Source organism: Salmo salar, chromosome ssa05 (assembly GCF_905237065.1).
Source record: "Salmo salar chromosome ssa05, Ssal_v3.1, whole genome shotgun sequence".
NCBI lineage: Eukaryota > Metazoa > Chordata > Actinopteri > Salmoniformes > Salmonidae > Salmo > Salmo salar.
Window position 1 is genome coordinate 9159556 of NC_059446.1, and position 72089 is coordinate 9231644.

At 41.7% G+C, this 72089-nt stretch overlaps 1 protein-coding gene and 1 long non-coding RNA gene across 3 annotated transcripts; one reads left to right on the top strand and one right to left on the bottom strand.

The window, feature by feature from the left end:
• Nucleotides 1-2892: 2892 nt before the first annotated feature.
• Nucleotides 2893-11721, bottom strand: LOC106604191 (copper transport protein ATOX1). Its single transcript, XR_001328621.2, has 4 exons — nucleotides 11421-11721; nucleotides 4255-4327; nucleotides 3481-3637; nucleotides 2893-3347 (listed from the first exon to the last, which is right to left on the bottom strand). It is a non-coding gene; the product is annotated as a copper transport protein ATOX1 (long non-coding RNA).
• A 171-nt stretch (nucleotides 11722-11892) lies between these two features.
• LOC106604190 (proton-coupled amino acid transporter 1) lies at nucleotides 11893-54458 on the top strand. Of its 2 annotated transcripts, XM_045717868.1 has the most exons (13): nucleotides 11893-12401; nucleotides 23387-23477; nucleotides 28905-29001; nucleotides 30196-30322; nucleotides 30606-30696; nucleotides 31385-31473; nucleotides 32359-32448; nucleotides 32667-32751; nucleotides 33279-33497; nucleotides 38756-38854; nucleotides 39020-39186; nucleotides 45449-45618; nucleotides 51194-54458. In XM_045717868.1, the coding sequence occupies exons 3-13, from the start codon at nucleotides 28971-28973 to the stop codon at nucleotides 51466-51468; spliced, it is 1443 nt and encodes a 480-aa protein (XP_045573824.1). In that variant the 5' UTR covers nucleotides 11893-12401; nucleotides 23387-23477; nucleotides 28905-28970; the 3' UTR covers nucleotides 51469-54458. The 2 variants fall into 2 exon arrangements, with proteins under 2 accessions (XP_045573824.1, XP_045573822.1); XM_045717866.1 differs by lacking the exon at nucleotides 23387-23477 and having other exon boundaries at nucleotides 11894-12401.
• The last annotated feature ends 17631 nt before the right edge of the window (nucleotides 54459-72089 follow it).

The following is a 72089-nucleotide window of genomic DNA, read 5'->3' on the forward strand; positions in this document are numbered from 1 at the left end:
CATCAGATAGGCTATAACGTGTAAACTAAAAGGCTATCCCTGATCTTCCAGTAATTCATTCATCTGACTGAGCCGCTTGAAAGAGGACATTTTCAAGAACATCTGAGGAACAGAGAAAGACAAAAAAACGAGTGGCATGAGGAACCCAGTAACAGTGATGACAGTCATGGTGTCTGTGGAGTTTACGCTCTACACAACGTGCCTGTGTGCCCCACGGTGGCTGGTCCAACCGGAGGGGACCAGCGAGGGCCTGTTCGCCATCTGTAACAGCTACGAAGGCTTCTCCAGTTGCACCACGTTTCCAGCATGGACGGGTGAGCAGCGTTGCCGTTACATGTTGTCCTTTTGTGGAGGGAGATTGATTACATCCCTAATGGCACCATATTCCCATTATAGTGCACTACTTTTGACCAGAGACCTATAGGGCACTACACTATCTGGGGAATAGGGTGCTATTCCAAACCACTGTACAAGACAATAATTGGGCCACTGTGACAGTATGTTGGTAGTAGTGTATGTGTGACATACTGTCATCAAACTCAAAGCGTTATTACATCAGTCTCTTTCCTCAGAGTAAGCACATTTTGTCAGGCAGCAGTCTCCCACTCACAAAATGTGATGAATGTGGCTATTCATTAAACTGGGCTACATTGACGTACATATCTGTTTCATTCAAGAGAACGACAACAGGTCAATGTAGCACTGCAATTAAAGTATATAACTTCAATTGCAGTATATAACTACAATTACAGTATATTATAACTTGAGGCCTAGTCTCTTTTTAAAATGGTGGATGTTTCTCTCTAAATAACACAACAAATGCACCTGAAATGGTTGACTGTCTGCCTACTACTGTGTGTACAAATGACAACATAGGCTAAGTTGATGGCATGAATGTCAGATACCTATAAGTACCTATTTGATTCATTATCAGGTACATATAGTTTGTCTTGGATCTTCCTCTCTGGCTCCAGTGCTCTCTCCTTCACTGCTCTCTTCACTATCAGGCCAGCTCTCAACAGTGGTAGGAGAGCCATTGCGGCACTACTCCTCAATATTATCTCAGGTAGGCTATGAAATATTATCTCAGGTAGGTGCTTGTGCACGCTTAAGGATTTGTCACTGCATTAGAGCATTATGACATGGTGTGGAATCCAGATGGATACTAATCCAAACAGATATGCTCTGTATGGTTAAATGGAGTATCAGTTTGTATTCCAGGTTACATAATGCCCAGGATGTCAAAAAAATACTTGCTAGTTTATATGCATGCTGATTTCTGTTGGCTGTAATACATGCTTGGAGGGAATTTGTGTGTGTGATCGGGATGCAAGATCAGCTTTTATATGCCAGATGTATTTGTTACTTGGAAGGTGTTTTTATCTTCATGTTTTAAAATAATCATTCTGCATTGTATTACTGCTGCTGTTTAATTATTTGTTACTTTTATTTTCAATTTTTTACCTAAAACCTTTAAATTCATTGTTGGTTAAAGGCTTGTAAGTAAGCATTTCACTGTAGGGTCTATACCTGTTGTATTCAGCACATGTGACAAATACAATTTTATTTGATTTTCCTCTCTGTCAATATATTATTAAGTTTTCATTGCTTTATTGTTCTATCCCTACCAGTGGTCCTGTGTACCAGTACTGTAATCCTCTTCCTGGTGTCCATCGAAGAGCAGTCGCCAATGACGTTCAGATATCTTGGGTGGTCTTTCTACATCTGCTGTGCCACCCTCTTTTATGCATTGGTAGTGTCCGTCATCCTGGGCCTTGTGGAAGGTCCCAATCGAATTGTACCAACTAACACAGGGCTAAGGGATGGTTCGCCTGTCATAGCACCCTAGACTCAATCGCAAATTGTCTCAGAGATAGTATATACACCATGTCCCAAACCATGTCTTCTTAAAAATGTACATTTCATTCTTTTGTTTTCTAACTACATGATGCTCTCACCCCTTCAGAATGAGCACGAAAAAGCTATATGATTTACAAATCTACTAATTGCAGCTCAATCATGTATCTTTGATGAAAACGGCTGATGTTGGCATTTGCATGGCTGAAGGTACACAACATTGTGCAAGAAACTGAAGTCTAATTCCATGCAATTGATGAAAAAAGGGGGCGGGATCCTCCTGTCAAATTAAACCAAGAACAAACACTACCACCTAGTGGCAGTCACATCATACAATCTGACAAGACATCTCCAAACTAAAATAATATGTTACTCATCAAAACTCCAAACTAAAATAATATGTTACTCATCAGAACTCCAAACTAATATGTTACTCATCAGATCTCCAAACTAAAATGTTACTGATCAAATCTCCAAACTAAAATATGTTACTCATCAGATCTCCAAACTAAAATGTTACTGATCAAAACTCCAAACTAAAATAATATGTTACTCATCAGAACTCCAAACTAATATGTTACTCATCAGATCTCCAAACTAAAATAATATGTTACTCATCAAAACTCCAAACTAAAATAATATGTTACTCATCAGATCTCCAAACTAAAATAATATGTTACTCATCAGATCTCCAAACTAAAATAATATGTTACTCATCAGATCTCCAAACTAAAATATGTTACTCATCAGATCTCCAAACTAAAATAATATGTTACTCATCAGATCTCCAAACTAAAATAATATGTTACTCATCAGATCTCCAAACTAAAATAATATGTTACTGATCAAATCTCCAAACTAAAATAATATGTTACTCATCAAAACTAAAATATGTTACTCATCAAAACTTGTATGCGGCCCCTTTTTATTTTATTATTGCATTTGCAAATTAGCAGTATTTTCTTGGGATAACAAACTTTAGGACGGCCTTCCGTAGATGGTTTGACTGTGTGTGAAAATAGAAAAGAGCACAGGTGCCTAGAACCACCTTATTTATTTGACATGTGGGTAAACATGAACAATATTCAGACAGTGAATGGAAACCGTAATACAGGATGGTTGCCCCCACAAATCAACGTGAATTACAATAGGTGCTTTCATTAAGACAAAGCAGAGACAGCGATCTTACATCATTTCATTTCCCTGCAGTAAAGTGAACCCATATAGATACATGATATATTTAATTCTGCGCATCAATCACACTGGATGTTCATAGTGGATGCGTCCCAAAAGGGTACTCTATTCCGTATATAGTGCCCTACTTTGGACCTGGGCCTTTACAGTGCCATTTGGGACACAACAATAATAGTGCTTAAATAAGTGAAAGTGGACAGCTTGGCAGTGCAAGCTCATTCCAGTGGTCCATGAAGACATGCCAGCAAGGGTTCTTTCTTCTCATGATCATCCTTCATATCAGCACCAACCAACAGCTAACACACAGAGACATGAACACAATTAGGGTAAACAGGTTGCGTTGGTGAGAAGAGGAAAGAGCTGTAGGGATGGATGGGAAGTTTGGTCAATATTGAATTGATTGTCACTTAATATATTTAGAGAGTTCACCTGTTCTATAAAGAAAAGAGGATGATTCATCACTTGGGGCCGATGTAGTTAGCTGCCTTTCCAGTCTTCTTAAGTGTTTCCAGAAGCACGTCCGTGTCCTTGTCAGACTCAATGAAAACCTTCTTGTTGGGGAGGTCGATCTCAAATTGAACACCACCTTACGCCAACAAATAAGACAGAAAGAGAAAATAAAACAATTTTAGCAAGCCAGTCAATATGACACAAGTACTCAATATTTGCTGAATTTAGCTAAACCAAAGCACACCATTCTCAACAAAGTGTGTGTGTCTGTTGTTTAACAGATGTTCCAGAAAGCTGGATTTGCTGTGACATTTAGCTACTCACCCAGTTTATTGAGGACTCGAGAGACATTTAGCTACTCACCCAGTTTATTGAGGACTCGGGTGACATTTAGCTACTCACCCAGTTTATTGAGGACTCAGGTGACATTTAGCTACTCACCCAGTTTATTGAGGACTCAGGTGACATTTAGCTACTCACCCAGTTTATTGAGGACTCGGGTGACATTTAGCTACTCACCCAGTTTATTGAGGACTCGGGTGACATTTAGCTACTCACCCAGTTTATTAAGGACTCGAGAGACATTTAGCTACTCACCCAGTTTATTGAGGACTCGGGTGACATTTAGCTACTCACCCAGTTTATTGAGGACTCGGGTGACATTTAGCTACTCACCCAGTTTATTGAGGACTCGAGTGACATTTAGCTACTCACCCAGTTTATTGAGGACTCGAGTGACATTTAGCTACTCACCCAGTTTATTGAGGACTCGGGTGACTGCCCCAGAGCATCCCTCACATGTCATGTCCACAAAGAATTCGTGCTTCTGTGGGAATAATTCACAAAATGATTCATATTCCAGGGGTTGTGTGTCATTCTCATGCTAGTATGGGACAGCTAACCAGTTAGCAAGCAATGACTAGCTAAGCTAGCTAGCTATGTATTAGTTTGATTAAATCAGGCTGCAATACACAATTAATTGGCGTATACAGCCTTAAACTAATGCCTACAAAATCATGTAAATGTTCCTTACAAGCCAGAATGTTGAATAAAATTACATTTAAACTTACTCTACATCGGTTGTCTGTGTGGTTTAATTTGTTCTTCAGCTGCTTGAAATCTGAGACAAAATATCTACAGGAAAGTATTGTTTACCTATAGAGCCCCACAATGGAGATGTCATAATACCCATAAAATCTAGTGGTCAAACAGGGAAATGGTTCCAATCGTTTTTCCAATAAGGGATTTTAGAAACACTTAAAATAAGGGCTGTGTTTTGTGTAGGCTTACCCTGGAGTGACGTCTTGATAACCATGTAAATCTCTCTCGGACAAGGTGACTTTTATCAATATATTCGGCTCTATTTCCTCTCAGATCTGAACATGCTAATTAGCATCAAAGTAGACATAATTCAAAACTTCAAATCCCAGCATGCTCCTGCACGTCATCTCTAGCCGACACCTTTGCTAACAGGTATTGTGTCAATTTAAAACTTGCACAAGACAGTTCACAGAATTGTTTATTTAAAGTAATGTAGCCAATTTATTAATTACTACATTTAGCTAACATTAGATAGTTAATCCAGAGATTCTTACCTTTGCCTGATTTGTCAGTCTCGTCCATAGCATCATGGTATTTGTAGTTCTTTATAATAGCCACATTAGCAGCTAATTAGCATTTCATTTTTTGGGGGGGTAAATACAGGCGAATATATTTATAAAAGTCGCCTTGTCCTAAAGATATTTGCACGGTCATCAAAACGTCACACCAGGGTAAGCCTACACGAAACACAACCATTTACCTGTTTGACTGTTAGGTTTTATGGGCATTATGACTCATACTGTGGTACTCTATATGGTTCGTTAGCCACCGAGGTAAAATGAGTTTTATATTGGATATTCTGTTCTCTCATCAATAGCTATGGAACCAAGCGTGCCATGCCATGACAACCAAAGTAGTATATTCTGAATAAGCGGAGGATAGAGAATGTTCCACACCTTTTTTTGTGTGAACTTTGAATTAAAATTTGTTTTAGTGGATTTCAATCTTCGAAAACATCTCAATTTCAAAAAGTTTTTTCCCCACAGGAAAGTATACTTTACCTGAACCAGTATGTCTGTTAGAGAGATCTCTAATACTCAGAAAGCTCAGATTCAAACTCCCATTCACCAGATCTGCAAGAGTTATGTGAAAATACTTTTGTTGATCACTAAATATGGAGTTTCACTGAGCAACTATCTTCATTTACTCCCTTAAGGCCGGTATGTACTTAAAAAAAAATGTCTAAAAATGCCTATTTGGCACCTCCATTCACTCATTACTGCCACACACAGGTTGGAAGTCTACAACAGCTGAATAGGTGCAAAATAGGCATTTTTTTCAGTTGCTTGTACACAAAAAAAAAGTATAAACACAACATGTGAAGTGTTGGTCCCATGTTTCATCGGCTGAAATAAAAGATCCGAAAGATTTTCCATACGCACAAAAATATTATTTCTCTCAGATTTTGTGCACAAATGTGTTTACATCCCTGTTAGTGAGCATTTTATCCTTTGTCAAGATAATCCATACACTTGACAGGTGTGGCATATCAAGAAGCTTGTGCTGGGGACAATAAAAGACCACTGTAAAATGTGCAGTTTTGTCACACAACACAATGCCACAGATGTCTCAAGTTGAGGGAGCGCGCAATTGGTATGCTGACTACAGGAATGTCCACCAGAGCTGTACGTTCGCAGACCACGTAACCACGCCAACCCAGGACCTCTACAATTGGCTTCCTCACCTGCGGGATCTTCAGAGGGGGGAGGGGTGCTGAGGAGTATCTATTCTTCTTCTTCTGTCGGTTTTATGGCGGACTACAACCCAAAAACTGGAAGGGTAAAAAAAAAAAGGTAAAAATAAAATCGATACGTGATAGTGAAGCTAACTTAATCCACCCAAATAAAAATAGCACATTGACAAAACAAATCTCCCACTTCTTCCATCTTTCAATTCTCCATATGTCCCTTCTCAGGGCCTGACAGGGTGGTACGGCTTGTGACAATATTCCATGTAACTCCTCTGCCGAGAAATATTTCAGTTCCAGGAACCGCTCCGCCGCATCCACAATTATATCTATTTTCCTGGACCGTCTCTCCACCTTCGCAGTACCATTAATCACCTTAGCTATAAAGGCCACAAAGTCCACCTTCTTAACCTTTAAAACAGGCCTGGGCAACTCCAGTCCTCGGGGACCTGATTTGTGTCACACTTTTGTCCCAGCCCAGCTAACACACCTGACTCCAATAATCAACTAATCATGAACTTCAGTTAAAAATGCAATTAGTTTAAATCAGGTGTGTTTGCTAGAGATGGAGGAAAAGTGTGACACCAATCAGGCCTCCGAGGACTGGAATTGCCCAGGCCTGCTTTAAAATATCTGGGTCCTGTTGGTAAAAGGCAACCACTAAAGCCTGCAGTGAAGGTGTCCAACACCATGGACTCTTCAGGAGCACCATTCAAACCCTCAACCCTTTTAACAGCTGTTGCATATGAAACGCTCTGGACAGCCCTGTCTTTGGGCACCTCATTGTCTTTCCTTCTTGTGGGGCATTCCAAAGACGTGTCTTCATGGTTCCCACCACAGTTACGACATGTCACATTTTCATCACTTTTAAAACACATGACATTATCTTTTCCACAACTTGGACATCTTGGCTTCTCATTCTGCAAACACTTGCTACATAACCAAAAGCTTCACAGTGATCACACTGCAATGGTCTTGGAATAAATGCTTTGACTCTGTAGTTTATACAGTGCATTCGGAAAGTATTCAGACCCCTTGACTTTTGCCATATTTTGTTACGTTACAGACTTATTCTAACATGGATTAAATTATTTATTTTCCCCTCATCAATCTAAAACACAATAACCCATAATGACAAAGCAAAATCAGGTTTATATAATTTTTTGGCAAATCTATTACAAATAAAAAAACTGAAATATTCAGATCCTTTACTCAGTACTATGTTGAAGTACCTTTGGCAGCGATAACAGCCTCAAGTTTCCTTGGGTATGACGCTACAAGCTTGGCACACTTGTATTTGGGGAATGTCTCCCATTCTTCTCTGCAGATCTTCTCAAGCTCTGTCAGGTTGGATGGGGAACGTCGATGCACAGCTATTTTCAGGTGTTCGATCGGGTTCAAGTCCAGGCAGTGGCTGGGTCACTCAAGGACATTCAGAGACTTGTCCCGAAGCCACTCCTGCGTTGTCTTGGTTGTGTGCTTAGGGTCGTTGTCCTATTGGAAGGTGAACCTTCGCCCCAGTCTGAGATCCTGACACCTCTGGAGCAGGTTTTCATCAAGGATCTCTCTGTACTTTGGTCCGTTAATTTTTCCCTCGATCCTGACTAGTCTCCCAGTCCCTTTCGCTGAAAAACGTCTCAGACACGAGACGTATGTGGCAGGGTCTACAGACAATCACGGACTACAAAAGGAAAATTAGCCATGTCGCGGACACCGACGTCTTGCTCCTGGACAAGCTAAACAGCTTATTTGCCTGAGGATAACACAGCTCCACCGACGCCGGCCTGCTACCAAGGACCGTGGCCGATGTGAGTAAGACATTTAAATGTGTTAACCCTCGCAAGGCTGCTGGCCCAGACGGCATCCCTAGCCACATCCTCAGAGCATGCACAGACCAGCTGGTTGGTGTGTTTACAGACATATTCAATCTCTCCCAATTCCAGTCTGCTGTCCCCACATGCTTCAAGACGGCCACAATTGTTCCTGTACCCAAGAATGCAAAACTGAACTGAATGACTATTGCCCTGTAGCACTCACCTCTGTCATCATGAAGTGCTTTGAGAGACTAGTCAAGGATCAATTCACCTCCATCTTACCTGCCACCCTAGACCCACTTAAATTTGCGTACTGCCCCAATAGGTCCACAGACGATGCAATCGTCATCACACTGCCCTATCCCATGTGGACAAGAGGAATACCTATGTAAGAATGCTGTTCATTGACTATAGCTCAGCATTCAACACAATAGTACTCTCCAAGCTCATCATTAAGCTCGGGGCTCTGGGTCTGAACCCCGCCCTGTGCAATTGGGTCCTGGACTTCCTGATGGGCCGCCCCCAGGTGGCGAAGGTAGGAAACAACACCTCCACTTCGCTGATCCTCAACACAGGGGCCCCACAAGGGTGCATGCTCAGCCCCCTTCTGTATTCCGTTCACCCATGACTGCGTGGCCACGCATGACTCCAACTCAATCATCAAGTTTGCAGACGACACAACAGTAGTAGGCTTGATTACCAACAACGACGAGACAGCCTACAGGGAGGAGGTGAGGGTTACAGGAGTGTGGTGCCGTGAAAACAACCTCTCACTCAACATCAACAAAACAAAGATGACCGTGGACTTCAGGAAACAGCAGAGGGAGCATCCCCCATCCACATCAACGGAACAGCGGTGGAGAAGGTAGAAAGTTAAGTTCCTCGGCGTACACATCACTGACAAACTGAAATGGCCCACCCACACAGACAGTGTGGTGAAGAAGGCGCAACAACGCATCAGCGGGGGCAAACTACTTGCCCTCCATGACACCTACAGCACCCGATGTCGCAGGAAGGCCGAAAAGATCATCAAGGACAACCACCACCCGAGCCACTGCCTGTTCACCCCACTATCATCCAGAAGGCGAGGTCAGTACAGGTGCATCAAAGCGGGGACGGAGAGACTGAAAAACAGCTCCTATCTCAAGGCCATCAGATGGAACACTAGTCACTTTAACCTGTTATGGATAGGGGGCAGTATTTTCACGGTCGGATAAAAAACGTACCTGATTTAATCTGATTATTACTCCTGCCCAGAAACTAGAATATGCATTAAATTATTAGCTTTGGATAGAAAACACTCCAAAGTTTCTAAAACTGTTTGAATGGTGTCTGTGAGTATAACAGAACTCATTTGGCAGGCCAAAACCTGAGAAGATTCCAAACAGGAAGCGCCCTCTCTGACCATTTCTTGGCCTTCTTGATCATCTCTATCCAAAACAGGGGATCTCTGCTGTAACGTGACACTTCCTACGGCTCCCATGGGCTCTCAGAAGGCGGCAAAAAGCTGAATGGTGGCTTTGCAGGCCCTGGCTGAAAAACACTAGCGCATTTTGATAGTGGTCAATCTGAGAACAATGAGACTGAGGCGCGTGCACGAGGCGACCCCATGTTTTTATTCTTTCGTCTTTGAACGTAAACAACGACTCCCGGTCGGAATATTATCGCTTTTTTACGAGAAAAATAGCATAAAAATGTATTTTAAACAGCGGTTGACATGCTTCGAAGTACGGTAATGGAATATTTAGAAATTTTTTGTTACGGAAAGCGTTCGGGCGCGTCACCCTTGGATAGTGTCTTGAACGCACGAACAAAACGCCGCTATTTGGATATAACTATGGATTATTTTGAACCAAACCAACATTTGTTATTGAAGTAGCAATCCTGGGAGTGCATTCTGACGAAGAACAGCAAAGGTAATCAAACTTTTCTAATAGTAAATCGGAGTTTGGTGAGGGTCAAACTTGGTGGGTTTCAAAATAGCTAGCCGTGATGGCTGGGCTATCTACTCAGAATATTGCAAAATGTGCTTTCACCGAAAAGCTATTTTAAAATCTGACACCGCGATTGCATAAAGGAGTTCTGTATCTATAATTCTTAAAATAATTGTTATGTTTTTTGTGAACGTTTATCGTGAGTAATTTAGTAAATTCACCGGAAGTGTTCGGTGGGAATGCTGGTTCTGAACGTCACATGCTAATGTAAAAAGCTGGTTTTTGATATAAATATGAACTTGATTGAACAAAACATGCATGTATTGTATAACATAATGTCCTAGGCGTGTCATCTGATGAAGATCATCAAAGGTTAGTGCTGCATTTAGCTGTGGTTTTGTTTTTTGTGACATTATATGCTAGCTTGAAAAATGGGTGTCTGATTATTTCTGGCTGGGTACTCTGCTGACATAATCTAATGTTTTTCTTTCGCTGTAAAGCCTTTTTGAAATCGGACAGTGTGGTTAGATAAAGGAGAGTCTTGTCTTTAAAATGGTGTAAAATAGTAATATGTTTGAAAAATGGAAGTTTTTGGATTTTTTGAGGAATTTGTAATTCGCGCCACGCCTATCATTGGAGCAGGTGTTCCGCTAGCGGAACGTCTAGATGTAAGATTAATAATGTTTACATATCTTGCATTACTCCTCTCATATGTATATACTGTATTCTATTCTACTGTATCTTAGTCTATGCCGCTCTGACATTGCTCCTCCACATATACATATATTTTTATTTGAACCTTTATTTAACTAGGCAAGTCAATTAAGAACAAATTCTTATTTACAAATACGGCCTACACCGGCCAAACCCGGACGTCGCTGGGCCAATTGTGCGCTGCCCTTTGGGACTCCCAATCACGGCCGGTTGTGATACAGCCTGGAATCGAACCAGGGTGTCTGTAGTGACGCCTCAAGCACTGAGATGCAGTGCCTTAGACCGCTGAGTCACTCGGGAGCCCCATTTATATATTCTTAATTCCATTCCTTACTTAGATTTGTGTGTATTGGGTATATGTTGTGTAATTGTTAGATTACTTATTAGATATTGCTGCACTGTCGGAACTATAAGCACAAGCATTTCGCTACAGGTAAACTAGTTCCTTTCCTGTGGATATTTTGTCTCATGGACAAACCGCACAGACAACCGGTAGACTACGTGTAAATATAATTATAGATATATATAATATAATTGTATTAAACGTTCTGGCCTGTAAGGAACATTTACACGATTTTGCAGGCATTCGTTTCAGGCTGTATATGTATCAAAGCACTGCAATCTAAGCACCAGCTAGCTACTTAACTATGTAACAATAACATATCTTACGGTCGTCATGTTGCTGTTGTGGTTGAGTGCAAGATCAATTGACTTTCGCCTCTTTCAAAGCTTGCACGACTAACTAGGTAGTGAATGTGTTGCTACCGGGCTAGCAACATCAAAGTTAGGGACCATCAACACTTTGCTAGATATTGGTGAATGTAACTTTGCATTTTGAGGCAAAATTCATATGTATAACGTTAGTGGGATAAGAGCACAATTGTACTGACTAATATAATTATTTTTCAGAACACTTTACAATTAAATTATTTTGGGAGAATTCCTTTTTTCCTATAGCTACATTGCTACAGGTAACTTTTCCAGATCCCTTAACATGTCACACCGGAATGCGGAAGTTGTTTCATTCTGTTTGGAACGTTTTGGAATTCTTTTTTTTTTTTTTTTTTTAGGAATCTGCTACAATTTAACCAAATATGAAACAATGACAGAGTTCCTAAAAAAGTGACACACGATGTCACAATATCGATAGATTCTGTCGCGGATTTTTATTTTATTTTTCATATTATTAACAAAAATAAATAAAAGACTAGCCCAGCCTTCTTCATGGGCGAACACCGCAGCGCTTACGCTTGTATCAACTTGGCCAATGAAATGTTTGTGGTGATGTTTCACACCAGACAATCGGAATCATTTCAGGACTGACGATAATTGACTTAGCTAGTTTTAATGGAAATAGATAGTTTGCGTAACAAGACAGCTAGCAAGCTACAAAATCAAGTATCCAACATTCGGTCAGCTGACATCCGCCATCTTTCCAGATCATGTGACCAAACTACCTTTGTTCCGGTAGTGGTCTTCAAATAGCTAGCATTAGCACTTCACTTGTATTGTACAGAGATCGCCTTTTCCCTCTCACATCTAGTACAATATCGACGTGCATAATAGGAAAAATACTGCTCTGCCAAGAGATGCCCCTCCAGCGAACTCCTTTGATGTAACACTACCGAGGCAGGAATCACCGCTTTACAGGTGAGTTATCGTGGATGAATCGTAGATAACTAGCTAGTTAACGTTACTTAGACAGGGATTGGAACATGCAAAAACAAACTGATTGGTGTTTTGTCTACTAACGTTAACCAGCTGGAGGTGGTGTGGCTGTAATATGTGATCAAACAATGATGTTGATATAGGCTAGCTTGGCTAACGAATACAGCTCCAAACCGAACGGTTTCTAATGATGGCTTTGAGACCTTGCCGTTTTGAAATGGCAGTAAAGGTGTAATGGCTAGCTAACTGCAGTCGACTGTGGTATTTTGGACGCAGTAATTGCAGAATGTAATTTTTTTTTGGGGGGGGGTAAGTGCGTCTAAAGTGCCGTACCTAGCTAACGTTATACCAATAGCTTTTTTTTGTCAGCTAGTAAATTAAGCGGGTAGTTGTGGTTAAGTAGCTAACTGACAGCTACTGTGCCAAAGCCCTTTTGCAGGTACTTCTGTTAATTGATTGATCAATTGATTGATCAATGAATGTCCTTGTTGTGTCCAAATAAATGACTAATGACGTCTGACGAAATACTGTGCCAGTTTCTTCAACATTTTAGGCTAATCCAGGCATGTTTATATTCAGATGTAAATCAAGGGCTAATGGTATGTCCATGCAGTTTTCAAACAGTGTACAGCCTCCTGAGGGGGAAGAGGTGTTGTCATGGTCTCTTCATGACTGTGTTGCATTGAGACTTTTTTTTTTTTAATTTTTAGAGGGTAGATCAGCTTTAATATTGTGGCTTTTATCAATGTAATTGTCTGCATCATTTCCAATCCCCCAGATTTAAAAAAATAAAATATATATTTTATTTATTTTCCCCTAACCACCCTTTCCCTAATTGGAGTAAACTAATGGACAACAACTCTTAAGCTTCTACTTCCAGCTTATACATACTATATACATTTTAAGGACAGTCTATTTTGCAATGGTTATCTTTTGTTTGTTTTTTAGGCCCATTCAGCCTCCCTCAACCCCTCCCATCTCTGAAGACCATCCAGTTTTGATTTTAACTGTGATGTTTCAAAAAGGTTCAGAACATGTATATATTTTCCATTAGTCCTTCTTATTAGTTTATTTTTAGTCCCACCCTTGAGAAATAATTTTACTGTAATGGAGGAGGAGTTGACCTTTCTACTGATAGCCTTTTTTAAGTCTCAACTCCTCAAATTATGTGCAGAGCAAACACTACTACAACGGGCCTATCCATGAACATTGATTCTGGAAAATGAATCCTCAGTTTGTCTTGCACAGCATTGAGGTAACATGTACCGCTAGCAGCATTTTAGCCAAAGACTGTTATCCTAGCTGTCTAGTCTATTTTTAGAAATGTGCTGTAAGCACAGTTTTATTTAAGGATTTGGCTACTCGTTATCATTCTGAGAAATGTGGTAGGCCACTTGATTTCAACATCTGAACAAAGTGGACAGGTTAGCATTTTGTTCAAACAGTTGGAGATGGCCAGAAGGGTGGCCATAATTCAACTGTTCTTCCTGGTTAACTAGCAAATAGATCCAAGTTGGTTAAACTTGAAATATAAAGATTAGCTGGCTACTTGTTAGAAATGGGGCTTGTTTTTGAGAGGGTGTTTATGAGATCTGTGTTAGTTTTCTATAATGCCTGCTATAAGAAATTAGTGAGTGTCCATTATGCATGATTCTGGTTAAATTTATAACATAAAGGGCATTTTCATAGACTTGAAAGTGAGATTAGTAATTATTGCAAAAATGCAGGTTGAACTATTTTGATAATTTAATTATTTTATTATTCAAATCAAATCAAATTTATTTTTATATAGCCCTTCGTACATCAGCTGATATTCTCAAAGTGCTGTACAGAAACCCAGCCTAAAACCCCAAACAGCAAGCAAAGCATGTGAAAGAAGCACGGTGGCTAGGAAAAACTCCCTAGGAAAAACTCCCTAGAAAGGCCAAAAACCTAGGAAGAAACCTAGAGAGGAACCAGGCTATGAGGGGTGGCCAGTCCTCTTCTGGCTGTGCAGGGTGGATATTATAACAGAACATGGTCAAAATGTTAAAATGTTCATAAATGACCAGCATGGTCAAATAATAATAATCATAGTAGTTGTCGAGGGTGCAACAAGCACGTCCGGTGAACAGGTCAGGGTTCCATATTATTGGGTCTTAAGGTTGTGGAAGGCTAATATTTAGCCTAGGTATTACTTCACAAGCCCTGAATTCATTAGAATTTCGCTGACTGTTTGAAATGCATTATATTTGACCTTTTTTCATTGTATAACAAAGCTTATTTAGAGAGAACATACAAAAAGAGATCTTGTAAATCGCCTCTAAATTAGAAAAACAAAAATATATTATTAGGCCATATCACCCAGCTCTACTCTCAACCTAGTTGAACACATTTGGGAGATTCTGGAGCAGCACCCGAGACGGCATTCTCCACCACCATGAACAAAACGCAGGTTGTCATTTATTGTCATGAGTCTTGCCTTGGAGGCAGCTCTGCAGAGTTGTCATAAAATCAGATTTTATACCTAAACATGAACTACACTGCTAGCTCTAATGCCTAACCTCAAATTAAGACCAAAAATATAATTTCATGAGTTTTTACAATATAGACCATTTTTGCTTTGCAGTTGGCACATCTAGAAGAAACCGTTCAGTTCTGCTTCCAGGGCAAGAGTTATTACAATAAACATCAACCTGACAATTTCTTATGGAATAGAGTTCCAGAGGAATACCACCTGTCAGACAGAGACTAGTTAGAGGAATATCACCTGTCAGACAGCAGACAGACTAGTTAGAGGAATACCACCTGTCAGTCAGCATACAAAGACTAGTTAGAGGAGAGGAATACCACCTGTCAGACAGACTAGTTAGAGGAATATCACCTGTCAGACAGCATACAGAGACTAGTTAGAGGAATATCACCTGTCAGTCAGACTAGTTAGAGGAATATCACCTGTCAGTCAGAGACTAGTTAGAGGAATATCACCTGGCAGACAGAGACTAGTTAGAGGAATATCACCTGTCGGACGGCATCAGAGACTAGTTAGAGGAATATCACCTGGCAGACAGAGACTAGTTAGAGGAATACCACCTGTCAGACAGAGACTAGTTAGCCTCTAGGGGCTAGGGGGCAGTATTTTCACGGCCGGATGAAAAACGTACCTTATTTAAACCGGTTACTACTCTGGCCCAGAAAATTGAATATGCATATTATTAGTAAATTTGAATAGAAAACACTCTGAAGTTTCTAAAATTGTTTGAATGGTGTTTGTGAGTATAACAGAACTCATATGGCAGGCAAAAAACCTGAGAAAAATTTAATCAGGAAGTGGGAGAATTTAGAAATGTAGTTTTTGTTTAGAATCTCTTGGAAAACTACAGTGACATAGGATTTACCTTACACCTCCTAACTCTTCCATTGGCTGTCAACAATCTTTATGAACAGGTTTCAACCGTCATCTGTTACCGGGCAGATCATTTTGGCTCAGTCAATCATTGGTCAGTCTGAGGAGAGGTGTCTTATGATGCGTGACATCATCGTCTTTTTATTTTTCCTCTGGGATGAATGGCTACTGCATTCCGCTACTGCATTCCGCCGAAGATCAGCAAAGGTAAGTAAATATTTCGAACATATTGTTAGAGATTTGTCGACGCCGTGGTTGTAGGCTAACTGTATAGCTTAGCATTGAAGGCTAAGTTCTGTACTCAGAATATTGAACAATGTTGCTTTTTCCGTAACGTTACTTTGAAATCTGACAAAGGGGTTGCATAAAGGAGTAGATTATCTCTAATTCTTTAAATAATTGTTATAAAAATGTTCAACGTTTATGAGTTCTTCTGTAAATTAAATGTGCCTATTCACCGGCAGCTATGGGGAGAAAACATTTTCTGAACGCCACGCGCCAATGTAAAAAATTGGGTTTTTGGATATAAATATATAATTGATCGAACAGAAAATGCATGTATTGTCTAACATGATGTCCTAGGAGTGTCATCTGATGAAGATTGTCAAAGGTTAGTGCTTCATTTTAGCTGTATATCTGGTTTTGTGATGCTATCGTGCTTGGAAAATGCCTTTTTTTTTTTCTTTGCTGAGGTGCTATGCTAAAATAATGTTTTTCTTTCACCGTAAAGCCTTTTTGAAATAAGACAATGTGATTGGATTAACGAGTTGAATATCTTTAAAATGCCGTATAATATTTTAATTTTGAGATTATTTTGTTTTGAATATTGTGCCGTGCTATCTCACTGGTTGTTGTCCAACCAATCCCATTAGCGGGATTGTAGCCTCGAGGCTTTAGAAGAATACCACCTGTCAGACAGCAGACAGAGACTAGTTAGAGGACTATCACCTGTCAGACAGACTAGTTAGAGGAATATCACCTGGCAGACAGACTAGTTAGAGGAGAGGAATAGTCTTCCACCTATCAGACAGCGTGGAAGTAGCTCTTCAAAAAGTCTATAGGCTACAGTAGTGTAATCTGCTTTTGTCAGCCCAGTCATAGCGCAACAAATAACAATTCTAAATGTAATTGTGATTTAAAGTTTGTTGGCCACAATTTAAAAGGAGCTATTTTTATTTCTTAATTGGAGGAAGGCCCTAAAATTGTCAGTCTCAGTCACTGTAGTCATAGACTGTTCTCTCTGCTACCGCACAGCAAGCAGTACCGGAGCGCCAAGTCTAGGTCAAAAAGACTTCTTAACAGCTTCTACCCCCCCCCAAGCCATAAGACTCCTTCCTGAACAGCTAATCAAATGGCTACCCAGACTATTTGCATTCCCCCCCTCTTTACGCTACTGCTACTCTCTGTTTATTATCTTTGCATAGTCACTTTATCTCTACCTACAGTTGAAGTCGGAAGTTTACATACACTTGGAGTCATTAAAACTCGTTTTTCAACCACTCCACAAATTTCTTGTTAACAAACGATAGTTTTGGCAAGTCTGTTAGGACATCTACTTTGCATTGTATCACAATTCCAGTGGGTCAGAAGTTTACATACACTAAGTTGACTGTGCCTTTTAAACAGCTTGGAAAATTCCAGAAAATGATGTCATGGCTTTAGAAGCTTCTGATAGGCTAATTGACATCATTTGAGTCAATTGGAGGTGTACCTGTGGATGTATTTCAAGGCCTACCTTCAAACTCAGTGCCTCTTTGCTTGACATCATGGGAAAATCAAAAGAAATCAGCCAAGACCTCAGAAAAAGTCTGGTTCATCCTTGGTAGCAATTTCCAAATGCCTGAAGGTACCACGTTCATCTGTACAAACAATAGTACGCAAGTATAAACACCATGGGACCACGCAGCCGTCATACCGCTCAGGAAGGAGATGCGTTCTGTCTCCTGGAGATGAACGTACTTTGGTGCGAAAAGGGCAAATCAATCCCAGAACAACAGCAAAGGACCTTGTGAAGTTGCTGGAGGAAACGGGTACAAAAGTATCTATATCCACAGTAAAACGAGTCCTATATCGACATAACCTGAAAGGCCGCTCAGCAAGGAAGAAGCCACTTCTCCAAAACCACCATTAAAAAAAGTCAGACTACGATTTGCAACTGCACTTGGGGACAAAGATTGTACTTTTTGGAGAAATGTCCTCTGGTCTGATGAAACACAAATAGAACTGTTTGGCTATAATGACTATTGTTATGTTTGGAGGAAAAAGGGGGATGCTTGCAAGCCGAAGAACACCATCCCAACCGTGAAGCACGAGGGTGGCAGCATGTTGTGGGGCTGCTTTACTGCAGGAGGGGACTGGTGCACTTCACAAAATAGATAGCATAATGAGGATGGAAAATTGTGGCTATATTGAAGCAATATCTCAAGACATGAGTCAGGAAGTTAAAGCTTGATCGCAAATGGGTTTTCCAAATGGACAATGACCCCAAGCATACTTACAAAGTTGTGGCAATGGCTTAAGGACAACAAAGTCAAGGTATTGGAGTGGCCATCACAAAGCCAGACCTCAATCCTATGGAACATTTGTGGGCGGAACTGAAAAAGCGTGTGCAAGCAAGGAGGCCTACAAACCTGACTCAGTTACACCAGCTCTGTCAGGAGGAATGGGCCAAAATTCACCCAACTTATTGTGGGAAGCTTGTGGAAGGCTACCTGAAACGTTTGACCCAAGTTAAACAATTTAATGGCAATGCTACCAAATACTAATTGAGTGTATGTAAACTTCTGACCCACTGGGAATGTGATGAAAGAAATAAAAGCTGAAATAAATCATTCTCCACTATTATTCTGACATTTCACATTATTTTAACAAAGTGGTGATCCTAACTGACCTAAGACAGGGATTTATTACTATGATTAAATGTCAGGAATTGTGAAACTGAGTTTAAATGTATTTGGCTAACTCCTGACATCAACTGTACATATTACTTCGACTAACCGGTGCCCCCGCTCATTGACTGTACCGGTACCCCCTGTATATAGCCTCGCTATTGTTATTTTATTGAAGCTCTTTAGTTATTTGTTACTTTTATTTTTAACTTTTTTTTTGTACTGTTCTTTCGTTGCCCAGAAGCCAAAGGCTCAATCCTAGTCATATTAGCAACCCATGCTAGCTGTTTCTATTATATTTCCCCTCTTTCTAAAATTCTAACGGAGATTTTAATCTATTGCAACTGCTCGCATTAGGTTAAGAAGGGTGTTTTCCGAGAATTGCATTTTGGTAAATGTTTGAAAATGACGTTTTATTAGCGGCTTCATTACAGGAGTTGCATGTTCAATAACAGGCTATAGCCTTTTGAACTGTAAGACGATACACTTGTTATTGTTGCATGTTTCCATTTAAGCTCTTAACCTGTTAGGGACATTTTACACCATTTTAAAGACAAGACTCTCGTTAATCTAACCACACTGTCCGATTTCAAAAAGGCTTTACAGCGAAAGCAAAACATTTAGATTATGTCAGGAGAGTACCCTCCCAAAAATATTCACACAGCCATTTTCAAAGCAAGCATATGTCACAAAAAACAAAACCACAGCTAAATGCAGCACTAACCTTTGATTTTCATCAGATGACACTCCTAGGACATTATGTTATGCTTGTATTGTATGTTTTGTTCAATCAAGTTCATATTTATATCAAAAACCAGCTTTTTACATTAGCATGTGATCTTCAGAACTACCATACCCACCGCAAACTTACGGTGAATTTACTAAATTACTCACGATAAACGTTCACAAAAAACATATCTATAATTCTTAAAATAATTGTTACAGAACTCCTTTATGCAATCGTGGTGTCAGATTTTAAAATAGCTGTTCGGGGAAAGCACATTTTGCAATATTCTGAGTACATATCACGGCTAGCTAATTTGACACCCACCAAGTTTGGCCCTCACCAAACTCAGATTTACTATAAGAAAATTTGATTACCTTTGCTGTTCTTCGTCAGAATGCACTCCCAGGACTTCTACTTCAACAACAAATGTTGTTTTGGTTCGAAATAATCCATAATTATATCCAAATAGCTCCGTTTTGTTCGTGCGTTCAGGTCACTATCCGAAGGGTGATGCGCGGGTGCATTTTGTGACAAAATAATTCCATTCAAATGCTGTTTAAAATAAATTTTTATGCTATTTTTAATAAATTTTTATGCTATTTTTCTTGTAAAATAGCGATAATATTCCAACCGGGTGACGTTGTGTTCATTCAAACACTGAAAGAAAAACATGGAGTCGTCTCGTGCATGCGCGCCTCAGTGTCATTGTTCTCAGCAGGACCACTCACAAAAACCCCTGCTGTTTTTCGCCCAGAGGCTGGAGAGCTCTCATTCCACTTTCTGGCACCTTCCTAGAGCCAATGGAAGCCTTAGAAAATGTCACGTTACAGCAGAGATGCTGTATTTTTGATAGAGATGCCCTAGAAGGAGAACAAATTGTCAGACAGGGCACTTCCTGTATAGAATCTTCTCAGGTTTTGGCCTGCCATATGAGTTCTGTTATACTCAGACACCATTCAAACAGTTTTAGAAACGTTAGTGGTTTCTATCCAAATCTACTAATTATATGCATGTTCTAGTTTCTGGGCAGGAGTAGTAACCAGATTAAATTGGGTACGTTTTTTTTTTTATCCGGCCGTGAAAATACTGCCCCCTATCCCAAACAGGTTTAATGAAAAATGTATGTTACTTGTAGGCATGCATAGTATCAGAGAAGAAGAGGCAAGGCAAGAGGTTTCACTCTCGCCTAAATCTATCCAAAATACACCTGCTTGTTGAACATCTCATTCCAAAATCATGGGCATTAATATTTTTGCTGCTATAACAGCCTCCACTCTTCTGGGAAGGCTTTCCACTAGATGTAGGAACATTGCAGCGGGGACTTGCTTCCATTCAGCCACAAGAGCATTACTGAGGTGATGTTGGGCGATTAGGCCCTGGCTCGCATTTGGCGTTCCAATTTATCCCAAAGGTGTTTGATGGGGTTGAAGTCAGGGCTCTGTGCAGGCCAGTCAAGTTCTTCCACACTGATCTCGACAAACCATTTCTGTATGGGCCTCGCTTTGTGTGCGGTGGCATTGTCATGTTGAAACAGGAAAGGGCCTTCCTCAAACTATTGCCACAAAGTTGGAAGCACAGAATCGTCCAGAATGTCATTCTATACTATAGCGTTCCCTTCACTTTAAATAAGGGGCCCAAACCATGAAAAACAGCCCCAGACCATTATTCCTCTTCCACCAAACTTTACAGTTGGCACTACTATGCATTGGTGCAGGTAGCGTTCTCCTGGCATCCACCAAACCCAGATTCGTCCGTCGGACTGCCAGATGGTGAAGCGTGATTGTCACGCAAGAGAACACATTACTACTGCTCCAGAGTCCAATGGCGGCGAGCTTTATACCAGTCCAGTCGACGCTTGGCATTGCGCATGGTGATCTTAGCCCTGTGTGCGGCTGCTCGGCCATGGAAACGCATTTCATGAAGCTCCCAACGAATAGTTCTTGTGCTGACGTTACTTCCAGAGGCAGTTTGGAACTCGGCAGTGAGTGTTGCAATTGAGGACAGACGATTTTTACACGCTACGCACTTCAGCACTCGACAGTCCTGTTCTGTGAGCTTGTGTGGCCTACCACTTCGCGGCTCAGCCATTGTTGCTCCTAGGCGTTGGAAAGGTGGCATCATATGACAGTGCCTCGTTGAATGTCACTGAGCTCTTCAGTAAGGCCGTTCTACTGCCAATGTTTGTCTATGGAGATTTCATGGCGGTGTGCTCGTTTTTTTTTTTTATACACCTGTCAGCAAAGGGTGTTGCTGAAATAGCCGACTCCACTAATTTGATGGGGTGTCCACATACTTTTGTGTATATGTTGAGTCTAGCCCAGAGCTGAACCTCTAAACTGTCTGTATGACTGGGAGTCTATAAGGTCCAGTTCTGTGTTTTAATTGCATCATCTGTAGAACTGTGCAGTTTCCACGTCAGAAGTGACTTTCTTATTTGCATTTCATCATAACCTGCAACAAAGTAAATAATTACTGACAACATTCAGCAAATAGTATTGCTTCATGACCGATAGGTGAGAGGTCACAAGGTTGCATCTATGAATATAGTGTCCTAGCTAAGAAGGGTATCATCTCCTAGCTATGTATCTTCAATGCAAGATCATTTTCTATGTTCCTCCAACCAGGAACAAAAAAAGAACTGTACTTGATTGTCTATAAAAAAAATATTGATTTAGGTTTAATAGCCAATTTTAAAAAGTCACTTGACTACTTACTACTTGTCTAAGTTGTTCTTCATCACACATGGTAGCACGTTGTGCTGCTAATAACTTCCTGTCCACCACTCCCCTGAGGGAGGGAACTGATGTATGTACATAGCCCTACATGTGTTGACAAAGAACTTGAAGTTAAAACCAAGCCCTGGAATGTTGTCACATGAGAGAGACAACAAAATATCAGAAGTCACACTTTTTTAGGAGAACAGAATGTAGCCTGCCTCGTTGCTTTTTCAGAACAGGAGAACAGAATGTAGCCAGCCTCGTTGCTTTTTCAGAAGAGGAGAACAGAATGTAGCCAGCCTCGTTGCTTTTTCAGAACAGGAGAACAGAATGTAGCCAGCCTCGTTGCTTTTTCAGAACAGCAATGGTCATTTCAAGGTTGTTCAGCAGCGGCAGTCAGCTTCTCTGACTGTTCAGTAATATCATTGAACTAGTTGCTGTCAGCATCTGGCTTTGCAATAGTGTTGCATGGTAAACCACTACAATGGTAATATCACGGTACCAAAACGTCACGATACCAAACATTTTAGAATACCGTACTACTGTTTCAGATGATACTACCAACTGTTTCAGCCTTACCCATCTAAAGAACCTGCTGGTGTCTGGTATAATATGTTATTAAAGTCAGTTTGGTTTAGAAATTCAGTTGGATTTCAGCAACAACCTCTAGTCTCTTGTATGCGCCGGTCCAATAATAACCAATTCACTTTCATGCTTATATCACGTGTGGCAGCTGTAATCAGCCAGCAGGCAGCCACATTGCCTACCAGCCCTCACTCAGGCATCCTTGCAGCTTTACAGCAAAGAAAACTGCTTGCCTCTACTTACAATATCAAAGGGACGTAAAACAATCTGTTTGTGGAACAACCCTTATGCTGAAAAGAAAGTGTCTGTGTGTCTCTCTCCAGTCTACACAACACAAACCCTCAGAAACCATCTCTCATAGGCCATATCTGGTTTACAATCACATACTTTTCTCAGGGTTTAGAGAGAGAGGCTATATCCGGTTTCCTTTTTGTTTCTCTGAGAGATGGTTTCTGTAAAGGTGGTTCTCACACACACAGTAGGTAAACAGAGGAAGTGGTTGGTGGTGGGCATCTTAGAGTGAACAGATCTTCTTTTGGATATAAGTTAAAGTTTCATACCCAAATAAGGAAATGAGATGATGATGATGATGAAGCCTATTTTCTGGACTCTTAAAATACATTTTTCCAGGGTAAAAAGAAGATACCTTTTGTGATCTCTTATAGCATAGTGATCATAACATCAATATCATCATCTGACTGGAGAGACGCACCACCTTTTTGTTGATTAATCCACATTCAACTCCCAAAGACCAGGGTAAGAAGTTCATTATTTTTGTACTAATCTGCATATTTTAAAATATTTAATGTTTTTGTTCTTTTTTTAGTATTGAAATTTCAAATATCACTCACATTAGGCAGAATAATTATAACAATAGTAGTAATAATAATTTATTGAATTTGTAAATCGCTTTTCATTAAACAAGAATGAAGTGCATCAGTGTTGCATGGTAGCTGGGATGCAGACCCTGATGAGTCTTCTGTTGGCTTTCAGAGGAGCAATATTGATAAATTTTGTATCATTTCATTGCCTGTTATAACCAAGAGCACAGACCAGTCTGAGTAGACTGCACCAGTCAGCCATTCTATGCAGGATTCTATTATTCACTGACCAGTGTGAAGTTAAATTCAATATGTTGCATTGAGTAAAAGTGTGAATTTGCGTGACCGGTATCGCGATACTTGGCCTGGTATCATTAGTACACTGAACAAAAATATAAAACCCAACATGCAACGATTTTATTGAATTACAGTTCATATAATGAAATCAGTCAATTTAAATAAATTCATTAGGCCCTAATATACAGATTTCACATCACTGGGAATACAGATATGCTATCTGTTGGTCACAGATACCTTAAAAAAAAAAGTCAGGATCTGGGGTGACCACCATTTTGCCCCATGCATCGTGACACATCTCCTTCACATAGAGTTGATCAGGCTGTTGATTGTGGCCTGTGAAATGTTGTCCCACTCTTGAATGGCTGTGCGAAGTTTCTGGATATTGGGGGGAACTGGAACACGCTGTTGTACACGTCAATCCAGAGCATCCCAAACATGCACAATGGGTGACCATGTATCGTGAGTATGCAGGCCATGGAGGAACTAAGACATTTTCAGCTTCAAGGAATTGTGTACAGCATTATGGGGCTGTGCATTATCATGCTGAAACATGAGGTGATGATGGCGGCGGATGAATGGCATGAAAATGGCCTCAGGATCTCGTCACGGTATCTCTGTGCATTCAAATTACCATCGATAAAATGCATTTGTGTTCGTTGTCCGTAGCTTATGCCAGACCCATACCATAACCCCTCCGATGGGATTCTCTGTTAACAACGTTGACATCAGCAAACCGCCCGCCCACACGACGTCTGCTATCTGCCCGGTACAGTTGAAACCTGGGATTCATTTGTGAAGACCACACTTCTCCAGCGTGCCAGTGGCCATCAAAGGTGAGCAGTTGCCCACTGACGTCGGTTACGACACTGAACTGCAGTCAGGTCAAGACCCTGGTGAGGGTGACGAGCACGCAGATGCGCATCCCTGAGACGGTTTCTGACAGTTTGTGCAGAAATTCTTTGGTTGTGCAAACCCCCAGTTTCAGCAGCTGTCTGGGTGCGGGTGGACGTACTGCCAAATTCTCTAAAATGACGTTGGAGGCGGCTTATGGTAGAGAATTTCTGGCAACAGCTCTATTGGACATTCCGGCTGTGAGCATGCCAATTGCATGCTCCCTCAACTTGAGACATCTGTGGCATTGTCGGAAAAAACTGCTTATTTTAGTGGCCTTTTATTGTCCCAAGCACAAGATGCACCTGAGTAACGATCATGCTGGTTAATCAGCTTCTAGATATACCACACCTGTCAGGGGGATGGAATTATCTTGGCAAAGGAGAATGCTCACTAGGGATGTAAACAAATTATCATAACCACCATCGATAAAAGACAGTACGGTGCAGCCTTCTTCATCGACCTGGCCAAGGCTTTCGACTCTGTCAATCACCGTATTCTTATTGGCAGACTCAATAGCCTTGGTTTCTCAAATGACTGCCTTGCCTGGTTCACCAACTACTTCGCAGATAGTTCAGTGTGTCAAATCGGAGGGCCTGTTGTCCGGACCTCTAGCAGTCTCTATGGGGGTACCACAGGGTTCAATTCTCGGGCCGACTCTTTTGTCTGTATATATCTACGATGTCGCTCTTGCTGCGGGTGATTCCCTGATCCACCTCTACGCAGACGATACCATTCTGTATACATCTGGCCCTTCTTTGGACACTGTGTTAACTAACCTCCAAACAAGCTTCAATGCCATACAACACTCCTTCCGTGGCCTCCAATTGCTCTTAAACGCTAGCAAAACCAAATGCATGCTTTTCAACCGTTCGCTGCCCGCCCGACTAGCATCACTACTCTGGACGGTTCTGACCTAGAATACGTGGACAACTACAAATACCTAGGTGTCTGGCTAGACTGTAAACTCTCCTTCCAGACTCATATCAAACATCTCCAATCCAAAATCAAATGTAGAATCGGCTTTCTATTTCGCAACAAAGCCTCCTTCACTCACGCCGCCAAACTTACCCTGCTAAAACTGACCATCCTGCCGATCCTCGACTTCGATGTCATCTACAAAATAGCTTCCAATACTCTACTCAGACTACATCCAATTTGCTATCACAGTGCCATCCGTTTTGTGACCAAAGCGCCTTATATCACCCACCACTGCGACCTGTATGCTCTAGTCGGCTGGCCTTCGCTACATATTCGTCGCCAGACCCACTGGCTCCAGGTCATCTACAAGTCTATGCTAGGTAAAGCTCTGCCTTATCTCAGCTCACTGGTCACGATAACAACACCCACCCGTAGCACGCGCTCCAGCAGGTATCTCTCACTGGTCATCCCCAAAGCCAACACCTCCTTTGGCTGCCTTTCCTTCCAGTTCTCTGCTGCCAATGACTGGAACGAATTGCAAAAATCGCTGAAGCTGGAGACTTACATTTCCGTCACTAACTTTAAGCATCAGCTATCTGAGCAGCTAACCGATCGCTGCGGCTGTACATAGTCCATCTGTAAATAGCCCACCCAATCTACCTACCTCATCCCCATATTGTTTTTATTTACTTTTCTGCTCTTTTGCACACCAGTATCACTACTTACACACCATCATCTGCTCATCTATCACTCCAGTGTTAACTTCACTGGGGTAGGGGGCAGCATTTGGAATTTTGGATGAAAAGTATGCCCAAATTAAACTGCCTTCTACTCAGGCCCAGAAGCTAGGATATGCATATAAATAGTAGATTTGGATAGATTTCCAAAACAGTTAAAACAATGTCTGCGAGTATAACATAACTGATATGGCAGGCGAAAATCTGTCCAGGAAGTACTATTATTTTGAAAGGCTGTTTTTCCATTGCAAGCCTATGCACCATACAAAGACTTAGGACCCAGTTCACGATCTCTATGGCTTCTTCTACATGTGGCCAGTCTTTAGGCATTGTTTCAGGCTTTTAATCTGAAAAATGAGGGAGATACAGCACTTTCAATGAGTGGACAGTGGAAATTTCCAGACATGAGTTCACCGCGTGATCGGGAGCGCGCCTTTCTTGTTTCTCCTTTTCTATTGACGAAGCTTTTGTCCCGTTGAAATATTATTTATGACAAAACAACCTGAGGATTGATTTTTAAACATCGTTTGACATGTTTCTACGAACTTTTACTTTACTTTTTGGACTTTTTGTCTCGATGTTGAGCGCGTGCTTTGTACCTTTTGGATTACTGATCTAAACGCACCAACAAAATTGAGGTTTTTGGACCTAAAGAGGGACATTATCGAACAAAACAAACATTTATTGTGTAACATGGAGTCCTGGGAGTGCCACCAGATGAAGATCATGAAAGGTAAGTGATTAATTTTAACGCTATTTCTGACTTTTGTGACACCTCCTTGGTTGGAAAATTGTTTTCTGTGGCTAGGCGCTGACCTAACATAATCGCATGGTGTGCTTTTGCCGTAAAGCCTTTTTGAAATCTAACACAGCGGCTGGATTAACAAGACGTTTATCTTTAATCCTGTGTATAAAACTTGTATCTTTCATCAATGTTTATGATGAGTATTTCTGTAATTTGATGTGGCTCTCTGAAATTTCACCGGATGTTTGTTTGAGACAATGATTACTGAACATAACACGCCAATTTCAACTGAGGTTTTTGGACATAAAGCGGGACATTTTCGAACAAAACAAACATTTATTGTGTAACATGAAGTCCTGTGAGTGCCATCTGATGAAGATCATCAAAGGTTAGTGATTCATTTAATCGCTATTTCTGACTTTTGTGAGCCCTCTCCTTGGTTGGAAAATGGCTGTAGGGTTTTCTGTGGCTAGGCGCTGACCTAACATAATCGCATGGTGTGCTTTCGCCGTAAAGCCTTTTTGAAATCGGACACTGTGGTTGGATTAACAAGAAGTTTATCTATAAAATGGTGTATAATACTTGTATGTTAGAGGAATTTTAATTATGGGATTTCTGTTTTGAATTTGGCGCCCTGCAATTTCACTGGCTGTTGTCGAGGTGGGACGCTAAATTGTAATTACTTTGCTACTATGGCCTATTTATTGCCATGCCTCCTCCATGCCATTTGCACACACTGTATATAGATTTTTTTTTGTGAGTTATTGACTGTACGCTTGTTTATTCCATGTAACTATGTGTTGTTTGTGTCGCTTTGCTTTCTTGGCCAGGTTGTAAATGAGAACTTGTTCTCAACTAGCCTACCTGGTGAAATAAAATAAATAAATAATTGTGTGCACTGTCGTGGAAATTGCAAGTTTATGTTATAATGCTTGTATTGCATTATAATGGTTGTTTTATTCGACAGACCTAGAGTATTCTGTTAACTATTTTGTGTGTGTTCTACTGAGGATGGGCCTCTATGAGAACACTGACAGAGGAGATTCATGATGTCTTTGGGTAATAAAGCCTAAAGAGTATTCCAGAGGACATGAGCTAATGGTTCTGTTCTATACCGTACCAGGAAGAGACGGTTCCAGTTTGGAGTAGGAGGACCAGACACTGGTCTACACAATGAAAACTGTTGACACAGCAGATGCTGTCTGCTATGTATTATAGATGCCTTTCATACAAAACTTAACTTAACCTTGTGACCATTCTATGTATCTGTTGTTCATCATGTAGGTTGAAAGGGGTGTATCTTGGTTATAAAAGATCTCAGTAGCCATTGTGTGGTCACTTTCAACGGTTCATTAGAAATGGTGCATCATTGAAAGTCATTGCTATTGCAAAGCTCTTATTATTAAAGATGTAGTTTAAGTATAACTCTGACTGTGTGAAGTTTGACTCTCCTCATTTGGTAATACAAACATTAACCACCACAGCACACAATTTGAGCGAGAAGGTTTTTGTGCACATGGAACATTTCTGGGATATTTTCATTTCAGCTCATGAAACAATGGGACCAACACTTTATATTTTAGTTTAGTATAAAATGTTTATCGTGACGACACTACTGTGCAGTAATAACTAGTTGCTGTCAGCATTTCTGACAGCCTCAACTCCAGCAGTTCTGTGTTTCTCCAGATAAGAACACTGCTCATTCTTTTGAGATCTGGTAACCTAGTATAACATGGAATTCACTACCATTACATTTTCCTTACCACAGTGGCTCTGGAGGAGGAATCCGAGACGACGGCAGCAGGAGGATCCACCCAGCGCCAGTGGACTAACCATGACCTCCAACACTGACAATCGTCAAGACGGTATTTATTTTGAAGCCCAGAACAGGACCTCTATTCATAAAATGTAGGACTGCTCATCTAGTATCAGTGTCTCTATATGAGTAGGAGCGCTGATCTAGTTCTTTTTTTTAAATCACAAGGTATACGTTAATATGGACAGGAGGAGACCTGATGCTAGATTAGTACTAGACCTGATGCTAGATTAGTACGAGACCTGATGCTAGATTAGTACGAGACCTGATGCTAGATTAGTACGAGACCTGGTGCTAGATTAGTACGAGACCTGATGCTAGATTAGTACGAGACCTGATGCTAGATTAGAAGCTTTAGAATGATGAGCCCTGGGCTGCGTTCAACAGGGCACAACCTTGTGGAATGTGTAGATGGAAATATGGACAAACCATATGGACAAAGAATCCCAATAAGGCAAACATGGTTCTCTGACATGTAGGAATGAGATCAGGTCTATTCATGACATTTCTACCTACAGCGTTTTGCCTCGTGAACATATCCAGGAAACTCATGTACCCTGTGAGTAGGATCACACATTTTCCCACATACGCAGGATATCTGTATTTCAATACTTTCCATTCAGTGATTTTCTTTAGATGAGAAGAAGTAGCCTAAAGTGTCTTGTTTATGGACGATCATGAGATCATTAGCTAACAGCAATAACCATGCTGCTTTGTTTGTGTCAACAAGCCAAGGCCCAGTCTAACGGACAGATTTATGGCTAGAACTCTGGTCCTTCTGTGGGGATTCTGTGTGGTAAAACTCTGGTCCTTCTGTGGGGATTCTGTGTGGTAGAACTCTGGTCCTTCTGTGGGGATTCTGTGTGGTAGAACTCTGGTCCTTCTGTGGGGATTCTGTGTGGTAGAACTCTGGTCCTTCTGTGTGGTAGAACTCTGGTCCTTCTGTGTGGTAGAACTCTGGTCCTTCTGTGTGGTAGAACTCTGGTCCTTCTGTGTGGTAGAACTCTGGTCCTTCTGTGGGGATTCTGGGTAGTAGAACTCTGGTCCTTCTGTGGGGATTCTGGGTAGTAGACTCTGCTATCTACAGTATGAAGTTATGTCATCTCAGCGACAGAATTAAGACGTTCTTCTGACTGAGGGAGTTGAATTAAGTATTTATTTGACGTTTCCCTTCTACCCATGTAACACCATTGTAGTTACATGGCAACTTAATGTAGACGGACTGTGTGTCCCCGTATTGCAGGCCCAGGTCCAGTTCTCTCCAGGATATCAGCGAGCACCTCTGAGGAGGATGTTCTTTGTCCTACTCCACCTCTGCCCCCGGGACCTGATTCTCAGTACGAGAGAATTGGAGGCCAAACGGGGACTTCGTAAGTACGGTTATGTTACATGCATATATTCTTTCTTCATTCCAGCTCTTGGTCATACAAAGCCAAAGAACATAACTCTATTGTATTGAAACAGTCGCTTTTTATTTCCAAAGTAAGTTCCTAGCAGCACAGTTTCCATCCTGAGACCTTCCTCAGGCACCATACAAAGAGCTGATTTTATATGAGAGCGTGTGAGAGAGCCTGCATTCATAATTGTTTGATTCCATTATTGTGTTGAGTGATGTGATTTGACGCTGATCATGTTTTATTTGTTATGTTGTAGGTTTTTACAGACCCTGATCCACCTCCTGAAGGGGAACATCGGTACAGGGCTGCTAGGCCTACCTCTGGCTGTCAGGAACGCAGGCCTTGTGGTAAGCAAACAGTTACCAATGAAGTAATAATAATTCCTGATAACTTAATAACCAAATACTCAGGCTTAGAACAGTCGCCCTGCCCGAACCACCATTTTATTTAAGTGTTCTCTTGTATTTGTTCAAAACCTTGATCATTATTTAAACTATCTTACTTTGATCTATTCTAGAGCTCCTTAGATGTCCATTGCTAATACATTTATTCTGCAAGTGCAGTGAGGGAATGACAGGATCCCAGTGGGGCAACACCTAGTGGCAGGATCCCAGTGGGGCAACACCTAGTGGCAGGATCCCAGTGGGGCAACACCTAGTGGCAGGATCCCAGTGGGGCAACACCTAGTGGCAGGATCCCAGTGGGGCAACACCTAGTGGCAGGATCCCAGTGGGGCAACACCTAGTGGCAGGATCCCAGTGGGGCAACACCTAGTGGCAGGATCCCAGTGGGGCAACACCTAGTGGCAGGATCCCAGTGGGGCAACACCTAGTGGCAGGATCCCAGTGGGGCAACACCTAGTGGCAGGATCCCAGTGGGGCAACACCTGGTGGCAGGATCCCAGTGGGGCAACACCTGGTGGCAGGATCCCAGTGGGGCAACACCTGGTGGCAGGATCCCAGTGGGGCAACACCTGGTGGCAGGATCCCAGTGGGGCAACACCTGGTGACACATATCTTCTCTCTTCCTTTCCAGTTAGGACCTCTGAGTCTGTTTGCCATGGGGATAATAGCAGTCCACTGTATGAACCTGCTTGTAACATGTTCCCACCACCTGAGTGTAAAGTAAGTGGAGCCTTTCCCACACCTTTTGTCTGCAGCACACCTCAGTTGTTCCATAAACAGATCCTATTGTTGTGGATACTGTTGTGCAACTCGTTTGAGTCAAGCATCAAGAAGAGAAGTACATTACTTTCACATTGTGCGCTTCCTTTTTTGAGTTTGACGTCTATGAGGAAATCTCTCACGTTGTCCTTGGAAACTGGAATGGTGAAATGTGTTCAGTTCATAGATTAGCCTAAGTCATAGTCACCAAAATGCAGTTATGCCATCAAGCCTAGTATTGGATAAAGCAGGATGTTTTAATGAAACAAACCGAGCCAGTCATCAGTCCACTGTGTTCTAGTAACATCCTTATGGGTGTGTTCAGACTGCAAGTTACGTTGTTGATCAGGTGCGGTTAGTTTCCTTTGTAGGAGAAGTGAAAACCATTGTATTTTGTAATACAACCAAACCTAATGAGCGCGATGTGAATGCACCCTACATTTCATTTCTGTAGGATATTCTACATCCATGGTTCACAAGCCTGTTCTCTATTAGACGATTTAAACACATGATTAACCTGTCCTGTACCTCTGTCAGATTCCTCACACCAGGTACCAGGCCCCAGCTGAAGTAATACTGTCACGTTTAGTGAACATGGGGTCAATACCGTGTATGGTCTTTATTTATTTTTTTGACGCGGTGTTTAGATGGTAGTTGAATTCTGGGCCCATTATTCAGTTTAGCCTTTAAGACCATAATGATTAAGGTTCCATGGACAGGGTAGACCTGATCCTAGGTCAGGTTCCATGGACAGGGTAGACCTGATCCTAGATCAGGTTCCATGGACAGGGTAGACCTGATCCTAGGTCAGCACTCTTACCCTGAGTGATTGTCCCTCTGTTCTAGGTTGAACAAGCCCTTTCTGGACTACGGTGATGCTGTGCAGTATGGTATGGAGAATGTCTCGTGGCTGAGAAGGCACTCAATATGGGGGAGGTAAATATAGAATGTGTCTACAGTAGCATGTGTCTACAGGAAGGTGATGAATCATGAAATGTATTCTTTAATAACCAGTCAAACTCCCTTTATTCTTATATATATTATGACTTGTGATTTGACCTTATTCAATAAGAGTTCCTCAGTGTTTGGTTTCATATCTTCTAATGTGTAGAACAGAGGTTGATTTGGGTCCTTGTCCCTCTTTTTTCCTTCAGGCGGATAGTGAACGTGTTTCTGATCATCACCCAGCTGGGTTTCTGCTGTGTCTACTTCGTCTTCCTCAGTGACAACGTCAAACAGGTAGGGAGCATGGTGTCATGTTCACATTTGGCTAGTACTGTTTCTCACCAAGGTGGTGTTTACTTCTTCCTGAGTAACAGCACTTTAGATGTTATCAGCACTGGTGTGGACAAGATTACAGCAGTGTGGATGTTATCAGCACTGGTGTGGACAAGGTAACATTTAAACTGCTGGTACTTCTGGTATCATCACTGGAGTGGACAAGATTCCAGCAGTAACGGCAGTGTGGATGTTATTATCACTGTGTGGAGAGGACACGATACCAGCCGTTTGGATGTTATTATCACTCAGATATAGGTACCAGCAGTGTGGATGTTATCATCACTGCCTGGAGTGATCTTCTCCTCATAACGTTACTCAGCTATACTGTTCGGTCCTCTGTTCGGTCCTATCATCACAGTTGCTTGAACTTTGCTGGGAAGGGTAATGTGAAGAAAATGCTAGATACAGTACAATTTAGGTTGCCACAATAGTGTGAAAAGGATACCCTAACATGTGTTCATCGTTCTGTGGCGTTCTTCCTTAAGGTGGTGGAAGCTTCTAACGGGACAACCGTGAACTGCCACAACAACCAGACGGCTGTCGCCGTCCCCAGCTTTGACTCCCGTCTCTACATGTTGTGTTTCCTCCCAGCTGTTATACTCTTGGTGTTCACCCGCAACCTGAAGTACCTGGCCCCCCTCTCTCTGGTAGCCAACCTGGCCATGTGTACTAGCCTGGTCCTCATCTACTTCTTCTGCTTCACGGTAGGTACTGCAGGACTGTCTTCTGCTTCACTGTAGGTACTGCAGGGCTGTCTTCTGCATCACGGTGGGTACTGCAGGACTGTCTTCTGCTTCACGGTGGGTACTGCAGGACTGTCTTCTGCTTCACGGTAGGTACTGCAGGACTGTCTTCTGCATCACGGTGGGTACTGCAGGACTGTCTTCTGCATCACGGTGGGTACTGCAGGACTGTCTTCTGCATCACGGTGGGTACTGCAGGACTGTCTTCTGCATCACGGTAGGTACTGCCTTCTACCTCACGGTGGGTACTGCAGGGCTGTCTTCTGCTTCACGGTAGGTACTGCAGGGCTGTCTTCTGCTTCACGGTAGGTACTGCAGGACTCTCTTCTGCTTCACGGTGGGTACTGCAGGGCTGTCTTCTGCTTCACGGTGGGTACTGCAGGGCTGTCTTCTGCTTCACGGTGGGTACTGCAGGACTGTCTTCTAGGGGAGGGACTAACATGATGCTTAAGTACTCTGAAGTGTTACATTTCTAACTCAAAACAGTAGTACAGTATTTCTTCATCAATATCTTTGTTTTTGTTAATAAAATAAAAACACTCTTTCAAAATGTTTTAGTTATGAATCCATAACGAATTACTATGGGAATAAATATCAGTGAATTACAGAAATATTGGAATAAAGTAGTCTAATGAAGGTAAACAAATTGTTGCTTACTGGAAAATACTCTTTTAAACACACATGGTCACGTTGTACAGTGTCATTATGGCTATTAGCAGTGCTATATTTTGGCCTTTATGGGCGTGCACAATTGGCCCAGAGTTTCTCTCCCTCTGAAAACAGAAATGCATGTTTTGGCATTTACAAATATTATTTTGGCTTTTATTAAGATTACAATCGCTCTTTCGTTTTATTTAAAACAAAATAAACTCCAAAATATCATTATATATTATCAAGTTGATGTTAGTCATATAGCAGCACCTACATAAAGCTGAGTGACTCACTCATTCATGGCTTTGGATCAAAATAAATAGATGCCAACATTCTTTCTGATAGTCTTTAATAAAGAAATGTTTTGGTTATCCTGACCTGGACACCATGTACAGTATTATACTAGCCCATTATGGGCTATTAGCAGGACAATATACCTTTACCAACACCTCTCTGTATTTTGATACTTTGTGGATGGGGACTCCGGAGTGGATGGGGGCTCCCGCAGTGCAAAATGTTTTGCTACAGATGCGGGTTCGATATCCGTGCCGGCCGCCACCGGGAGACCCATGAGGAGGCTTTTGGTTTTAATTTAGAATCCTCCAATCCTCTATATGTAATTATTGGTGGAGTGTCGTCATATTTTTCGATATACTGTAGGCCTACCGTAGATGACACGAGTCTCACTAGTGTTAAGTAATGTCCTGTTAAAAGTGGTGTAGGTCTTATTTATTTAAAGAGCATATTGAAGTTAGAAGCAATAGGATTTGAAGCAAAAGCCTACAACTGTTTTAGCACCGTTTTGCGCTGCTCTGAGACAAGCATGGGGACTGGTCTTGATAAATCAATTAGAATTTTATTTTCACTTAATCTCCGTTTGGGTATTGGTTAGACTAGAATAAAAATTAAGTTGCAGAAATGTTATGCTCTTAGTGTTAACTTTATTCAACTAGGCAAGTCGGTTAAGAACAAATTCTTATTTACAAGGATAGCCTACTCCTTCCTCCCCATCGGGGAATTCAATCCCGGTCTCTCGCATGCCCTACCCGCACCACATGGTGATTCTTTAGCTAAATAGCCCAGTACTGTACTGCCGACCGTCACGTTGTACAGCGCCAAATTTTCCGTTCTATCCTAATGGAAACCCAGAGTTTATTTATTTTTATTATATATTTATTTTTTAATAGAAATGCCATAATATTAATCTAATTAATTAAGCAAGTACCAATCAAAAGTTTGGACACCTACTCATTCTAGGATTTTTCTTTATTTTTACTATTTTCTACAATGCAGAATAATAGTGACGACATCACAACTATGAAATAACACATATGGAATCAGTTAAGAACAAATTCTTATTTACAAGGACAGCCTACTCTGTCCTCGTCGGGGAATTGAACCCCGGTCTCCCGCATTCCCACATTTTCTAGTACAGCCATTATTGAAGGTACTTGAGGTCACGGAGAAAGTCTGGACATGGCCTGCTCTCCCTTATGTAAGGAATTAGGCATTTTCCCATGTTTACTACAGTATGTGTTTTAGGCTATGTTTACTTGTCAGACTGCACAGTAGCCTAATAAACAAATGCAGGTGGCTTATATCTTCAAAATGCTTTATTACAAATAACTAGGTGTCTGGTTAGACTAAACTCTCCTTCCAGACTCACATTAAGCATCTCCAATCCAAAATTAAATCTAGAATCGGCTTCCTATTTCGCAACAAAGCATCCTTCACTCATGCTGCCAAACATACCCTCGTAAAACTGACTATCCTATCGATCCTCGACTTCGGTGATGTCATCTATAAAATAGCCTCCAATACTCTACTCAACAAATTGGATGCAGTCTATCACAGTGCCATCTGTTTTGTCACCAAAGCCCCATACACTACCCACCACTGCGACCTGTACGCTCTCGTTGACAGGCCCTCGCTTCATACTCGTCGCCAAACCCACTGGCTCCAGGTCATCTACAAGTCTCTGCTAGGTAAAGCCCTGCCTAGTCTCAGCTCACTGGTCACCATAGCAGCACCCACCCGTAGCACGCGCTCCAGCAGGTATATCTCACTGGTCACCCCCAAAGCCAATTCTTCCTTTGGCTGCCTTTCCTTCCAGTTCTCTGCTGCCAATGACTGGAACAAACTGCAAAAATCACTGAAGCTGGAGACTCTTACCTCCCTCACTAGCTTTAAGCACCAGCTGTCAGAGCAGCTCACAGATCACTGCACCTGTACATAGTCCAGCTGTAAATAGCCCATCCAACTACCTCATCCCCATACTGTATTTATTTATCTTGCTCCTTTGCACCCCAGTATCTCTACTTGCACATACATCTACCATTCCAGTGTTTAATTGCTATATTGTAATGACTTCACCACCATGGCCTATTTATTGCCTTACCTCCCTTATCCTACCTCATTTGCACATGCTGTATATAGACTTTTTCTACTGTATGTTTGTTTATTCCATGTGTAACTCTGTATTGTTGTATGTGTCGAACTGCTTTGCTTTATCTTGGCCAGGTCACAGTTGCAAATGAGAACTTGTTCTCAACTAGCCTACCTGGTTAAATAAAGGGGAAATGAAACAAATAATCCAAATGTAAAAGCATATAATGTACTGTATTTATTCATCAGCATCTTTATGCTTTCGTTAATAAAACAATGATAAAAATATTCTTTCAAAATGCAGATGTTGATTTTAGTTATGGTTCCATAACTAATTACTATGGGAATAAATATCACTGAGTTACAGAAATATTGGAACAGTTGTCTAATGAAGGCAAACAAATTGTTGCTTACTTTCTAACACACATGGTCATGTTCTACAGTGTCATTATGACTATTAGCAGGGCTATATTTTGGCCTTTCAAATATTATTTTGGCCATTTTTTTTTTTTTAAATGAAATAATATCCAAAATATCGTATGTATGTTATTGAGACAGAAACATGTTCAATTATATTCTTAAAATATGTGTTAACTGAATATAAGAACGTGATGTCTGCTAAATGATCAAGTTAGGTTTCTCCAGAAATACATAATTCTACTGTAGGTCTACCATAGGCGAAATGAGTTGGTTACACTATAATTAGGGTGTGGAAATGTTATACCCCTTAGATATTAACTTAGAATCCTCCAATCCTCTTATGCTGTAGCCTACTCCCGACCGTCACGTTGTACAGCGCCATATTTTCCATTCCATCCTAACGGAAACCCTGAGGGTTTAGTTTTTCTCGGCATAGAAACACCATAATATTAATCAAATTTAATTAGCCAAATTTCTTAATCAATCCCATGTACTATGTTATTACAAAAAAGGTTTTAAATTCTCTAGTAATGCCAATATGGGAGACTATCAAATGCTTCTCAAAGTTGCCCTCTAGTGGTCAAACTAGCACTAACGTAAAACATGGCTGACAATTTAAATAACGTGCCACACAATGCTGCAGCAGCCTGCAAGGTGTGCTGCAGTATGACAACATTTTAAAGGAGGAACCAGTATAATAGGAGTTCAAAATGTGTCGTATTTCCTTCATATTTCAGAACACCAAATGTATTCTTTAGACCAGGGATAGGTAACTAGGAACTCAGTCGGGGTCTCAACTTCCTGTTGAGAGTTAGAATAGTAGAATATACAAGGTGCCATTTTGAAATGTGGTTGTGCCTCAGCAGTTTTTCTCTTATGTCAGTCACTGACAGTCACTCAATTCGGCAATGACGGCTAACATTTTGTAGTTAGTCTAGCAGCCAGCTATCTAAACTTATAGTAATCACGGTCTACCGACCGGGGGCCCTCATTGATCATCAGAGATCATGATCAATGAGGGCCCCCGGTCGGTAAACCGTGGTTACTATAAGAATTTTCCTACAGCAAAATGTGTAGAATTGCAAGAAATTAGCTGTAATTTTTCTCTCCGTCCATGGCAAAATGAGTAGAATTGCCCCAACAAAATGTTGGTTCGGGCCCCTAAAAGGCTAGGGCCGTCTCTGACCGCATGTGGAGGTATGGATGTAGGTGCAGACCTGTTTAACGCGATAGACATTCAGAATGGTGAGAAAGAAAAATGCATGCTGAGGGCAGATGGAGAGTAACTGACAAAATAAAGGAAATACTTGAGTAAATGATGGATACAAAGTATATTGAAAGCAGGCGCTTCCACACGGGTGTGGTTCCGGCTGAAAGACACAATGTTGCAGTTTTTATAGCTAATAATACTAATAATAATTTCAAAAACATTGATGCTCATGACGTGTTCACATACTATCATGGCAGAAAACCTACAGCAGTAGGCTCTCTGCTGTGGGGCTGTGTGCTTTGCCAGGGTTTCCACCGCATCAACAAACCACCAAATTATGGAATTTTGTGTGAAATAATGGCATCACATCCCTCCAACAGAGTTCTAGACGCATGTAGAATCTACGCCAAGGCGCATTGAAGCTCTTCTGGCGGCTCGTGTTGGACGACAGCCCTATTATGTGAACTGCTAATTATGTTAACTGCTATGGATTTTTATTCGATTGCCTTACTGTTTCAACCATTTTTTCTTTTTTTTTTTCTGTGATTTCCAGAACATCCCAAATCATATCAGCCTGCCGAAGGTGGGTCATGCCAAAGACTACCCTCTCTTCTTTGGAACAGCCATCTTTGCTTTCGAGGGGATAGGAGTGGTAACGTATTACTGTTCATGTTGAACATATGCCGCAAAAATATTATTACTGTCTAATTACATGTTAATACTGACATAATTACATGTTATTACTACAGTTAGTACTGTGTAGTTTCATCGGTATAAGGTGAAGTGTTACCTATCGTTGTTCCTCTCCATGTCTCAGGTCCTGCCCCTGGAGAACAAGATGCAGAAGCCTCAGAGTTTCAATATGGTTCTATATCTGGGAATGGGCATCGTCACCTTCCTCTATATCAGCCTGGGGACCATAGGGTACATCACCTTTGGAGAGGCCATAGGGGGAAGTGTCACCCTTAACTTACCCAACTGCTGGTGAGTTCTTCTTACATTGTACTGAAGAGATGGTGCTATATAGAATCACATAGGTACTGAAGAGATGGTGCTGTGTAGAATCACATAGATGGTGCTGTATAGAATCACATAGGTACTGAAGAGATGGTGCTGTGTAGAATCACAAAGCACCTTTATGTACCACTGGTCATAATTGTGTTCATTGATGGGTTTTGGTCATTTTTAGATTGCCTGAAGAATGTGTTATCGCGGAGATTTAGGAATGGTGTCTTATTTAGGAGAGAAAATAATGCGTATTTGACCAAGATGGGATCCTCGCTCTCTCTGCTGTGGCCCTAAATAGGATCCTCTCTCTCTCTGCTGTGGCCCTAAATAGGATCCTCTCTCTCTCTGCTGTGGCCCTGAATAGGATCCTCTCTCTCTCTGCTGTGGCCCTGAATAGGATCCTCGCTCTCTCTCTTCTGTGGCCCTGAATAGGATCCTCGCTCTCTCTCTGCTGTGGCCCTGAATAGGATCCTCGCTCTCTCTCTGCTGTGGCCCTAAATAGGATCCCCGCTCTCTCTCTGCTGTGGCCCTGAATAGGATCCTCGCTCTCTCTCTGCTGTGGCCCTGAATAGGATCCTCGCTCTCTCTCTGCTGTGGCCCTGAATAGGATCCTCGCTCTCTCTCTGCTGTGGCCCTGAATAGGATCCTCGCTCTCTCTCGCTGCTGTGGCCCTGAATAGGATCCTCGCTCTCTCTCGCTGCTGTGGCCCTGAATAGGATCCTCGCTCTCTCTCGCTGCTGTGGCCCTGAATAGGATCCTCGCTCTCTCTCGCTGCTGTGGCCCTGAATAGGATCCTCGCTCTCTCTCGCTGCTGTGGCCCTGAATAGGATCCTCGCTCTCTCTCGCTGCTGTGGCCCTGAATAGGATCCTCGCTCTCTCTCGCTGCTGTGGCCCTGAATAGGATCCTCGCTCTCTCTCGCTGCTGTGGCCCTGAATAGGATCCTCGCTCTCTCTCGCTGCTGTGGCCCTAAATAGGATCCTCGCTCTCTCTTTGCTGTGGCCCTAAGTCCAAGTTTAGAATGTTTGTGATTGTTTGCTTGTTTTGTCGTCATAAGCTGCTCATTTAGATGCGCAGTCGGGTAGAGGCGGAAGGAACCGGGTCGGGTAGAGGCGGAAGGAAAGAGACCAGCGAGGAGGCGTGGCTTACGACCAAGTCCACTGTGCTCTCGGAGCTGCTGTCAATAGGGCCAGCATTGCAGGATAGGATAGGATAGGGGCCAAACACTTACACACGCCCTACAGAAACACACTGACCGCCTGGCTCAAAGTCAGGGGTTCAATCATATCAGACTATATTAGTGTCATTCAGGGGTTCAATCATATCACACTATATTAGTGTTATTCAGGGATTCACTCCCAACTTGAGTTGCAGCCGTCAAAAATGCATAGGATTGTAACCACCGTCTGTTTCTCTGTCTGCATCATTGACAAAATGCTGTAGTGTTAACTATTACTGAAGGTGGTTCCTCATTTTAAAAGTCCAGTCATACTGTAGTACAGTGTGAACGTGTGCTGTGCTTCGGTGAGTCGCAGAGCTTGCTGTTTAATGCTCCTTTGAAACACTAGAGGGCGTCTTTGTGCACATCTACGCCATCTAGTGTTTATCATTATTTTCTTAAGGAAAACACAGATGTTGAACTGTTTGGTTCTTTCTATTGGACATAGTGTGTATATAGCATGACCTATTGTAAGGTTGTTTATTTATTATAATCCACATAATAATCAAGACTTATTTGTAGAGGGTTGATGCTTTTTCGTCAGGGCAAATCCAGGTTTGTTATATTGAGTTATAAATGTCTAACTTTATTCTTGTCAGGTGAACTGTTGTCATCTGGTGGTCTGATTTTAATTTCGTTAAAACATTTTAGTTATGAAAATAAGTAACTAAGGGATCCTTGAATAATTAAACAATAAATTAACTGCAACATGTTGGCTAAAGCAATTGCAATCACAAATGCATGCAAACGTTTTTTAAATCTTGGTTTTTACAATACTTATTCGCCAATGCCCGTCACGTGATCGGGTCCTTCTTACAGGCATCGCAGCTCCAAACTAGACTACACGTGAAGACAGACAGACAGACCGACAGACGGCTGGAATGGTGCACGTCCTTATCGAATTCCAAGGGGCATAATTGAAGATGTTGGAAGAACTGTCCACATTTAACTTTTTGTCTGCCAACAAGATGAGTAGCGTTAATGAACAGCAAAAGCACTAGCCTACGAATGTAAATCTACTATCCCCCCCATAGTACAACAGCACTAGCCTATGTATGTCAATCTACTATCCCCCCCATAGTACAACAGTTGACCTATTCTATTGGCCAACTTGTTCTTCTTTGCGAGAAATAAATATTGTAAACATACTCTGGGACAGTTGTGGGAGGCGATAGATCCCAAATTAATACAACTGTACATTAAAAAAAAAACATTTGAAAGCAATGAGTCTGATGTAACAGATCACATCGTTTAGCTTAAAATGTTAAACTGTTAGGCTTAGAGGTCGACCGATTTAATCGGAATGGCCGAATTTTTTGTATTTATTTTTTTGTTAATTTTTTAATTAGGGCCGATTTCCAAGTTTTCATAACAATCGGTATTTTTGGACACCGATTTGCCATTTAAATAAAACATTTTTTTTAACCGTTATTTAATGGGCAAGAGTTAAGTTAAGAACAAATTCTTATTTTCAATGACGGCCTAGGAACAGTGGGTTAACTGCCTTGTTCAGGGGCAGAACGACAGATTTTTACCTTGTCAGCTCAGGGATTAGTTTTTGCAACCTTCCGGTTACTAGTCCAACGCTCTAACCACCTGCCTTACATTGCACTCCACAAGGAGCCTGCGTGGCAGGCTGACTACGTGTTACGCGAGGGCAGCAAGGAGCCAAGGTAAGTTGCTAGCTAGCATTAAACTTATAAAAAACAATCAATCTTCACATAATCACTAGTTAACTACACATGGTTGATGATATTACTAGTTTATCTAGCGGGTCCTGCGTTGCATATAATCGATGTGGTGCCTGTTAATTTATCATTGAATCACAGCCTACTTCGCCAAACGGGTGATTTAACAAGCGCATTCGCGAAAAAAGCACTGTCGTTGCACCAATGTGTACCTAACCATAAACATCAATGCCTTTCTTTAAAACCAATACACAAGTATATATTTTTAAACCTGCATATTTAGTTAATATTGCCTGCTAACATGAATTTCTTATAACTAGGGAAATTGTTACTTCTCTTGCGTTCCGTGCAAGCAGTCAGGGTATATGCAGCAGTTTGGGCCACCTGGCTCATTGCGAACTGTGTGAAGTCCATTTATTCCTAACAAAGGCCGTAATTAATTTGCCAGAATTATGACATAACATTGAAGGTTGTGCAATGTAACAGGAATATTTAGACTTGGGGATGCCATCCGTTAGATAAAATACGGAACTGTTCCGTATTTCACTGAAAGAATAAACGTTTTGTTTTCGAAATGATAGTTTCCGGATTCTACCATTTTAATGACCAAAGGCTCGTATTTCTATGTGTTATTATGTTATAATTAAGTCTATGATTTGATAGAGCAGTCTGACTGAGCGGTGGTAGGCACCAGCAGGCTCGTAAGCATTCATTCAAACAGCACTTTCGTGTGTTTGCCAGCAGCTCTTCGCAATGCTTCAAGCACTGCGCTGTTTTTGACTTCAAGCCTATCAACTCCCAAGATGAGGCTGGTGTAACCGATGTGAAATGGCTAGCTAGTTAGCGGGGTGCACACTAATAGCGTTTCAAACGTCACTCGCTCTGAGACTTGGAGTAGTTGTTCCCCTTCCTCTACATGGGTAACGCTGCTTCGAGGGTGGCTGTTGTCGATGTGTTCCTGGTTCGAGCCCAGGTAGGAGCGAGGAGAGGGACGGAAGCTATACTGTTACACTGGCAATACTAAAGTGCCTATAAGAACATCCAATAGTCAAAGGTATATGAAATACAAATGGTATAGAGAGAAATAGTCCTATAATAACTACAACCTAAAACTTCTTACCTGGGAATATTGAAGACTCATGTTAAAAGGAACCACCAGCTTTCATATGTTCTCATGTTCTGAGCAAGGAACTTAAACGTTAGCTTTCTTACATGGCACATATTGGACTTTTACTTTCTTCTCCAACACTGTTTTTTGCATTATTTAAACCAAATTGAACATTATTTATTTGAGAGTAAATGGATTTTATTGATGTATTATATTAAGTTAAAGTAAGTGTTCATTCAGTATTGTTGTAATTGTCATTATTACAAATAAAAAAATCGGCCGATTTTAATCGGTATCGGCCCTTTCTGGTCCTCCAAGAATCGGTATCGGTGTTGAAAAATCATAATTGGTCGACCTCTAGTTAGGCTATTTCTTCACATTATAAGCACAGCAATACGCACACAGCAGTAGGCTGGCTATAAGCACAAATGTTCCAAAAAACACCATTCTCTAAAGTGCACTGCAAATGTCAGAGATTAAAATATCATTCAGAAATGTAGGAGGGAAGGTCTAAAGATGCAACAACTATCATGGGTTGTTAATATGGGAAAGAACAGGGGGATCATAGGTGTTTAGTGTTTGTGTGCTTGCTTGCGTAATTAAGTCTCATTAAAGTTTGGCTACATTTGGCCTTGATGCCCTGGCAGATTGGGCACCTCTTGAAGGGCAAATGGCCTTGCCCTGAAATTCCAGGCCTGGTTATACTTAAAACATAAATTTCAAGTCCCCCCCCAAAAAAATATAAATCAACTCAGCAAGTCTATTGTCCTGCTGATAGCCCATCAAGGGTGGATGGCGTCTTTTGTATTCCAATAATGAGTTAGGCTGCAGAACGATTTACACCTGGCCCGCAGATGTGGTATCGCCAGCTGTGAACTCTACAGCACGCTTCAGACAACCCAGGTGAATGTGACTGTACATCAAATGTTGCTACGGTAAAACATTTTGATAGCTATAATTTTCACATGACACGATAACTTCACCTACTATTAATACTTGCGTTATATGTTTGGCATGCATAACCTTATTTAACACTTTTTTTTTTTTTTTTAACGGTGTGGTAGACATTGCACTGAATCATACAGTATTATACCGGTTGATTGAGGAGTTTTGATTTAATATTACCGTTTATAGCAACGCTCTCGTTTAACAACTCTAAATGGCTTTTGCATGCCCTTCAAATGGGTAACTTGAAATGACATGAAATAGGTTAGTTAAATTATCAAAAGGAACATGTGATTTATTTATTAGCCTAGTGGATGTAAGTATTTTAGGTATATCATGTGAATTAGGCCTCATGTAAAATCATTGTCAAAAGCGCAAGAGATCCTGTTGGTCTAGATTATTAAATCAGGGCAGTCCAACCCTCTTCCTGGAGATCTACTGTCCTGTAGGTTTTCAGTCCAATCCTCTTCCTGGAGATCAGTCCAACCCTAATTTATCATATCTGATTCAGCTAGTTAGTCTTGTTGAGCAGCTAATTAGTAGAATCAGGTGTGTTAAATTAGGGTTGGACTGAGAACCCACAGGACAGTATAGATCTCCAGGAAGAGGGTTGGACTGAGAACCCACAGGACAGTATAGATCTCCAGGAAGAGGGTTGGGCAGCCCTGATTTAATAGACCCTATTGGTCTAGATTATTTATGGGTTGATCATATAGAAATATATAAACATTCTTCTTAGGCCCGTAGTAAATGAAATTAGATTACCAAGTACATTTTTCATTTGTTTGTAATAACCCATGCTTTCTGGGAATGTTATAAAGTCTAAAAGTTATAGGTGGAGTTAAAGTTGGCTGTCAGAAGTATTAAAATGGAAATGTCATTTTAATCTGTCTGTCTGCATATTTCAAGACATGGCATATGAGGGTGCAATTGATGGGTTGGATGATACTTTTCCTGTCAGTCATCTTGAAAAACATATTCTTGAACTGGATAACAACCAATCCTCCAATAACACAATGGAAAGGTCAAATGCTTTTATTATCTAAATGTTGAAAGTGTGTGGGTGACAGAGAGAAACAAAATGGTGCAGTTTGAGCCCATGTGGCAGATTGATGGGGGTGTGAGCAGATGGGTCTGAGAATGTCTGATGTTGTCATTTGTATGTGTATGTTTTTGTATTGTAAAAAAATAACATTGGAAAAATTACAGCTCACAACCATGGTGGCTGTGTGTCTGCTTTTGACTTTAACCTGTGTGTCTCTCTCTCTCTCTCTCTCCAGGATGTATCAGATTGTAAAACTGCTCTACTGTTTTGGAATCTACATCACCTTTGCCCTTCAGTTCTACGTGCCAGCTGAGATCATGATTCCTCCGGTGCTGTCCCGCGTCTCAGAGAGATGGAAACTGCCGGTAGATCTCCTAATCCGCACTGGGCTCGTCGTCTTCACCTGTGAGTCTGTCTTTCTGTCTGACGCCCCCAGGGCAGTCTACCATCCCCAATGCCTCAGTGTGTAGTACTGCATCTGGCTGGAGTCTGAAAACATCACTTCACCTGTGAGTCTGACTGAAGTCTCAAGCCCCTAGGCTGGGGGTAGTCGGGACAATTTTTGTCGGCGCGGATAATCGGGGGTGGGGGCTGTAAACTGCAAATTGACCACAACTAAGCCAAATAAGAGATTGCTGACCCCTGCCTGTTGCCGACCCTTGCTCTTGTCAGTGGGAAGTCCCTTGGCATTGCTCAGTTCGGCCTGGTGGCCAGCTCTAGGAAGAGTATTGGTGGTTCCAAACTTCTTCCATTTAAAGCCACTGTGTTCTTGGGGACCTTGAATGCTGCAGAAATGTTTTGGTACCCTTCCCCAGATCTGTGCCTAGTTACAATCCTGTCTCTGAGCTCTACGGACAATTCCTTTGACCTCATGGCTTGGTTTTTGCTCTGACATGCACTGTCAACTGTGGGCCCTTATATAGACAGGTGTGTGCCTTTCCAAATCCTGTCCAATCAATTGAATTTACATTGATCAATGGAAACAGGATGCACCTGAGCTCAATTTCGAGTCTCATAGCAAAGGGTCTGAATACTTATGTAAATAAGGTATTTTTGTTTTTAATAAATTAGCAAAAATGTGGCCTGCATCTATCTTGAATGGAAGAAGTTTGGAACCACCAAGACTCTTCCTAGAGCTGGCCGACATGCCGAACTGAGCAATCGGGGGAGAAGGGCCTTGGTCAGGGACGTGACCAAAAATGCGATGGTCACTCTGACAGAGCTCTAAAGTTCCTCTGTAGAGATGGAAGAACCTTCCAGAAGGACAAGCAGCACTCCACCAATCAAGCCTTTATGATAGTGGCCAGGTGGAAGCCACTCCTCAGTAAAAGCCACATGACAGCCCGCTTGGAGTTTGCCAAAAGGCATCTAAAGACTCTCAGACCATGAGAAACAAGATTCTCTGGCCTGATGAAACTCTTTGGCCTGAATGCCAAGCATCATGGGGCTGGAAGACTAGTCAGGATCGAGGCATAGATGAACGGAGCAAAGTACAGAGATCCTTGATGAAAACCTGCTCAGGACCTCAGACTGGGGAGAAGGTTCACCTTCCAACAGGACAACGATCCTATAAGCACACAGCCAAGACAACGCAGGAGTGGCTTCGGGACAAGTCTCTGGAGTGGCCCATCCAGAGCACAGACTTGAAACCGATCAAACCTCTCTGGAGAGACCTGAAAATGGCTGTGCAGCGATGCTCCCCATCCAACCTGACAGAGCTTGAGAGGTTCTGCAAAGAAGAATGGGAGAATCTCTCCAAATACCGTGTGCCAAGCTTGTAGCATCATACCCAAGAAGACTCGAGGCTGTAATCGCTGCCAAAGGTGCTTCAATAAAGTACTGAGTAAAGGGTCTGAATACTTGTAAATGTGGTGTGTGTACGTACATTTCTAAAAAACAGTTTTTGCTTTGTCAATATGTGGTATTGTGTGGATTGATGGGGTGGGGGGGACGATTCAATCAATTTTAGAGTAAGGCTGTAACATAACAAAATGTGGAAAAAGTCAAAGGGTGATACACTGTAGATCAGATCTTTGAAAAACCCTACCCTCTCGGTCTTTCCATGCCCCTGACATTTTCCATGCAATGATCAATGTGAACAATAATCACGTTACCTCAATGTTCTCAGCTTCAGGCTCTGTTCTTTCATCCAAAATGGCACTAAACTACATGGCCCTGTTTCCTTAACCTTTTCAATTAACGATCAGTCCATATATCTGAATGGCCAGATGTGACGTCAAGGCTGTGGGAAAATGTCAAGAAGCAACGCTTTTATTCTCGCAGATCCATGGTCATTTCAGACTGCTTCCATTCAGATTGAAGACTTCAAATTAACTTTTTTTTTTTTATGCCACTGAAGTAGGCTGGCCCACTGGACCCCACCACCACTAGCAGTAGACTGGGCCGCCGCCGCCGCTAGCAGTAGACTGGGCCGCCGCCGCCGCTAGCAGTAGACTGGGCCGCCGCTAGCAGTAGACTGGGCCGCCGCTAGCAGTAGACTGGGCCGCCGCTAGCAGTAGACTGGGCCGCCGCTAGCAGTAGACTGGGCCGCCGCTAGCAGTAGACTGGGCCGCCGCTAGCAGTAGACTGGGCCGCCGCTAGCAGTAGACTGGGCCGCCGCTAGCAGTAGACTGGGCCGCCGCTAGCAGTAGACTGGGCCGCCGCCGCCGCTAGCAGTAGACTGGGCCCCGCCGCCAGCAGTAGACTGGACCCCGCCGCTAGCAGTAGACCTCATTCTTATCTTTCTTGTTTGAAGGGAGCTCTCCAGTGCATCATATATCTAATGAAGGCTATTTGAACATGCCTCAGTTAGGTTGTTGCTTCGTTCAGCCACAACCGTGTTTAATCATTTATCTAACTCATGTATAGTGATCCCTCGTTCTGCTGTCAACTAATGCACACTGTCTTAAAGCGATTCTGTTGTCCAAAATGACTGGGGTTTGTAGCCAAAGTAGTGCTGTTAGAAGGGATATTTTCTGATTTGAACAAGGTGGTTCATCACATTTTAAATGAACAAACAAATGGATAAGTTGTAAAAAAGGAAAGCGATGATTCCCAGGGTACTTAACCTGTCTGTGGAACAGGCCTCCAGGATGATGAGGCTAGTGTGTCTGGTGGCGGAAACAGGAGAGGCTCACGCAACTTCCTCTCCTAAGTCCTCTACCTTGTCTGAGAGTACAGGGGCAGAGAGCCATGACACGCGACCAGAGGGGTGTACTGCCATCCTGGGCCTGGTCGACCCGCTTGAGGGGGATGGTGTCCACACAGACATACTCACCTTGTCACCACCTTACAGAGCTAGGAATGGCAACAAGACCCTCTGTTCTCAAACCCAATCCCTCATTTGTCACCTGTTCCTATCTCACGAAGAGAAAGTACCCCAAACTCAGTGACACCTGGGTTTAAAGAACACGGAAGGTCTCTGAAGGTTCAGAGAATACAGAGAGAAAAGGGTGAAGGCCCCTCCAATGACCTATCTAGTGTGTTTTCAGTTCTACTGTGGATGGACATTCCTGTGTTGAGGTTGTCAGTAATAGCAGTGCAACTGATCTGATGAAAATGTGTTGGTTGGGTACTCACGACCTCAGACTGGGGCGAACTTCCAACAGGACAACGACACTAAGCACACAGCCAAGAAAACGCAGGAGTGGCTTCGGGACAAGTCTCTGAATGTCCTTGAGTGGCCCAGCCAGAGCCCAGACTGGAACCCGATCGAGCCTCCTCTGGAGAGACCTGAAAATAGCTGTGCAGCGACGCTCCCCATCCAACCTGACAGAGCTTGAGAGGTTCTGCAGAGAAGAATGGGAGAAACTCCCCAAATACAGGTGTGCCAACTTGTGGTGTCACACCCATGAAGACTCCAGGCTGTAATCGCTGCAAAAGGTGTTTCAACAAAGTACTGAGTAAAGGGTCTGAACACTTATGTAAATGTGACATGCATGCATGCATGCATACATACATACATACATACATACATACATACATATGCAAACATTTCTAAAAACCAGTTATGCTGGTTGGGTACTTCTCAAAGGCATTTACTGTCCATTGATGATACTATGATTAGTGGGTGGTGCTTGTTTGTCCATTTTAGAGAATGTATCTGCATTAAACAATTGTGCATATTGCAAGCGATCTGGACTGATTTTTCACCCTTTCTTAGGTGCTCTTCTCTCACTCTTTCTCTCTCAGCCATGGTAATGAGTAGGGTAGCTGTAGAAAAGGGGTTGTGAAGTAACCTGACTACAGCCTTCTGTTGAAAGAATGTAAGGCTCTATTATATATATATATATATGCATGCATGCATAATAAAAATAACAAATGAACCTGGCTCTGAACCTCATTCAAACTGTTGCTGCTTCTGCCTGTGTCTTTTCTGTTCTACCCATAGTACCCAAAATGTGTACTTGCAATTATTTCAAATTATGGTTTCACAATGAATGTATATTGATTTATTCATTAAACTAGGCAATAAGCGAGTGCTGAGCAGTGAACATTTTTAATTTATTCTTCCTCTCCCTTTTCAGAGTTTTGATTATTTAGCACAACGCGGTTGCTCTTCTATTGGCACCCTGCAGAAGGTGACAGTTGTGTCCCTGTTTTGTACGTTGTCATTTGGAGCCGCGACCATAAGCCTTTTGGAGCCGCGACCATAAGCCTTTTGGAGCCGCGACCATAAGCCTTTTGGAGCCGCGACCATAAGCCTTTTGGAGCCGCGACCATAAGCCTTTTGGAGCCGCGACCATAAGCCTTTTGGAGCCGCGACCATAAGCCTTTTGGAGCCGCGACCATAAGCCTTTTGGAGCCGCGACCATAAGCCTTTTGGAGCCGCGACCATAAGCCTTTTGGAGCCGCGACCATAAGCCTTTTGGAGCCGCGACCATAAGCCTTTTGGAGCCGCGACCATAAGCCTTTTGGAGCCGCGACCATAAGCCTTTTGGAGCCGCGACATAAGCCAGTGCTGCTTTCCCTGGTCACAGATTTCACACTACAGAACCATTATTCCTGGTTCCTAGCTCAAACGTAGTGTTTATTTTTTTCTGTCGTTTTTGCTTCAGCAACTTTTTTTTTACATTTTGTTTAGGGCACTTTCTCTGTGCTTTCAATTTCTTGTTGTTTTTACTGAAATGAACTAGGCTAAAATGTTTTAGGGTGTTTACACACTTGGTCAACAATTTGTGTGCAAATTTCAATCTGGTAGGTTAACATGCTGACTAGACCCGGTCCACACACACCAGACATGATCAGGATACGCAGGTTGAAATATCAAAACAAACTCTTAACCAACTATATTCATTTGGGGATGTAAACATTAGGTTGTTATTTTACCTGAAAATGCACAAGGTCCTCTACTCTGAGAATTCATCCACAGATAAAGTCAAGTTTCTAGTTCTCTCCTCCTTCAGGCTTCTTCTTCTTTGGACTTTATGTGGTGGTTGACAAACCAACTTTAAGGTGCATTACCACCATAAACAATGCCAACACTAAGTACATCAACATAGTCAGCCTATCCTCCATCGACAATTTCTTGTTTGATTGCCTGGAAAGCCTCATGGGGTTTCAAGTCCCTTCTTATACAACAGACTTTAAAGGTCCAATGCAGCTGTTTTTATCTCAACATCAAATCATTTGTGGGTAATAATTAAGTACCTTACTGTGATTTTGTTTTAAATTTAAAATGGTCAAAAATAGCTTAGCAAAGAGCAATTTCTCAAGCAAGATTTTTGCTAGGACTGTCTGGGAGTGGTTTAACGGGGGAGGAAAACTAAAAATTAGCAGTTTTTTTTATTGGCAGAGAGATTTGGAACTCTTTCTTATAAGTCTAAATAATTCACTGAATGGTGATGTCACCATGGAAGCTCAAAACTCCATCCAACCAAAACAGGCTGAAATTTCAGGTGGTCTTTTCAGACAGCTGTAACACTAAAAGGGCATTATCATTTTCCTAATTTCACAGTATTATTCCAACCTCTCTCCCCAGGTGTTCTGGCCATACTGATCCCCCAGCTGGACCTGGTCATCTCTTTAGTGGGGTCCATCAGCAGCAGTTTCCTGGCTCTCATCTTCCCTCCACTCCTCCAGATCCTCACCTACCACAACGAAGGTCTGTCTCCCTGGGTCATCATCAAGAACACCCTGATCTCTGTCATCGGCTTCATCGGCTTCATCACCGGTACCTATATATCCATCACAGAGATCATCAAACGCAACGGCAGACATGACAATCTGGATGTGACCTTCTTCCAGGTCCAGTGAGAGATCTAGTGAGGAAGAGGAGGATATCTGACAGTGGTTGGTCTGGCAAACAGTAGAGGCTGGTGGGTGGAGAAATCTGAGGACGGGTTCATTGTAGAATGGATGGGTACCTTCCTCCGATTTTAAGGTGTCACCAGCCTCCACTGCTGTCAAACAATCAAACCCAGAAGTCCTCACCCTGGCTTCAGACATGTTTTTCTCACTTGCTCCGTTGTCCATTGATTACACATTTATTGATATTGTGAGTCTGCTTACTGTTGTGGTTATTGGTTGCTGTGGAACAATTATTTAATGGAATATAACTGTAAATCAACTATTTTCTACAGTAGCTGTATAGCCAAGTAGAGAACATATTCTTCTGACATGAGCTTCATTCTCTCTGTGCCTCATGAGCTTCGACGTTTTTAACTTCTTAATTTTATTACATACTTTTATGTTTTAAACTCTGCTATGCCCCAAGCACACCTTCTATCTTACATGTTTTATTATTTTATGTTGAATAATTTACCAAATCATTGAGCAATCGCATTCTCGTAACATTTATTGTTAACATCCTGGAAGTGGTTCAAGTTGTTTAAGTGATCAAATTAAGCAATAAGGCACTTCTGGGGGTTGTAGTATATGGCCAATATACCACGGCTAAGGGCTGTTCTTAGGCAAGACGCAACGCGGAGTGCCTGTATACAGCCCTTAGCCGTGGTATATTGGCCATATACTACAACCCCCAGAAGTGCCTTATTGCTATTATAAACTGGTTACCAATGTAATTAGAGCAGTAAAAAAAAACATGTTTTGTCATACCCATGGTATACGGTCTGAAATACCACCGGGTTAATAATATCATTTAAATAACAGTTAAGTGCCATTTTGAATGATATCTTCATTCTATAGGCCTTACGAAGAGGAAGATATTGTATGTTTTAAGCACAGCGTGACTAGGCTATTTCCAATAGAAGGGTAAATGACCGACGGTGTTTAATAAGACAGAACACAACAACCTGTAGTCTGATGATCACCATCGTCATCACTGTATATGTAGCTATGACAATGACCGTTGAATACCGTTTACTGATTGACTACGCTTAGAGGCAAGATGTAATAGTTGAAAGTTCACTTTTTGTTTGGTTTTTAAAAGGTAAAGCTTCATTTACATTTAAGGCAAGCTGACTGGATCACCTACTGTAATACTGATGAACTTGAGGGACTGTAAAGAGAAAATACAAAACCATGTGTATTATTGTAGAGCTAATACCATTTTGTTATTTCTCAGTTGATGTTATTTATGTTGGTATTTTTATTTCTTACATTTGTCTCAAGTTGGGCACTGGACTTATTAATCTTACTTAGCTTCCGGATATCACAACGGCTATTTCATTTGTTTTATCACTTGTCTCGCTTGTACCAACGGTTTGAGTTTTTAGACTGAGTGGGCCCAGTTTAGAGTGGGTTTGGACTGAGTGGGCCCAGGTTGGACTGTGGGCCCAGTTTAGACTGGGTTGGACTGAGTGGGCCCAGTTTAGACTGGGTGGGACTGAGTGGGCCCAGTTTAGACTGGGTGGGACTGAGTGGGCCCAGTTTAGAGTGGGTGGGACTGAGTGGGCCCAGTTTAGAGTGGGTTGGATATCATGTTGATGTCACATGGCATTGGGAGAACTTAACTGATAGTTGCTCTCTTCGACTAGCCTTGAGTAATGGCAGGTTTGAACTATTATTGAGTTTGCGCTTTATTGCTGCTGAAATATAGTATTCTGAATTTCCCATGAGAAAATACTGATCTTGAACATGTATTTCATACGTTTTTATTTCATTACAGTCTCTAAATGGAAAAAGTTCACAATTCTGGAAATTATACTAGCTTTGAATAATGGCAGGTTTGAACTATTGTTGAGTTTGCACTTTATTGTAAATCAAATATAGTATTCTGACTTTCCCGTGAGAAATACTGCTGAACGTTTAATAAGGGGTCTTTTTGTCGTGATCATGAACGTGTCATTTTATTTTTTATCTTTTTTAATTTCATTACAGCCTAAATGAAAGAAGTTCACACTTATGGGAATTATACGTATGCATTTTTGTTGCTTGTTGTGGTGTTGACGGGAATTCTGATGTTTACATCCCTTAAAAATCGTACTCATCATATAGGTTACGTCCCAAATTGCAGCTTATTCCCTTCATCGTGCACTACTGTTGAGCAGAGTCCTATGGGCCCTTGTCAAATGTAGTGCACTATAAAAGGGAATAGGTTGGCATTTGGGATGCATACAGTCTCGTTCACTAGTCTGTCTCTCTGGAAATTAGCTACAGTGGGATGACTTGGAGGTTACCCATCATAGAACTCACTTAAAGGTCCTCTCTGGTACTTTTGCGTACTTGTTAGCCAGTAGTTTTGGGCAAAAGTAGGCCCCCCGAAAGTGGTGTACTACGTCATATGTCCACCACATTATTGCTCTCGCTCCCTCACTCTACTGTGTGTGTTTTGATAGCTGTCACTCAAATGGCGAGGGGCTGAAACTCTTAATTGCTACGGGGCTGGCCCACGTGGGGGTAAATGTAGGGAAAATGGCGCTGCACAGTTTCCAGAAAACAGTCGCTTTCAAGCTAGGGATTTAATTTTTAATTGAGATTAAACAGTAATTCTGCTCATAGATGATGCGTGTATGAACTACACAGTGACACATCCAGCCCAAAGCGGGAGTAAAAAAAAAAAAAATGTGCCATTCGCCAAAGTACCGGAGCATGTCAGATGTTGGTGCGGCAGGTAGCCTAGTGGTTAGAGCGTTGGGCCAGTAACCGAAAGGTTGCTGGATTGAATCCCCCAACTGTCAAGGTAAAAATCTGTCGTTCTGCCCCTGAACAAGGCAGTTAACCCACTGTTCCCCGGTAGGCCATCATTGTAAATAAGAATTTGTGATTAACTGACATGACTAGTTAAATAAAGGTACATGTTTTTTATTTTAATGGAAATAAATATTTGCATATCATGAATATCATTACAGCTTGTCTTGGGGTTTTTACAGATGTATGTTAAGCCAGTGTAATATTGTACATTTTGAGTCACTGAATGTACTGTAATTTCAGCAAAAATAAAAACGAGTGCGTATATAGAAAAGATGAGCATATTTCCTCACGATCTAAAATGCTCTCCACTTAAGTTGTTTGGACTTCTAAGTATGCTTTCTGTTTAATTATCCTGTTTTGACTGAGCTGATGAGTGCCATGGAGAGAGTGGTTTGGGGTAACTTCTTCTTTAACTTATCTTTAGGCGATATACCAGGGTTCCCCAACTGACGACCCACAGGTGGTTTTATTTGGCCCCCCAAGTTTTCGGAGCAAAAATTGCACCTTTTTTTTTATTTAAATTTTTTAAATTTTTTAAAACTTTTTCCTTGATGGAAATCAACTGCAAGTGATTTTTAAGAAATATGTTCCCAAGTATTTCCACGCATAATAGAGCAACACGTGATTGTATACAAATGTAAGCATTGGTTTGAAATTATTTTGTTTTAGTCAAACGTGTTTGGGCTTCTTGCAGTCAATTTGCAAATCTACAAATGATTTTGTAATTACAGTTGAAGTTGGAAGTTTACATACACCTTAGCCAAATACATTTAAACTCAGATTTTTACAATTCCTGACATTTAATCCTAGTAAAAATTCCCTGTCTTAGGTCAGTTAGGATCACCACTTTATTTTAAGAATGTGAAATGTCAGAATAATAGTAGAGAATGATTTATTTCAGCTTTTATTTCTTTCATCACATTCCCTGTGGGTCAGAAGTTTACATACACGCAATTAGTATTTGGTAGCATTGCCTTTAAATTGTTTAACTTGGGTCAAATGTTTCGGGTAGCCTTCCACAAGCTTCCCACAATAAGTTGGGTGACTTTTGGCCCATTCCTCCTGACAGAGCTGGTGTAACTGAGTCAGGTTTGTAGGCCTCCTTACTCGCACACGCTTTTTCATTTCTGCCCACAATTTTTCTATGGGATTGAGGTCAGGGCTTTGATGGCCACTCCAATACCTTGACTTTGTTGTCCTTAAGCCATTTTGCTGCAACTTTGTAAGTATGCTTGGGGTCATTGTCCATTTGGAAGACCCATTTGTGATCAAGCTTTAACTTCCTGACTGATGTCTTGGGATGTTGCTTCAATATATCCACATAATTTTCCATCCTAATGATGCCATCTATTTTGTGAAGTGCACCAGTCCCTCCTGCAGCAAAGCAGCCCCACAACAGGATGCTGCCACCCTCGTGCTTCACGGTTGGGATGGTGTTCTTCGGCTTGCAAGCCTCCCCCTTTTTCCTCCAAACATAACCATGGTCATTATGGCCAAACAGTTCTATTTTTGTTTCATCAGACCAGAGGACATTTTTCCAAAAAATGTGCAGTTGCAAACTAGTCTGACTTGAGCAGTGGCTTCTTCCTTGCTGAGCGTCCTTGCAGGAAATGTTGATATAGGACTCGTTTTACTGTGGATATAGATACTTTTGTACCTGTTTCCTCCAGCAACTTCACAAGGTCCTTTGCTGTTGTTCTGGGATTGATTTGCACTTTTCGCACCAAAGTACGTTCATCTCTAGGCGTCAGAACGCGTCTCCTTACTGAGCGGTATGACGGCTGCGTGGTCCCATGGTGTTTATACTTGCATACTATTGTTTGTACAGATGAGCGTGGTACCTTCAGGCATTTGGAAATTGCTCCCAAGGATGAACCAGACTTGTGGTGGTCTACAATTTTTTTTTTTTTCTGAGGTCTTGGCTGATTACTTTTGATTTTCGCATGATGTAAAGCAAAGAGGCGCTGAGTTTGAAGGTGGGCCTTGAAATACATCCACAGGTACACCTCCAAATGACTCAAATGATGTCAATTAGCCTATCAGAAGCTTCTAAAGCCATGACATCATTTTCTGGAATTTTCCAAGCTGTTTAAAGGCACAGGCAACTTAGTGTATGTAAACTTCTGACCCACTAGAATTGTGATACAATGAATTTTAAGTGAAATAATCTGTCCGTAAACAATTGTTGGAGAAATGACTTGTCATGCACCAAGTAGATGTCCTAACCGACTTGCCAAAACTATAGTTTGTTAACAAGAAATTTGTGGAGTGGTTGAAAAACGAGTTTTAATGACTCCAACCTAAAGTATGTTAACTTCCGACTTCAACTGTATGTTCCGGGCCCCCGTTGATGATCCCTGCTCTACATTGAAAGAAAACATTCAACCATTTAAAAAATATATATATTGTATTTGTGCATCTCTGAGCAATGTTCTATCGATTCCCGGTGTAATATCATGTGTTCATGTGTATCTGAGCTATTATCCGTTCAAGTAGGCAGAAAAACAGACGGAATGACACGTGTTGTATCATATACAACTGGTTACTCATTATGGGTACGTTTGACATTGCAGCCAACTTGAAAGGCGTGTCGAGACAGAGTTATTTATGATGCAAGGTGATTTGCAGATCAGTCAATGATTTGTAAATCACTCAGTCACAATTTAACCATGATACATCACGATTTTGATGGTCTCGAACACGGCCTATTATTTTGTAGATCAGTCACCATTTATCCACAATGCATCATAGATTTGATTCTCTCGAACATGGCTGTTGTACAGTTCCATCAGATGAAAAAACATCAACCTTGCATCCACAGTGGACACTTTATTAAAACCTATTTGAGTTATCTTAGACACTACATTTTCTCATCAAACGTATTAAAGTCATAAATAGCATTCATCATGTTTATGATATTTTGTAACAACAAAAAAGCACATTACAACAAACTGGTATTTTGTCATAATCATCATATTTTTCACTCAGGACATTCAAATAACTCACAGGATAGATGTACATGTGATACGCACTTCTTAATCCCCACAATGCGTATCAAAGTAGTGGACGTATACGCGGTATAAATGAATAATAATTGGTAAAGTCTTATTTCTTCACAGTTTAGGCACAGCAATGTGTGGCCTAAGCGAAATATGTTCCAAAATCCATATTTGCGGGAAAATACTGCTCTAAAATGCGCACGTCATAGACGGAGTCAAATATTTATTAAGAGAGATCTAAAGATGTAACAACTATCATGGGTTGCTAATATGACAATGATACTGCCTTTTGGCTGCTAGACAACAAAATTAATTTGAAGGATAGGAACGCATATGACGACAAAATCTTTATAAAAGACTTGCCTCCAGGTTTATATGGTGGGATTTTGGCTACTTTGAAGCAAGGTAAGACGCTAACGATAGACCTGACTGTCTTCTGGTAGATGGAAAGGCATTCCCAAAAAACCTTCTCAATTAAATGTTAGAAGAAGGTTACTTTGTAACTAGTTATCTGGCAAAATGATTATTTACACCAATACAGTGGCCATCAATCCATCTCGTGCTACAGAAACATCACTAACAAAACAACAGTGCTAGGTGCCTGCGCACTTGAATTAAATGGTAACTACAACTGCGCACGACTCCCAACACCATTAGGTTTGCTGACGCCACAACGGGGCTAGGCCTGATCACCGATGACCATGAGACATTCTATAGGGAGGAGGTCAGAGACCTTGCAGTGTGGTGGAGCTGATCATGGACTATAGGAAACAGCGGGCCGGGCACGCCCCCGTTCACATTGACGGGGCTGTAGTGGAGCGGGTCGAGAACTTCAACTTCAGAACGTTCTACAGCTGCACCATTGAGAGCATCTTGACTGCCTACATCACGGCTTGGTATGGGAACTGCTTGGCATCCAACCGTAAGGGCGCTAGAGGGTAGTGCGTACGACCCAGTACATCATTGGGGCCGAGCTCTCTGCCATCACCGACCGCTATATCAGGTGGTGTCAGAGGAAGGCCCTAAAAGTTTTCAAAGACTTCAGCCACCCAAGTTATAGACTGTTCTCTCTGCTACCGCACGGCAAGCAATACCGGAGTGCCAAGTCTGGGACCAAAAGGCTCCTAAACAGCTTCCACCCCCAAGTCATAATACTACTGAACAGTTAATCAAATGGCTACCCAGACTATTTACATTGACTCTCATGCACACTTACTGAACTCTACCCACACACTTGCACATACTACACCGACACACACACACTACACTATTAGCCTACTGCACAGTACTGCTGGTGTAGGCCTGATTGTGAAAGACCAATATGGGTCATTCAAAGTGTATTTCACACAACATTTTCACACAGGGCACCTTTGCTGGGCGGGGGTGGCTTATGAACTTTTTGGCAACATTAGTGTATACCCACATCAAGAAGCTGATTTAAACAGCATGATCATTACACGGGTGCACCTTGTGCTGGGAACAATAGAAGGCAACTATAAAATGTGCACAATGCCGCAGCTATCTCCAGTTTTGAGGGAGCGTGCAATTGGCATGCTGACTGCAGGAATGTCCACTAGAGCTGTTGCCAGAGAAGTGAGGGTTAACTTCTGTACCATAAGCCTCCTCAACGTCATTTTAGAGAATTTGGCAGTACGCCTAACCGGCATCACAACTGCAGACCACATGTATGACGTCGTGTGGGCGAGTGGTTTGCTGATGTCAACGTTGTGAACAGAGTGTCCCACGGTGGCAGTGGGGTTATGGTATGGGCAGGCATAAGCTACGGACAATGAACACAATTACATTTTATCAATGGCAATTTGAATGTACAGTACAGAGACCTTGACACTCTGGATCCACATGTATGACAACGTGTTGCAGTTCACGCCAAAATCCAGCAACTTCGCACAACCATTGAAGAAGAGTGGGACACCATTTCACAGGCCACAATCAACAGCCTGATCAACTCTAGGTGAAGATGTGTCGCGCTGCATGAGGTAAATGGTGCACACCAGATACTGACTGGTTTTCTGATCTATGCTTTTTTTAATTAACGTATCTGTGACAAATATCTGTATTCTCAGTCATGTAAAATCCATAGATTAGGGTTCTAATGAATTTGTTTCAATTAACTGATTTCCTTACATGAACTGTAACTCAGTAAAATCTTTGAAATGTATATTTTATATTTTTGTTTAGTATAGTTATGACACTTTAACCAGTGCAGGCATTTATTAATACATCTGAATCCTTGGATGTGTCCAGGCAGGCAGGGTGTGTATACTGTATACATCCCTGTCTTCTTTACAGTGCACACCAGCTCATTTATAATGCATTTTGTTCACGCATGACTTGAAAATCCCCTGTGTGTCCTTGTAAATGATGCTGCCCCTATTTTGGTGTAAAATTGCATGTATGATCTTATAAATGATGCTGTCCCTACTTTGGTGTAAAATCCCCTGTATGTCCTTGTAAATGATGCTGCCCCTATTTTGGTGTAAAATTGCATGTATGATCTTATAAATGATGCTGGCCCTATTTTGGTGTAAAATCACCTGTATGCCCTTGTAAATGATGCTGCCCCTATTTTGGTGTAAAATTGCATGTATGATCTTATAAATTATGCTGGCCCTATTTTGGTGTAAAATCCCTTGTGTGTGCATGTAAATGATGCTGGCCCTATTTTGGTGTAGAATTGCATGTATGATCTTATAAATGATGCTGGCCCTATTTTGGTGTAAAATTGCATGTATGGTCTTATAAATGATGCTGGCCCTATTTTGGTGTAAAATCCCCTGTATGTCCTTGTAAATGATGCTGGCCCTATTTTGGTGTAAAATCCCCTGTATGTCCTTGTAAATGATGCTGGCCCTATGTGGTATAAAATTGCATGTATGATCTTATAAATGATGCTGGCCCTATTTTGGTGTAAAATCACCTGTATGCCCTTGTAAATGATGCTGCCCCTATTTTGGTGTAAAATCCCCTGTATGCCGCTAGCAGTAGACTGGGCCGCCGCTAGCAGTAGACTGGGCCGCCGCTAGCAGTAGACTGGGCCGCCGCTAGCAGTAGACTGGGCCGCCGCTAGCAGTAGACTGGGCCGCCGCTAGCAGTAGACTGGGCCGCCGCTAGCAGTAGACTGGGCCGCCGCTAGCAGTAGACTGGGCCGCCGCTAGCAGTAGACTGGGCGCCGCCGCCGCTAGCAGTAGACTGGGCCCCGCCGCCAGCAGTAGACTGGACCCCGCCGCTAGCAGTAGACCTCATTCTTATCTTTCTTGTTTGAAGGGAGCTCTCCAGTGCATCATATATCTAATGAAGGCTATTTGAACATGCCTCAGTTAGGTTGTTGCTTCGTTCAGCCACAACCGTGTTTAATCATTTATCTAACTCATGTATAGTGATCCCTCGTTCTGCTGTCAACTAATGCACACTGTCTTAAAGCGATTCTGTTGTCCAAAATGACTGGGGTTTGTAGCCAAAGTAGTGCTGTTAGAAGGGATATTTTCTGATTTGAACAAGGTGGTTCATCACATTTTAAATGAACAAACAAATGGATAAGTTGTAAAAAAGGAAAGCGATGATTCCCAGGGTACTTAACCTGTCTGTGGAACAGGCCTCCAGGATGATGAGGCTAGTGTGTCTGGTGGCGGAAACAGGAGAGGCTCACGCAACTTCCTCTCCTAAGTCCTCTACCTTGTCTGAGAGTACAGGGGCAGAGAGCCATGACACGCGACCAGAGGGGTGTACTGCCATCCTGGGCCTGGTCGACCCGCTTGAGGGGGATGGTGTCCACACAGACATACTCACCTTGTCACCACCTTACAGAGCTAGGAATGGCAACAAGACCCTCTGTTCTCAAACCCAATCCCTCATTTGTCACCTGTTCCTATCTCACGAAGAGAAAGTACCCCAAACTCAGTGACACCTGGGTTTAAAGAACACGGAAGGTCTCTGAAGGTTCAGAGAATACAGAGAGAAAAGGGTGAAGGCCCCTCCAATGACCTATCTAGTGTGTTTTCAGTTCTACTGTGGATGGACATTCCTGTGTTGAGGTTGTCAGTAATAGCAGTGCAACTGATCTGATGAAAATGTGTTGGTTGGGTACTCACGACCTCAGACTGGGGCGAACTTCCAACAGGACAACGACACTAAGCACACAGCCAAGAAAACGCAGGAGTGGCTTCGGGACAAGTCTCTGAATGTCCTTGAGTGGCCCAGCCAGAGCCCAGACTGGAACCCGATCGAGCCTCCTCTGGAGAGACCTGAAAATAGCTGTGCAGCGACGCTCCCCATCCAACCTGACAGAGCTTGAGAGGTTCTGCAGAGAAGAATGGGAGAAACTCCCCAAATACAGGTGTGCCAACTTGTGGTGTCACACCCATGAAGACTCCAGGCTGTAATCGCTGCAAAAGGTGTTTCAACAAAGTACTGAGTAAAGGGTCTGAACACTTATGTAAATGTGACATACATGCATACATGCATGCATACATACATGCATGCATGCATGCATGCATGCATGCATACATACATACATACATACATACATACATACATACATACATACATACATACATACATACATAAATATGCAAACATTTCTAAAAACCAGTTATGCTGGTTGGGTACTTCTCAAAGGCATTTACTGTCCATTGATGATACTATGATTAGTGGGTGGTGCTTGTTTGTCCATTTTAGAGAATGTATCTGCATTAAACAATTGTGCATATTGCAAGCGATCTGGACTGATTTTTCACCCTTTCTTAGGTGCTCTTCTCTCACTCTTTCTCTCTCAGCCATGGTAATGAGTAGGGTAGCTGTAGAAAAGGGGTTGTGAAGTAACCTGACTACAGCCTTCTGTTGAAAGAATGTAAGGCTCTATTATATATATATGCATGCATGCATGGATGCATGCATGCATGCATGCATGCATAATAAAAATAACAAATGAACCTGGCTCTGAACCTCATTCAAACTGTTGCTGCTTCTGCCTGTGTCTTTTCTGTTCTACCCATAGTACCCAAAATGTGTACTTGCAATTATTTCAAATTATGGTTTCACAATGAATGTATATTGATTTATTCATTAAACTAGGCAATAAGCGAGTGCTGAGCAGTGAACATTTTTAATTTATTCTTCCTCTCCCTTTTCAGAGTTTTGATTATTTAGCACAACGCGGTTGCTCTTCTATTGGCACCCTGCAGAAGGTGACAGTTGTGTCCCTGTTTTGTACGTTGTCATTTGGAGCCGCGACCATAAGCCTTTTGGAGCCGCGACCATAAGCCTTTTGGAGCCGCGACCATAAGCCTTTTGGAGCCGCGACCATAAGCTTTTGGAGCCGCGACCATAAGCCTTTTGGAGCCGCGACCATAAGCCTTTTGGAGCCGCGACCATAAGCCTTTTGGAGCCGCGACCATAAGCCTTTTGGAGCCGCGACCATAAGCCTTTTGGAGCCGCGACCATAAGCCTTTTGGAGCCGCGACCATAAGCCTTTTGGAGCCGCGACCATAAGCCTTTTGGAGCCGCGACATAAGCCTTTTGGAGCCGCGACATAAGCCAGTGCTGCTTTCCCTGGTCACAGATTTCACACTACAGAACCATTATTCCTGGTTCCTAGCTCAAACGTAGTGTTTATTTTTTCTGTCGTTTTTGCTTCAGCAACTTTTTTTTACATTTTGTTTAGGGCACTTTCTCTGTGCTTTCAATTTCTTGTTGTTTTTACTGAAATGAACTAGGCTAAAATGTTTTAGGGTGTTTACACACTTGGTCAACAATTTGTGTGCAAATTTCAATCTGGTAGGTTAACATGCTGACTAGACCCGGTCCACACACACCAGACATGATCAGGATACGCAGGTTGAAATATCAAAACAAACTCTTAACCAACTATATTCATTTGGGGATGTAAACATTAGGTTGTTATTTTACCTGAAAATGCACAAGGTCCTCTACTCTGAGAATTCATCCACAGATAAAAGTCAAGTTTCTAGTTCTCTCCTCCTTCAGGCTTCTTCTTCTTTGGACTTTATGTGGTGGTTGACAAACCAACTTTAAGGTGCATTACCACCATAAACAATGCCAACACTAAGTACATCAACATAGTCAGCCTATCCTCCATCGACAATTTCTTGTTTGATTGCCTGGAAAGCCTCATGGGGTTTCAAGTCCCTTCTTATACAACAGACTTTAAAGGTCCAATGCAGCTGTTTTTATCTCAACATCAAATCATTTGTGGGTAATAATTAAGTACCTTACTGTGATTTTTGTTTTAAATTTAAAATGGTCAAAAATAGCTTAGCAAAGAGCAATTTCTCAAGCAAGATTTTTGCTAGGACTGTCTGGGAGTGGTTTAACGGGGGAGGAAAACTAAAAATTAGCTGTTTTTTTTTATTGGCAGAGAGATTTGGAACTCTTTCTTATAAGTCTAAATAATTCACTGAATGGTGATGTCACCATGGAAGCTCAAAACTCCATCCAACCAAAACAGGCTGAAATTTCAGGTGGTCTTTTCAGACAGCTGTAACACTAAAAGGGCATTATCATTTTCCTAATTTCACAGTATTATTCCAACCTCTCTCCCCAGGTGTTCTGGCCATACTGATCCCCCCAGCTGGACCTGGTCATCTCTTTAGTGGGGTCCATCAGCAGCAGTTTCCTGGCTCTCATCTTCCCTCCACTCCTCCAGATCCTCACCTACCACAACGAAGGTCTGTCTCCCTGGGTCATCATCAAGAACACCCTGATCTCTGTCATCGGCTTCATCGGCTTCATCACCGGTACCTATATATCCATCACAGAGATCATCAAACGCAACGGCAGACATGACAATCTGGATGTGACCTTCTTCCAGGTCCAGTGAGAGATCTAGTGAGGAAGAGGAGGATATCTGACAGTGGTTGGTCTGGCAAACAGTAGAGGCTGGTGGGTGGAGAAATCTGAGGACGGGTTCATTGTAGAATGGATGGGTACCTTCCTCCGATTTTAAGGTGTCACCAGCCTCCACTGCTGTCAAACAATCAAACCCAGAAGTCCTCACCCTGGCTTCAGACATGTTTTTCTCACTTGCTCCGTTGTCCATTGATTACACATTTATTGATATTGTGAGTCTGCTTACTGTTGTGGTTATTGGTTGCTGTGGAACAATTATTTAATGGAATATAACTGTAAATCAACTATTTTCTACAGTAGCTGTATAGCCAAGTAGAGAACATATTCTTCTGACATGAGCTTCATTCTCTCTGTGCCTCATGAGCTTCGACGTTTTTAACTTCTTAATTTTATTACATACTTTTATGTTTTAAACTCTGCTATGCCCCAAGCACACCTTCTATCTTACATGTTTTATTATTTTATGTTGAATAATTTACCAAATCATTGAGCAATCGCATTCTCGTAACATTTATTGTTAACATCCTGGAAGTGGTTCAAGTTGTTTAAGTGATCAAATTAAGCAATAAGGCACTTCTGGGGTTGTAGTATATGGCCAATATACCACGGCTAAGGGCTGTTCTTAGGCAAGACGCAACGCGGAGTGCCTGTATACAGCCCTTAGCCGTGGTATATTGGCCATATACTACAACCCCCAGAAGTGCCTTATTGCTATTATAAACTGGTTACCAATGTAATTAGAGCAGTAAAAAAAACATGTTTTGTCATACCCATGGTATACGGTCTGAAATACCACCGGGTTAATAATATCATTTAAATAACAGTTAAGTGCCATTTTGAATGATATCTTCATTCTATAGGCCTTACGAAGAGGAAGATATTGTATGTTTTAAGCACAGCGTGACTAGGCTATTTCCAATAGAAGGGTAAATGACCGACGGTGTTTAATAAGACAGAACACAACAACCTGTAGTCTGATGATCACCATCGTCATCACTGTATATGTAGCTATGACAATGACCGTTGAATACCGTTTACTGATTGACTACGCTTAGAGGCAAGATGTAATAGTTGAAAGTTCACTTTTTGTTTGGTTTTTAAAAGGTAAAGCTTCATTTACATTTAAGGCAAGCTGACTGGATCACCTACTGTAATACTGATGAACTTGAGGGGACTGTAAAGAGAAAATACAAAACCATGTGTATTATTGTAGAGCTAATACCATTTTGTTATTTCTCAGTTGATGTTATTTATGTTGGTATTTTTATTTCTTACATTTGTCTCAAGTTGGGCACTGGACTTATTAATCTTACTTAGCTTCCGGATATCACAACGGCTATTTCATTTGTTTTATCACTTGTCTCGCTTGTACCAACGGTTTGAGTTTTTAGACTGAGTGGGCCCAGTTTAGAGTGGGTTTGGACTGAGTGGGCCCAGGTTGGACTGTGGGCCCAGTTTAGACTGGGTTGGACTGAGTGGGCCCAGTTTAGACTGGGTGGGACTGAGTGGGCCCAGTTTAGAGTGGGTTGGACTGAGTGGGCCCAGATTAGACTGGGTTGGATATCATGTTGATGTCACATGGCATTGGGAGAACTTAACTGATAGTTGCTCTCTTCGACTAGCCTTGAGTAATGGCAGGTTTGAACTATTATTGAGTTTGCGCTTTATTGCTGCTGAAATATAGTATTCTGAATTTCCCATGAGAAAATACTGATCTTGAACATGTATTTCATACGTTTTTATTTCATTACAGTCTCTAAATGGAAAAAGTTCACAATTCTGGAAATTATACTAGCTTTGAATAATGGCAGGTTTGAACTATTGTTGAGTTTGCACTTTATTGTAAATCAAATATAGTATTCTGACTTTCCCGTGAGAAATACTGCTGAACGTTTAATAAGGGGTCTTTTTGTCGTGATCATGAACGTGTCATTTTATTTTTTTATCTTTTTTTAATTTCATTACAGCCTAAATGAAAGAAGTTCACACTTATGGGAATTATACGTATGCATTTTTGTTGCTTGTTGTGGTGTTGACGGGAATTCTGATGTTTACATCCCTTAAAAATCGTACTCATCATATAGGTTACGTCCCAAATTGCAGCTTATTCCCTTCATCGTGCACTACTGTTGAGCAGAGTCCTATGGGCCCTTGTCAAATGTAGTGCACTATAAAAGGGAATAGGTTGGCATTTGGGATGCATACAGTCTCGTTCACTAGTCTGTCTCTCTGGAAATTAGCTACAGTGGGATGACTTGGAGGTTACCCATCATAGAACTCACTTAAAGGTCCTCTCTGGTACTTTTGCGTACTTGTTAGCCAGTAGTTTTGGGCAAAAGTAGGCCCCCCGAAAGTGGTGTACTACGTCATATGTCCACCACATTATTGCTCTCGCTCCCTCACTCTACTGTGTGTGTTTTGATAGCTGTCACTCAAATGGCGAGGGGCTGAAACTCTTAATTGCTACGGGGCTGGCCCACGTGGGGGTAAATGTAGGGAAAATGGCGCTGCACAGTTTCCAGAAAACAGTCGCTTTCAAGCTAGGGATTTAATTTTTAATTGAGATTAAACAGTAATTCTGCTCATAGATGATGCGTGTATGAACTACACAGTGACACATCCAGCCCAAAGCGGGAGTAAAAAAAAAAAAATGTGCCATTCGCCAAAGTACCGGAGCATGTCAGATGTTGGTGCGGCAGGTAGCCTAGTGGTTAGAGCGTTGGGCCAGTAACCCGAAAGGTTGCTGGATTGAATCCCCAACTGTCAAGGTAAAAATCTGTCGTTCTGCCCCTGAACAAGGCAGTTAACCCACTGTTCCCCGGTAGGCCATCATTGTAAATAAGAATTTGTGATTAACTGACATGACTAGTTAAATAAAGGTACATGTTTTTTATTTTAATGGAAATAAATATTTGCATATCATGAATATCATTACAGCTTGTCTTGGGGTTTTTACAGATGTATGTTAAGCCAGTGTAATATTGTACATTTTGAGTCACTGAATGTACTGTAATTTCAGCAAAAATAAAAACGAGTGCGTATATAGAAAAGATGAGCATATTTCCTCACGATCTAAAATGCTCTCCACTTAAGTTGTTTGGACTTCTAAGTATGCTTTCTGTTTAATTATCCTGTTTTGACTGAGCTGATGAGTGCCATGGAGAGAGTGGTTTGGGGTAACTTCTTCTTTAACTTAACTTTAACTTATCTTTAGGCGATATACCCCAACTGACGACCCACAGGTGGTTTTATTTGGCCCCCCAAGTTTTCGGAGCAAAAATTGCACCTTTTTATTTAATTTTTTTTTATTTTTTAAAACTTTTTCCTTGATGGAAATCAACTGCAAGTGATTTTTAAGAAATATGTTCCCAAGTATTTCCACGCATAATAGAGCAACACGTGATTGTATACAAATGTAAGCATTGGTTTGAAATTATTTTGTTTTAGTCAAACGTGTTTGGGCTTCTTGCAGTCAATTTGCAAATCTACAAATGATTTTGTAATTACAGTTGAAGTTGGAAGTTTACATACACCTTAGCCAAATACATTTAAACTCAGATTTTTACAATTCCTGACATTTAATCCTAGTAAAAATTCCCTGTCTTAGGTCAGTTAGGATCACCACTTTATTTTAAGAATGTGAAATGTCAGAATAATAGTAGAGAATGATTTATTTCTTTCATCACATTCCCAGTGGGTCAGAAGTTTACATACACGCAATTAGTATTTGGTAGCATTGCCTTTAAATTGTTTAACTTGGGTCAAACGTTTCGGGTAGCCTTCCACAAGCTTCCCACAATAAGTTGGGTGACTTTTGGCCCATTCCTCCTGACAGAGCTGGTGTAACTGAGTCAGGTTTGTAGGCCTCCTTACTCGCACACGCTTTTTCATTTCTGCCCACAATTTTTCTATGGGATTGAGGTCCGGGCATTGTGATGGCCACTCCAATACCTTGACTTTGTTGTCCTTAAGCCATTTTGCCACAACTTTGTAAGTATGCTTGGAGTCATTGTCCATTTGGAAAACCCATTTGCGATCAAGCTTTAACTTCCTGACTGATGTCTTGGGATGTTGCTTCAATATATCCACATAATTTTCCATCCTAATGATGCCATCTAATTTGTGAAGTGCACCAGTCCCTCCTGCAGCAAAGCAGCCCCACAACAGGATGCTGCCACCCTCGTGCTTCACGGTTGGGATGGTGTTCTTCGGCTTGCAAGCTTCCCCCTTTTTCCTCCAAACATAACGATGGTCATTATGGCCAAACAGTTCTATTTTTGTTTCATCAGACCAGAGGACATTTTTCAAAAAAATGTGCAGTTGCAAACTAGTCTGACTTGAACAGTGGCTTCTTCCTTGCTGAGCGTCCTTGCAGGAAATGTTGATATAGGACTCGTTTTACTGTGGATATAGATTCTTTTGTACCTGTTTCCTCCAGCAACTTCACAAGGTCCTTTGCTGTTGTTCTGGGATTGATTCGCACCAAAGTACGTTCATCTCTAGGCGTCAGAACGCGTCTCCTTACTGAGCGGTATGACGGCTGCGTGGTCCCATGGTGTTTATACTTGCATACTATTGTTTGTACAGATGAGCGTGGTACCTTCAGGCATTTGGAAATTGCTCCCAAGGATGAACCAGACTTGTGGTGGTCTACAATTCTTTTTCTGAGGTCTTGGCTGATTTACTTTTGATTTTCCCATGATGTCAAGCAAAGAGGCGCTGCGTTTGAAGGTGGGCCTTGAAATACATCCACAGGTACACCTCCAATTGACTCAAATGATGTCAATTAGCCTATCAGAAGCTTCTAAAGCCATGACATCATTTTCTGGAATTTTCCAAGCTGTTTAAAGGCACAGTCAACTTAGTGTATGTAAACTTCTGACCCACTGGAATTGTGATACAGTGAAATAATCTGTCCGTAAACAATTGTTGGAGAAATTACTTGTGTCATGCACAAAGTAGATGTCCTAACCGACTTGCCAAAACTATCGTTTGTTAACAAGAAATTTGTGGAGTGGTTGAAAAACGAGTTTTAATGACTCCAACCTAAAGTATGTTAACTTCTGACTTCAACTGTATGTTCCGGGCCCCTGTTGATGATCCCTGCTCTACATTGAAAGAAAACATTCAACCATTTAAAAAAAAAATGTTATATTGTATTTGTGCATCTCTGAGCAATGTTCTATCTATTCCCGGTGTAATTTCATGTGTTCATGTGTATCTGAGCTATTATCCGTTGAAGTAGGCAGAAAAACAGACGGAATGACACGTGTTGTATCATATACAACTGGTTACTCATTATGGGTACGTTTGACATTGCAGCCAACTTGAAAGGCGTGTCGAGACAGAGTTATTTATGATGCAAGGTGATTTGAAGATCAGTCAATGATTTGTAAATCACTGTCACAATTTAACCATGATACATCACGATTTTGATGGTCTCGAACACGGCCTATTATTTTGTAGATCAGTCACCATTTATCCACAATGCATCATAGATTTGATTCTCTCGAACATGGCTGTTGTACAGTTCCATCAGATGAAAAAACATCAACCTCGCATCCACAGTGGACACTTTATTAAAACCTATTTGAGTTATCTTAGACACTACATTTTCTCATCAAACGTATTAAAGTCATAAATAGCATTCATCATCTTTATGATATTTTGTAACAACAAAAAAGCACATGACAACAAACTGGTATTTTGTCATAATCATCATATTTTTCACTCAGGACATTCAAATAACTCACAGGATAGATGTACATGTGATACATAAAAAAAAAATGTAAACAATCAATTAAAACATTAAATCATTGCGAATACGCACTTCTTAATCCCCACAATGCCTATCAAAGTAGTGGACGTATACGCGGTATAAATGAATAATAATTGGTAAAGTCTTATTTCTTCACAGTTTAGGCACAGCAATGTGTGGCCTAAGCGAAATATGTTCCAAAATCCATATTTGCGGGAAAATACTGCTCTAAAATGCGCACGTCATAGACGGAGTCAAATATTTATTAAGAGAGATCTAAAGATGTAACAACTATCATGGGTTGCTAATATGACAATGATACTGCCTTTTGGCTGCTAGACAACAAAATTAATTTGAAGGATAGGAACGCATATGACGACAAAATCTTTATAAAAGACTTGCCTCCAGGTTTATATGGTGGGATTTTGGCTACTTTGAAGCAAGGTAAGACGCTAACGAGAGACCTGACTGTCTTCTGGTAGATGGAAAGGCATTCCCAAAAAACCTTCTCAATTAAATGTTAGAAGAAGGTTACTTTGTAACTAGTTATCTGGCAAAATGATTATTTACACCAATACAGTGGCCATCAATCCATCTCGTGCTACAGAAACATCACTAACCAAACAACAGTGCTAGGTGCCTGCGCACTTGAATTAAATGGTAACTACAACTGCGCACGACTCCCAACACCATTAGGTTTGCCGACGCCACAACGGGGCTAGGCCTGATCACCGATGACCATGAGACATTCTATAGGGAGGAGGTCAGAGACCTTGCAGTGTGGTGGAGCTGATCATGGACTATAGGAAACAGCGGGCCGGGCACGCCCCCGTTCACATTGACGGGGCTGTAGTGGAGCGGGTCGAGAACTTCAACTTCAGAACGTTCTACAGCTGCACCATTGAGAGCATCTTGACTGCCTACATCACGGCTTGGTATGGGAACTGCTTGGCATCCAACCGTAAGGCGCTAGAGGGTAGTGCGTACGACCCAGTACATCATTGGGGCCGAGCTCTCTGCCATCACCGACCGCTATATCAGGTGGTGTCAGAGGAAGGCCCTAAAAGTTTTCAAAGACTTCAGCCACCCAAGTTATAGACTGTTCTCTCTGCTACCGCACGGCAAGCAATACCGGAGTGCCAAGTCTGGGACCAAAAGGCTCCTAAACAGCTTCCACCCCCAAGTCATAATACTACTGAACAGTTAATCAAATGGCTACCCAGACTATTTACATTGACTCTCATGCACACTTACTGAACTCTACCCACACACTTGCACATACTACACCGACACACACACACACTACACTATTAGCCTACTGCACAGTACTGCTGGTGTAGGCCTGATTGTGAAAGACCAATATGGGTCATTCAAAGTGTATTTCACACAACATTTTCACACAGGGCACCTTTGCTGGGCGGGGGTGGCTTATGAACTTTTTGGCAACATTAGTGTATACCCACTTCTCCAGACTCCACTACACCACTGGATAGGGCTGATGGAAAGACAGCAGTCACACACAGCATGATGTTAAAGCACCACTACACCACTGCATAGGGCTGATGGAAAGACAGCAGTCACACACAGCTTGATGTTAACGGATAAGCAGTCAACTGGGGTATTTTGTACAGAAAAGAAAGCTTTTGGAAGGGCTGTTTTCTCCACATTTCTTCATTTGCTATTTTACTATGAAAAAAAAAAAAACATTTCCTTAATTGTTTCCTTATTTTGTTATTTTAATGACATTCCTAAATAAGGAAATCAAAATGTAATTGTATTGGATCTAGGATTGTGTAGTTGCAGGCAGCTAATTGGCCAAATGATATTCCCATCCCACTGTACCAGTGAGGTCCCATTGGACCTTATAATGTTCCACTCCTCTTCAATGGCTGTGCGAAGTTGCTGGATTTTGGCGTGAACTGCAACACAATGTCATACATGTGGATCCAGAGCATCAGGATCGTCAAGGTATCTCTGTACTGTACATTCAAATTTCCATTGATAAAATGTAATTGTGTTCGTTGTCCGTAGATTATACCTGGCCATACTTTAACCCCACCGCCACCATGGGGAACTCTGTTCAACGTTGACATCAGCAAACCGCTCACCCACACGACGTCATACATGTGGTCTGCAGTTGT

Coding starts and splice junctions, on each gene's coding strand:
- LOC106604190 (XM_045717868.1), top strand. CDS start 28,971: ATGACCTCCAACACTGACAATCGTCAAGACG. Junction 38,855..39,019: donor CTTTCGAGGGGATAGGAGTG/GTAACGTATTAC, acceptor TCCATGTCTCAG/GTCCTGCCCCTGGAGAACAA. Junction 39,187..45,448: donor CTTAACTTACCCAACTGCTG/GTGAGTTCTTCT, acceptor CTCTCTCTCCAG/GATGTATCAGATTGTAAAAC.